Genomic DNA, 72,089 nt, shown 5'->3' with positions numbered 1-72,089 from the left:
GATGGTGATTATGATGATGATGATGAGACATAGGTTGCCTTACTGCAGCTTTGATCCATTACATACCCCAGGCAGGGACTGGCTGGTAAATTTTAGCCAGGGAGACGAGACTCTGCCTCAGCAGCCTATTGGGAACAATTTAAAGGAAACAAAATACAGGTAGCCCACTATGGGACTGTTCCCCAGCTCCACCAGCAACTGACCTCAGGGTTCCACAGCTTGATTACAGAGAGTCGTTACATTTAGATAAGTGCAAATCTGACATAGATGGCTAAAGAAAGATGTTCCTTAATGTGTTTTATAGGGTAACACTGGCCAGAGTACTGTGTGTCTTTATTTCAGCACTAGAGATTTAGTGCGAGCGTCTAGGAATCTAGTTACAGTAAATGTTCATGTTTACAATAATGTTTCCAGAATCCCTGGGGCAATGGGGTTTTTAAGTTTCATTTCTTCAAAAATAAAACTTGTCTAAATTTAGAGAAGTAATTGCATGGTTCTTTAACAGAATTTTCATAGAATGGTATAGATTAGGTTAGGGTAAATCAATATGTATCATCTCCAAACTTAAAACAACCCTTTAATACTCTCCTCCAAAGGGGCTAATGCAGGATTTCTAGACCGGGGTTCCAGATACCAAAAACAAACAAAAACAATTGCGGCAATAATAAAGTTAGAAAAGCACAAAACATGTAATAACGCATGTAAAAGATTGAAATTAACGTCCTTTAAATAATTAAATCATGCCCATTTTACCAAATTACTATAATGTAATATCTTGTACAGTATAATTGTACAAAATGAATACTAATCTCCCCCTCACACCATATTATATTGAAACAAAGATTTCAATTAGTGTTCGTTACACACCTAGAACTTCGCATCACTCTCAGCAACCAATAAACTGCTGAATATCACTTATTGTTACTGCATTACACTAGAGCCAAAAGTAAGAACAACCATGATGCCCATTTTGTTGAAGCCAAAGTTCATTAAAACAAAGGCAGATCCCCACAAAACAGGGTATTAGACTGCAGACTAAGGGTGGTTTGTTAAAAATGCGATTTTTTTGTTTTGTTTGTTTACCGGTGGTTTTAAAACTGCCGGGCTTACTAAAGCCCCAAGTCCATTAACATGGGCAGAATTGACATTTTACAAAATCACCCCGATTTTTAACAATGATGAACATACAAACCTCCAGATTTGCTAAGCAGGGGTTCTATAACTTTGCAGCACTCTCTAGACTCCCTCTATACAAATGCATAAATAGGTTTAAAATGGTTTTATAGGAAAATATATTAATAAAACACATACATAAATGCAATGCAGAAATATAAAAGGTACGAAAGACAGAAAACACCATTAAGAGTTCTAATTCCTTGGAGCAATAAAAAAAAGCTGAACACGATCTCCTGTCATTCATCAAGTTTTTCTCTGCTAACACCAGCTGACATGTTTCGTCCCTATAACGGGGACTTTCTGAAAGCATAGTGGAGTTAGATTACTCCTTAAATAGTATTTCTCATGGGTGAATATATTGTCTTCAATTAGTCAATCATCAAACCACTCCTATCCAGTCCTCAGTATAGCAAACGGGATACTCCTGATTAATAAAGAATTCTTAGTATTCATCTGTAGCAAATGCAATGCAACACCATATGAACAATAAATACAAAATATAAATAAAAATACAAATAAAAAAAAGGATAAAAATATATAATTCTTTCAAATATAGCGCAGGAACCTCACATTCCCATATTGAACATATAAAAAGAAATCAAAAGCTAAATTAAAATTAAATAAAAAGTCAATGCACCCAAAAACCAAAGACTAATATGTAACACAACAAAATATGTTCAAAGCATACATAGCCTATAAACATATCTATGTATGTATGATCCTAAAATAATAAACAACCCAGAATTAACCCAATGTATGGCTTCTATAGCCACCCTCATTAAATTCAAGTTTCTCATTAAGTCCATCTGGAGACAAATTAAAGATCCAGAAAGTCTCTGTGCCATAAAATTTTAAAAAATGATCCCCTCCTCTAAGAGTCTTTTTAACCTGTTCCACTCCTATAACTTTTAATCCTTCAGGGTCCCCCCTGTGTAACAAGGAAAAATGTTTAGCTACGCTATGTGTCTGTAGTTTGTTTAATATATTCCTTCTATGCTCCCTGAATCTTTCTTTAAGACTCCTCCTGGTTCTACCCACATATTGTAGGAAGCACGGACATTCTAGAACATACACAATATAAGTTGAATCACAATTGATAAAGTCCCTGTTATTAAATTGTTTTTTATTTACCGTAGACATAATAGAATCTATCCTATTTCCAATGCATTGACATGTCAAAAATACTAATTTACCACACTTAAAGCAGCCTCCAGGGCTATTTGAAAGCCAATTAACCCCTTCTTTCCCATCCTTTGCTCTTTTACCCAGCTTCAATTTACTAGGTGCCAGAAAGGAACCCAAACTTAAGTTCTTTTTAAAAATCACTTGTGGTTGCTCATCGATTAGGTTCCCTAGGACCTGATCCTGTTTTAATATTCTTTCCTAATATCTTTTTCACTTGATATGGTTTGCTATTATATTTATATAGAAGAGAAATCCAATTAGAATCTTTAAACGTAGCATCTGTTAATACATTTGTTCTTGGTCTCAAAAGATGCTCTCTATTCAAACCCCTTATTGCAGTAGACTCTTCATTTAGGAGAGGTTCAGGATATCCTCTCTTCAGAAAATTCGACTTCATAAAATCTACCCGCTCCAAAAAATCTTCTTCTCTGGAGCAGTTCCTTCTCAGGCGGTTAAATTGTCCCTTAAAGATATGGTGTATCCATGGTTTATGATGGCTACTTTTGAAATGTAAATAATTACAACTATCTACTGGTTTATTAAAGTTTTCTTAAACAATCCTCCCTCAATTGCGAGGTCCAAGAAATTCACCCCTAAAGTGTTAAATTCAAATGTAAACTTCAAATTAAACGCATTCTTATTCAAATAAAAAACAAAATTTTGTGCTGACAGTATATCCCCAACCCAAACAAAAAACAGGTCATCTATGTATCGGCCCTATAGCACTAGCTCCACCCCTATTGGTCCATTCCAGATAAAGTTTTCTTCAATTTTTTTTAATAACACAGATAAGAAGTCTCTAAATAAATAGAGCTGAATATTATACTAACTATTTTGAGGGATTTTTTGTAGTTCATTTTGGTGCTCGTCTGTTTACTTCCATATGATTGTTTTGGAATTGAAATCAGTGAATACAGATTTTTTTCTGCAGGGGGGACGCCCCTTTAGAGTTTCTCCAAGTGTCTATGTGGTTTTATTAGTTGTATTTCTGAATTGCATTTATGTATGTGTTTTATTAATATATTTTTCTATAAAATTTATTTTATGTATTATTTGTATAGAGGGATTTCTAGAGAACACCCTATTAGCAGAAGCGCGGGTGGCTTTCCATACATTTGCAAATGTGTGCCACTGAGATTTCTGCATTTTTATTTACAAGTAGAAATAGCAGCTCATTTTCTGGTTATAGCAGTGATTTTTCTCTATTTGTGCCTTTCAGGATAACCCCACCCTTTCAAGCACCTGCTATGAACCTATAAATTGTTTGAGCAACTTCCACCTCTGTATAGTTTTAACCAAACTGCCAGCAGTTTAGCTTTTTTCAGTCCGCCACACATCGCCAGCCTCAAACCGCCATATAGTAAATTCGGCAGTTTGGACCACTAAACCATCGGTGTTATATGCGGCGGTTTGAAACCGCCACCAAGCTCGATTCTTAGTAAATCTATCCCTTAATGTTGTAGTTTTTTAAACCAGGAGTGTAGGGGGGGGGTTTCTGGGCAAATAGAACCACCCCAAGGGCGTCCCTGGCTCACAAATCTGATCAGCATACTGCATCCATTCATTAAAATATAAGGGTAGATGTGGTGACACAGAATAAGGAAGATGGGATTCTTTCTATTTAAACAGTCCATGTTCTAGAAGTAATATTGTATTATAACTGTACAGCTCCAAGCTAAATAGAAATTATATGTAATGGGGTAAAGCTCCATAGCCAAGTTGATGTTTGCCACACAGATAGGATCTTGTGTTGGAGCAGAAAATGGGAAGTAGTTAGTCCTGAACCCAAAGGTTTGGGCAATTCCAGGAAACAAACCTGAACATCTGTTGAAGGTTATTTTTTGTCACATTGAGAAACATTTCTTTGTATCGTCTGTGTCTTTCCGGACAGAAAATCCCCAATAGTAGTTGAATAGTAAACCAAAAATGTAGCAAGAGAACAAAGTGCCAGCAGGAGAAATCACTGCAAAATTAGGTGTTATCTGCAGGCGCTGGCTGGCAATTTCAGGCAGGGGGGCGCATAGGCGGCCGCATCTGATGACACGGGATGACGCAGCCGCATCCCGTGTCATGTAATGCGGCCGCCTGTACACTGACGCGTCCGCATCACATGTCATCAGATGCGGCCGCTGGTAAAAATCGCCGATTTTGAATCTGGGGGCCGGCCGGCCCTAACATTGGTAATTCTGAGCGATGCCCCCCGGCCCAGCCCGCCCCTGGTTATCTGAGAACATCAGATGTATATTTGACAGCTAGGGGTAAATGTATTAAACAGAGTTTTCCGGCGGGTTTGAAAAACCAATCAGATTCAAGATATCGTTTATTTAATACATTCTGCAAAATCATAGATAGAATCTCATTGGTTGCTATAGGCAACATCTCCACTTTTAAAACCCGCCGGAAAACTCTCAGCTTGATACATTTACCCCCAGGTTTCAATCTTTTTAGACATTTTAAAAGGAGTCGGCTTTTATGCACCTTTACAAATCCTGGAACCACTAAAGTACTAGATAGCATTGTCTGGACTATGGCTGAGGTCAGTAGAGCTCAAGTGTACAGGTTGAGGTATAATATATAAGAACGGAGAAGGACTTTCGGACAGTACCTGTACATCTGGGGTTAGAGGTTTTTAACCCAGTTTGGATAATCAGGTGTGAATTATGACCAGAACAAAGGATGTTAAAAGAAGAATAATGCCAGGATGTTAGTATTGGGGGAGAAGAACAACAGTGAAGTTAAACATTTCGTCCGACTATCTCTAGTTCCTGCTCCGACCAGGAAAATGATCGTCTCTCTTCTACTGAGGTCTATGTTTTGGAGGAGCGGGATGTTGGATGAAATGTAGCAATACAATAATGATTTGTACATCTGGCCTGAGAGATAGGATGAAGGTAGAGGTGCTGGAACTGCTAGATTAGGAAAGAGAAGGTTATAGTGAGGATGATTGCCAGTCTCTAGTATAACCAGAAAACATTTGCTGACAAAAGGTGAGAGGATTGATATAATGAGTGGACTTTCTCCCCATACAATACAACAAGCCTCATCCTGAAAACTACTGAGCAAAGACAGCCCACAGATATCTACGAATGAGAATAGAGCACATGGCCGCCCATCAATCACCAAAATCTGTGCTGTTGACCATTCCCAGCACTAAGGGCAATATTAGGAAACCGTGCTGTTCCCCCTGGGTTGAGGAACCGTTCATTAGAACTGGAACTATCCTGTCTATATCAGGACAGTTGGGAAGTATGTCATAGGCTGATGAAGTTTAATAATTGGACGAAGGTGGTAATCAGTTTCTGTACACTACAATCAGTTGCGATGCGATTAATGCGCAATGTAATTATTATCGTAGCAACATTTTCATAAGTTGAAGGTATCATTTAAAATACAATAAAGTGGTAAAGAGGCTAATATTGTTTCCAACATATAAATTACATAGAGGTTGGCATTATTCTGTTCGCAATTGCATGAGAACGTTTCCGGTATTATTTATGTAGTGTTCGCATATTGCGAACGCTAGTTATCAATAATATCACTTTTCATACACCATATAGCAAGTACAGACATGTCATAAAAGAACAGGTTTATTCAGGTCTATAGGAGGGAGTATGAAGGAGGACACCTGGCCACCTCAAATAACAATGACCAGAGGAATCTGCCAATGGGACGTCGAGTTCTTGGGAGGTCATGACCCATCGACCAATGAATGTGGACCTTAATACTGTATCTGTGTATCTTTGTGATTTTACTGCTTTTTACAACTGTACGGTGTATAAATTGTTCACCTCTGGCTTTCTGATAGAAGCTTGTGTTGGTGCCAACTGATCAGACGTATGCATGCAATATTTTGCTTTGCAATCTATTTGCAAATAAAACTCTTGTGCTTTTGAAATCACAGCTATCGCATTGGAGAATCTTTATTTCCTACGATACTTATGGACGTATCAGGGCTTATTTAATAAGATGATGAAATATGCTGTAACCTGTACCAGATGACAGCTGTCATGTTTAAGGTGTGTCTTACCAGGATCTGAACACATGGGGGCAGCATTGTAACCTCACAGTGCTAAGCCATGGGTTTCGTAATGGAAGGCAAAAGTTCCCAGATAGCATAGAATAGTGACGTGAGGCTCCAATCACACTGATGCAGAAAGATTGTGTTGTAAAATAGCTTCGGTAATGAGAGCTAACATCTTGACTTGCTACAGAACATTTGTTTAAATCGACCCATATTATTAAATAAGCTTCAATGTTTATTTCTGCATGTGTTTAAACCACTGAGCTCCTAATGAAAGCAATGCTTTTAGGATAAATGTTTCATTTGCACTGTTGATTGAGCATTGTCCTAAAAGAGTAAGGGATTTCTGGTAATGTCTCCATGTCATATGGATAACGTGAGACTCATAGGCAGATGTCCACATTCTGCTACTGAAAAGTGTGCACATGCAGACTGCTTGCAGGATCACAGTTCTAGGTGGGAATAAACAGCTTAGAAAAAAAAGCTCCCCACTGTTCTGTCTATAATAACCAGCACCTTAAATTTATTTTCTTAATTTTTCTCCTAAAATACTGCTTTTGAAACCTCATGTATATCTTAAATAAATAGTTTATAGGGACACAGTTTTATTTGCTATGTCAGTGTTGCATTTTGGTGTATTGTATTGTATTGCTATTTATACACCTAAAATCCACGTTCTGTTCTAGAGTGCATATGGATGGTGTAGAATCATTCAAAGGACAACATTGTTTAACCACCAATGTCCAGACCCTCTGAGGAATCCCCAGCATTACAAAGTTGAAGAAAAAGTTCTGTGACCTTCTGCAAAACCAGGAGGGTTAAGAAACTGCATTTGTGCTGCAGGGTGGCAAGTTTGCAAGCTTCATTCAGCTCTCAGTCTGGCAGCCTCCGTGTGCAATCACCCTACCACACTCAGTTAATCATCCTGCAGTTCTGATTGGTGCTACTGCCTTTATAAACCTCTCCCTGGCAGCATACCAATGCTGGTGATAGTTCCTGCTTGACCTAGTGTGCCTTGTATCCTGACCTGTTCTGCCATCAGTATTTCACCCAGATTGTTTTATAGGAATTGCTGTCTTCTTGACTCCTGACTCTTGGCTTTTTTAAACGTATTTGCTCTCATATCTCTACCTGCCCTGACCCCTGGCTTATTTAAAGGATTCCGCTGTCTTCTTTACTCTTGATTTTTGCCTGTCTGACTCTGAGCTCTGCCAAATACATTGTGGTTGTTCACTATCTGTTACTGTGATCTGTCCACTCCATCAGACAAGTGCCAGACTACTCTGCAATAGCCTTAGGTACTGTGTATAATGTTTATAAATTAAAATAATAATTAAAATAATCTGTCTGAAATAAGAAATTCGGCAGCTGACAGAGGAGGGAGTGCAATCTCCAAAGGACCGAGCAAAGGATAAGGTAACTACTGTAGTGCTAGACCTCAAATCTCAGGCAGATCTAATAAAAGCACTAAATATCGCAGATCCATAAAAAGTCACAATTTATTGAAATTATATATATATATATATATATATTATATATTCTGGCAAACTTTTCTAATCGCCATGTACCCCCATTACATTTTCCAAAATTTTTTGAGGACACACCCACCTACAGTGGGTGTCGTTCTCAGTCTCTGACTCCTCAAAAATCGGGACTCCACTTTATCCCACCTGGGGTCTTTGGCGGGCCTCTATCTGATATTCCTCTTGCGGGCTGCTGGGTACCTCAATCGTCATCCCAACATCGTCCAAAGCACTCTTGCCCTTTCCTGTGGGTTTGCTCCTTTCCGCAATGCTGGCAGACGATCTTGCAGCCCTGCTGGGATGCCTGTCAGTGGGCTGGTTTACGTACCATATCGTGGAAACTCAAGCACTGCAACACAGGATTTACACAAGTGGGAGCTAGCCTCTCTATCCGTGTAATCGGGAATTTCATCCATCTCCTCCTCTCACTCCACTCCTTCAGTGGTTTGGACTTCTATGGCAGGCTAATAGAGGGTTCTATCCACAGCCGTATCATCGGTAAAACCCCATCTGCAACAGTCCCATCTTTCACCATCCAGCCCTGTGATCCAGTGGTGGATCCAGGGGGGGCGATCGCCCCCCCCCTAGCAGGGGCTTGCTGCCGACAGCTGCACACTGTGCAGGTCCGTTCAGCAGTGACATTGTGCTGTCCGGCTGCTCTGATTGTGTTTAAAACACAATCAGAGCAGCGGGGCAGCACACTGTCATTGCCGAGCGGACCTGCACATACTGTGCAGACCGCCGGCAAACGTAGAAGTCAGAAAGGGGGCGGGGCCTAAATCGCCCCCCCTAAAATCGCCCGGGATAGAAAATGTTCCTAGATCCGCCCCTGCTGTGACCCAGTGCTCTGCGTTACCTGTTTACTGAACATATACTACACAGGATTTGGAGATTCACGATTGCCACTCTGATAAACACCTACAGGCTGATCCTTTCATACAGGTCTTTCATTCCATCAATTGAGTGACTGCACAACAGGGAAGGGCTGGAAAATTTTAGCCCAGGGGCAATGACCCGACTCAGCAGCTTATCATAATGGAGAAAAAAATGTAGGTGGCCCAGTGACCCAGCCCAAAGCAGCCCACTATGGGACCGGCCCAGGGGGCAGATGCCCCCTTGCCCCCCAGCCCAGCCTGCCCCTGTCGCACACTCATCCTACAGTGTCCATCCAAGTTTTCCATACTCCTCTATGATTGTTTTCAAACTGTGAGTAGCCGGCTACAGTGATTTTTCAACTTAATATTTTTATATATGAAATTATCATCAAGAAGTTCCATTATTGGCATCATTTGTCCTCTATTGCCGGTGTCACAAATTCTATTGGTTCATTCACATGAACATCTGAACTTTTGACCATTGATTATATATGTTCTTATAGTATTTGCCCTTGTTGGATACATTTGACATTAGTTTGTCATTATCTTATTGTTATATATATTTTTATGTATGACCATATGGTCTTATTTGCGGATTAATAAACCTTCTATTCATTATTTTGTTTGAAAGTAACATTCTTTTTATTATTAGTTTAGCGCAGACACTTCTTTTACATTTGCCTTCTTTTTTTCGGGTATATCCACTACCCCTTGTGACTGCAGCTTTATTCACCATTACTCTCTATCCATTGAGTATTATCACGAGCGCCAATTAAGGTCTGGGTTTGGTGTTGTGACCCTGAAAATACGCCTAATTTAGGTTGGTTCTGGAGCAACACCCTTTCTCCCATATTTCTCTATGGTTTACGTACCAGTGGGGATCTCTGTAGTCTGTTTATAGCCTCCACCTCTTCCATCTCCTCAGGGTGGGCCTTTTCCTATTCCATAAACTTGGGACACCAGAACTTCCCACGGATCTCTATCCTCGAGGTCAACCCCCTTGGTTCTGCAGAACCCCTGCAAGTGTTGCTTTCTGGCCTTCATATAGCACCAATTCCCCAGAATCTGCGAGTATCTCCCGGTGGGGTGATGACAAAACAGTCCTAGTTGTTCAGCATCCAATCTGGCTCAACAGGTTCCTGGTTCAACAGTCCTCTCTGGCACTGATAGACTACGACTACTCAACATCAGCCCAAGTCCTCTGTCTCCAAATTCCCCAGCAACAACAAAACTCTCCCCTCAGGGTTTCCTTTTTTTCTCTCTCTCCAAAATCCCTCCATCCTTGCCCCCTTCCTGGGCGAACCCCCTGGGTCATGATCCATTTCCATTGGTAGTGGATGAAATGTAGATGATAACAGGATTGGAGGTAGAGTATGACCTCAAAAGTAGCCCACCTGCTGTTTCCCTGCCATCAAGTCTGGTTTGGAACATGCTGAGACAATGGTCAGTTAACAGTCAAAATCTCATATCCTCATCTTAGATCGAGTCCAGACCCTCCCATTCTTAACCCCTTCCACTACTTTGTGATGTCACAGGGTCCCCAGCTGTTCCATACTCCCTGTGGGCTGCCCACTCCTCACTCTTTGGTCACCAAAACAATGCTGCATCCGGCCACCAGGTGGCATTAAATAACTGGTTTGTCCGATGTCACCCAATTGGCCCACTGACTGACAAACCGGGTTGACCCAATATTCCCACTGTGGTGCTCTGTCTCGTCACAGAGTAACAAGCACATTAAAGCTAAGTGCCTTTCCCCCCCGGACCTCCTGTAATACAATGGCTCAGTAGTTAGCACTTCTGCCTCACAGCACTGGGGTCATGTGTTCAATTCCCGAACAGGGCTTTATCTGTGTAGAGTTTGTATGTTCTCTCCGTGCTTGCGTATGTTTCCTCCGGGTGCTCCGGTTTACTCCCATTCTCCAAAAACATAGTAGTAGGTTAATTGGCTGCTAACAAAATTAAACCTAGTCTGTGTGTGTTAGGAAATTTAGACTGTAAGCACATACATAAAGCACACACCAGCAACTGTGCTTACTACTGTCACATTAGGGAAGAATTATGAGAGACAAAACTTTTGAAACTGAAGAAGAGAACCCAGGATACCTCCCTCGCTGCTTGGTACCTTACTGCACCCTTTATTTGTTCCCCAGTTTAAGCAGCTTAAACAACTAAACCTTATTTCACACTGTTGCCTATACTCACGATTTTTATTATCTTAACCAGAGCAACCCCTGATTTAGCTGGTAGTCTACACCTATTGCTTGTACAACAGTTCCATCTGCTGGATTTCAGACTGAACTATAGCTCTGTTTACTGAGACCAAATACTCACCCTGAGGATTATCTGTACTGTGTAGGTCCTATAAGCAACTACACATCCAGCCCACAATAAGCATAAATCAGTCTCTCTCTTGATTTGCTATACCAACAATGTGAGATTTCATCTGGCCTTTAATCCTGCTGACAGCTTCTAATCATCATTCTGCTGTATAACAACACCACCTGCTGGTGTTTCCTCTAAACTACAGTCTCACTTACTGAGGATATGTTTATGATTCACTTTATTTTTCCTCCATTCATGGACTTTAACAATGTAAAATAACAAAAACACCCACAAAGTATTTTTTCTTGTTTTTCTTCTGTTATCACTGCAAAAAAACATTGAAACCTTTTATGTGAACTGTCAGGGATAAGCCCCCCATAAACCACCAACCACTCCCAACTGTCACTTCTCCTTCAAGAAATATATATATATATTTTTTTTAAATCTTTATAAACACTTTTAACAAATTAAATTAACAAATTAAAAACATCTTAGTATACCAAATTTCAGCCCTTTCTGAGGTTTTTTTTCCACACACACTAAGAATTTAGTAGGTCAGTGTATAACTCCGCCCAGCAGGTGGCGCTGCAGCTTGGTTTTATTTTTTCCACACACAGACAGACTAACACACGCCACTAGACATTTATATTATAGAATATATATATATATATATATATATATATATATATATATATATATATATATACGCACGCACACACACACAAAACAGTTACAGAATACTTTCTGAAGAGAGCCAAAATATCAATGTACTCATCAGGGCCTAAGAAGGCAGTACTGTATTCACACATGGGGAGAGTGTGGATCCACCATGACTGGATTTCCACCTGTTGTTGACCATCAATTATACGCATCATTCCAGAATGTCGCTGCAATGTTATACTATAATGTCAAAACACAGTATTGTTGTAATTATTTAGAATTCCCCCCACCTTATTTTGCAGATGTGAACAGGAACGGATGGAGCTGGGATTCCCACACTCTTAAATGTAAGCTCCAAGTGTCACCTATTTTATCAAGCACAGTGTGTACTGTAGATATGCCTGTTCATCAGTAATGGCCCTGTATATTAATGTGCACATACAGCAAAGAATGTAAACGTATGTGAAGTGTGTGATAAAGCTTTCTATTTTACTCTACTGCTTATCTGTTTACACATCAGTGCAAATGTCTGGCTCTGAAGCTGTTGTGGAACTACAGATCCCAGCATACAGTGACAGACTTTGGTGGACAACATATAGCCTCCTGATAACTGAAGTTGGGAGCTGGCAGAAGCTGTGAGCCTGCAGTACAGACCATCCAGTCCTGCTAACATTTCTCTGCAGCGCTACTGGAGGAGAGCTGAATGGAATGGAGTCCTTCCTCTCTGCAAGCACAAAGTACGATACAGTGCCTGGCTTTCGGTAATATGGAGTGTAGCAATGCCCCTCCCCCCCCCTCTCTTCCTATTAGATACCATTGATACAGCTTGGTGTCCAACAAAATGACCACCACGCTCAATTACAAGAGACAATTCGTAAAAACATCCATAAACCCCCCCCCCAAAAAAAAAAAAATACACTCAGGGCAGCTGCTCTCTGAGGCGACTCTGGAGAGGTTTCACATTTTTTCATTGGGGGAAGCACTGCCCACACAGGTGCCGCCATTTTGTATTTCTAAATCAGACTTCATGAACTCTATGAATGAATTTGCAGATTAAACACATCAGATTTTTTATTACAATACATTTCACATTGTCATTTGTTCTGAGGGAAAACAAATGCTCATCTTTGTTCAACTGCAACACATCACCAACTTGCACATGAATCTTGTGCATTGCAAATTTAAAGACGCCAGGATAAAATAGGATTAGAAAGTGTGATTTCAGCTATGGTGGAACCTGGACAAACGCGTCTCGCACACACCAATTCCATTTATCAAAATTTCTTATTGCCATGTTTTTATAATTGTATTTCATGTGTTCTATGATTTATCTTAAAAGGTGCTCCCCCCCCCCCCCTCCCCTTGATATTGTGACTGGAAATCAGATGTATTGATAGTGAATTTTATACTAGTGTACGTCAGTGTGAGCGCTGGTGACATTAATCTCTCGGATCTTTGTTTTCTTATATATTCGCAGTGCCTCATTTCTCTAGCTGCGTTCCCAACCTGATAGCTAGATGTACATACTATCTATTTATATAAGTGACTGTTGGTAGCCATACTTCCCTTATAAAGCTAGTTTACTAGTTTTCTTTTGAACTACGATAAGCCAACAAGATGGCTGCTCCCTCTGTGGGTAAAGCTACATTTATGTTAAATAAGCCTTTACATTTACTATACTGACCGTCACAGAGGTTACACTATGCAGGTTCTACAACTGCCAAAAGGTTAGAGAGGATGTGTAACTATCAGGCTTATATCTGATTATACGGCCGTGGGACACCTGGGAGATTGAAGCTAATGTGTATGTGTTTGTGTGCGTGATAAAGAGACTGTAAGCTCTAGTGAAGCAGGGATTGATATGAATGCTTAAAACGCTGTGTAATATGGTGGTGGTATATAAAGGTTAATAATATTTTAAGTAGAATATGGACAGTTAATTTAATCCAATAACAAACAGGACACATACAATGTATGGCTGAATTTAATAAAGTTTTAATTGTTACAACCTCGGGATTTTTCACTGAACACCAATTTGCAAAGTTCATTTTCACCTATCATCAAGCACCTAATGCCTTTAATTTTCATTCAATTTGGTTCACAAAATCACAAGAGGAAAAAAAACCCCCTAAAACATATGACATTTGGCACATCAGTAAATACACCATACTCTGTAGTAATAGCGAAATATGGATAAATTCTCAATTTAGCCCTGAATCTACCTGGAGAAATGACATTCCTGGAATCATCAATTAGGAAGCTGCCTGATGAAACAACCAAGTAATGCATAAAGCAGGTAATAATTCTGGAATTCGAAATATACATTTTCTTGGTTCTGTTCGTTCACACTAAAGTGATTAGTTGAATAAGATTAAGACTATGCATGTATGAACAGTTTTATCAGGAAAGATGTGTGTATACATGGATACACACTACAGGGTTTTCAGGCTGACCACACGATTAACGACACTTCGGCCCGATAACGCATTAATGGGTACGCTGCAACGATGAACAAACATCACTCCAAAACGCATCGTATCGTATCGTATCGTTTCATATGATTTTTAAACCGAACTAAAAATCTCGTTCAACGATGGAACGATGTTGTGCCAACCCTGCCGTGTGTGTGCACTCACAACCAGCATGTCCATAGATCTCTATTGAGTGTGCAGAGTCACTTCTTTTCAGCCGATGGTTATGACAGATGTAGAGCACAGATCTGAGGGTAAATGGTGTAAAACATGTATAGTGTGTACACATGAATCAGCATGCTGATCGGGACTTTTTTTCAATTGTTGTTAAAATCGTTTTTGATATGACATTGAGAGAAATTTTCTGTAGAGTGTACCCAGCCTAACTAATTAGGCTTCATAATGCTGCATTATTTTTAATAGAAAACTACAGCATCCTAAAATGTTAATGTGACACCGGCCATAAACTAATGTAATTAAGATTGCTGGGCATTTGTGAAATATAGGATATGTATAAAGGTCACGGTATATAGATGTTATTTAAACTTTATTCTATACTTTTTTTTTTCTTATTTAACTCCCTAAAAATTAAACTTGTTTTCCAATACTAGGCTATGAAGTAAATCCAGAGATCAAATGATCATATATTCAGGGCTCTTTTACTTAAATCACTTTAGTCATCTGAGCACTGATCAGCACTGAGTACCAGGCTGGTAGGTAAGGGATGAAATAGGGGAGAAGAGTTTAGATCAGTGGATCACTAACTTTCTCATTTTGAGGCACTCTTCGGGTCTCCATTACTTTTTTTCAAGGCACCCCTAAGCCAAAATGATTACCAAGTAGTCCCCCGCCTTGCTTACCTCTGGCCCTGGCCACTGCACCCCTGCGAGATCGCCGGGACACTCCAGGGAGCCGCACAGTTTGGGAACCACTGCTTTAGATAACAGATCCAGCATTCCTTACGGCTGGGGCCATTTCAATCATGCAAACATTAAAATGTCCCGGCACACGACGCTGCCTCCTTAGTGGAGGGAGATCATTTACATCAAGATTGTGGGGCTCCTGTTTCAGAGAAGACTAAACAAGCATTAGATTGGGTAGGTAACTTTTTATCTTATAACATCTTAAAAAGTAAACACTATCCACCCTGAATAAATAACCAGGGACAGAATGGTAAAAAAATAAAAAGAACAGATAATTAATAACATAGTTATATATAACACACTGAAATTAATTAGTTCAAGCTTTGTTTTTTTAGTCCGTATTAAAATCATAATCAAAGTGAATTTTAATTTGTAACTAAACATAGTACGCAAAACTAAACTTTATGCTAATGAGAAAAATAATCATCTAAAAAAGCTGAACTATAAAATACAGTACTCAAACATTGTCCGGACCAAAGGGTGTAGGATCTTAAAAAACCGTAAAGGCAGCAAACTAGCTATCGTAAACTATACATAATTCAAGAAATACAACTCTGAATAGCATAGCTCTATAAGTTACTAACCGAATCTCTATTATGTATAGCTAGCCAATGTAGTGTAATAAATGGAGGAGCGATGGGGAACGCGATAGGAGGGTAACAGGACCCTTTACATTAGCGTCATGTCCATTTTTTGACTTTCGCCTCCTATACCACAGACATTTTAAATTGCGGGTGTGTGTGTGTGTGTGTATAATATATATATATATATATATATATATATATATATATATACACACACACACACACATACCCGCACTAGTATATACATAAAGATACATATCTACAGAGTAACTGAAATGCCTGTTTTAGCCCTGCACCTTCCACACACTTGATGTCTCTGGATTAAACTCTCAGCTCTGTTGAATCAAAGAGAATGAAGAACAGTAAAGGGGACAATGGCTGTTCCTTCTAGGCTTTCACTACTTATGAAGCTTCTGATTATTATACAGCTAAACGTTTGCAGCCTTTGCACATAGCAACTTGTGCATGTACATCATTTGTAATCAGAAATTCATGCCAATGTTTGCATATGAGCATGTTAGATATAGGTGATGTTACCATGCATTAAGTTATATCTATCTGTATACATGTACCCTCAGTTTGTATTACAGGTCTACATTGGCCAGAATGTATTTCTGCCTCCTATTGCATCAGATAGGTTAATACAGTTTAGTCTGGTGGGCAACCAGTCTTTTAAGCCTCGCTGTTGTTGGGTGTAGAATTTCAGAACATTCCGACAACAGAAGGTTCCGTTATCCAGTTCTTGGTGGATCTAAAGGGATGTTACAGTTTTTGCTACAAGCTCTTTCCAAACACATATTCCTGTCTGCAGTCAGGTGTGTCCTGTTCTCATCCACACAGAGGTGTTAATAAATGCAGTGCTTCCCTTATCCCCAACAGGAAAGTGGTAGTTGATATAAAGCACTGAATACTTCAATCAACTTCTACCCCTTTCTGCACATGCTGCGCCGCCCGCTTAGGACTAGCACATGTCCATCTCTTGAACGATAAAGGTGGGTGAGATTCTTTAATCGTCCATCGCAATGTTGCGGAACAGGTAGGACATGGACTCCCCGTTGTGGATCCGGCGTATGGCCTCTGCCAGGATCAGACTGATGTCCACCGTTTTGATCTTCAAGCACTGCAACTTCTGCAACTCGTGAGGAACGGTGTTTGTTACCACAACCTTGGGCAGGAGAGATCAGACAAACATTTCAGACATGGGGACAATAATGATAACGGAGGAGATTAAGGGATGAAGAGGGCTTTGGTATGTCTACAGAATGAAAACTTCAAAGTGATTCCAGGTAATACTGGATAAATTATTTATTTAAATGTGTGTGTCTAATATATATATATATATATTAGACTGCTCATTCTTAATCTTAAGAATAAGGTCAAAGAAACAGGATAATCAATACAGAACAATTCTTACAAATTCCAATGTAAAAGAAAATACATAAGAGGTGACAGAAGAAGGTAATAATAACAGATAGAAATAGAACATGTAAACCAAGGCTACATGGTTGGGGTCTGGACACATGGAAAATGTTCTCTTAGTAACCTTGATTAATGGACATACATTAGTGACGCAGACATTCTGGCTTTCACCCCTGTGATTAACCAGTTCACAGTCGTCAAAGCAGCTATGCACAACCAGTTACAATCCATTGTGTTCAGTGTCCCCATTCTTGCACTTTAGGTAGACTGACACAGAGTGCCTCTAGTGATAACACTGTATGCTCAACGGGTGGGGGGACACAATCCATGTCTCGGCTGCAAGAGATCACTACTGATACTAACCATATGCCAGCGGGCATGCCATTCCTTATATTTCTATTACAGGTTATGCACAGGGGAGGCATGGATCATGCCCCATAGCCTCCACCCATTTAGCACCCCATTTTTATAATTTTTTTGTAAAAAACAAGAAACAAAAAGGTTCCTTTTCCAGGTCTTCATGTCACCCTTTCTGAGTAACACGGATGCATTTTTCATAGGTATCCGTAATAAACCTGCCTCAGCTTAAATCTTGATGTGAATTCTGGGGAGTGAGCCACAAACTCAATTAACAATTCACCACTTCAGAACTGTACTTCCGCAGCGCAGACCTAACTATTAACTGCCCTTATCCTAAGAACACAGTGTCAGGGAGGTTTGCTGTTGTATTTATGGTGATGTTGGACAGCAGTTGCTATATATTCTACAGTGCTGGCATTCAAGAGTTAAAAACTGGATTTTTAAAATTCCGTTAAATCCGTTTTTCTGAGTCCAATGGGGGACATTGGAAACACTGTGGTATAGAGTACGGTGTAGGAACTTGGGCACTTTTAAAATTCCCTCCTAAAAAAACTTAAGCTTCTTCCCCCTCTATCATCATCATTTATTTATATAGCGCCACTAATTCCGCAGCGCTGTACAGAGAACTCATTCACATAAGTCCCTGGCCCATTGGAGCTTACAGTCTAAATTCCCTAATATATACACACACAGACAGACACAGAAACACAGACTAGGGTCAATTTTGATAGCAGCCAATTAACCTACTAGTATGCTTTTGGATTACCATTGTTAGCCATGAACTCAGCAGTATTTACTAACAAAGGCCAAAACATGAGGGAGAGAAGAGAACAAGGTTCTCCCACAAAACAATCTGAATAAGAACCATAAGAATGAGCAGAGTAAACACCAAAAACAAAACATATAGAGTAAAGGGTGTTTGTCCAGTGTCTCCTATTGGAAATGGATTCAGCGCAAGTATAAACATCCCATTTTCATTCATCCTATGGGGGACACTGGAAATGCTCGGGATGTCCCAAGCGGTCTCTAGGGAGAGTACACTCAGAAACTGTGAAGTGCAGTGAATTTTGAATCAGTAAAATTTAGTGAAAGTGTGTATCGAAGACCAAGTGGCTTCCCAACACAGCTACCCAGCCGAGGCCCCTTGCCACGCCACTCAGGAAGCATCTATCAACCTGGTAGAATGTAGGGGCACATTTTAGGGGACTGACTTACCTGCACCAATATAAGCCTGGCAGATTACCAAAGTAATGCACCTGGCAATGGTCTGCTTAGAGATCAGCCAGTCTCTCTTGTAGACATCATAGAGGACCGAGAAGTCACCTGTTCTGTGCACTTCCCGGGTACTATAGATATAGGACATTAAGGCCATGACTACATCCAGGGAGCGATGAGAGCCCTCTTCATCTGGAGACCTAACCTGATCTGAAACCAGACTCACTATGTACTGATAGAAATGGAACTTGGAAACCATCTCGGGCTGGAAACAAGGTTTAATCCAAAGTAAAAACCTGTCTTCATGAAAGATGAGGAAGAGTGAACTACAAGACAAAGCTCCCCGCTCCAAAACTCTTCTGGTTGTGGAGAGCCAAGAGGAATGTAGTCCTTCAAGGTAATAGACTTTAACTCCACAAAATCCAAAGGTTCAAAAGGAGAATGCTGGAATGTTTTCAGCACCAAGTTAAGATCCCAGCGACTGATTTTTTATAAAGGCATTTCAATAGTGACTAATCTCCTATATCCCCACATTCCCAGTGCCTCCCATAGGATGCTTCTGAGTTAAAGCGGAATCAACCCTTGAATGAAACATATGGAGTATTGCTATAAACCAAAGAAATAGATGGTTACATTATGGTGTACATTTCTGGGACTCAACTGCATAAAACTAATTAAGGGAATAATCCTAAAAAGGATAATTTTTCTCCTACCTATTATTGCCTGCTTCCCCCCATCTAATGCTTATAAAATAAAGAAGGTACATATGTTCAGATATACTGCCAGAAGTAAGTTCTATGTTTTTCTTTAAAAAATAGAATGTAAAACATGTTTGGTTGGACCAAGAAGAAAGAAAGGCAACAAAAACGGATGCATTGCAAAACATGACTGCGAGGGGCATTCAAGTGGTTAATCAGCAGTTCCCAAAACAAACGAAGGGAAACTGACCTCATCAATTGAAGAATCCGTTATAAGGGTAGGGGCGTCTGCAGACAGTATACCATGTGTCGCCATCACAAAGATCTTGTATGCTCCTCGTTCCTTAAGAATCTCAGCAGCTGCCACAAAGCTCTCTACCTCATCAATGATGTCATCCTGATGTTACACAGAACAGAATGGGGTTAACAACAAAAGTGCAGGTGAAGCCTGAGCATAGCCAGCAAAGAGAAGAGCAAGCATGGACCAGCAAAGATATTAATCATAAATAATTCTTACCACAATGATAGCAATTCGTCCACCCACATCTCCCACCACGCTGATGGGCGGCTTTTCCTTGGCCATCATCACTTGAGATAGAGACAGGTAGGGGAAACCGTTAATTGTAACTGTTTGAGGGAGGCATTGTGCAAGCAACACACATCCAGTCAGAACAAGCAAACCGCAAACGCAGTGCTTCCTGTGCCAGCCAAAAAAATCTGTTATACGAAAGTAATGTTCCATTCAAGCATGCTCGATAGAGGGCAGGACCTCCTGTATCAGACAAGATTCCTGATTCGCTCAATCTCGACAGAACCAGCCCGGAAAAAATCAGTGCAAAATTCAACCAACACTTAATATTAAAACACTTCACCTTCTGACATGGTCCTGCTCTTCCGCATAGAACAAATATTTCAATATACATCTTAAATAGAAAATACAAAAACACAATCTATAAAGAAAAATATATTTGTTTTTCTTATAAAAGGTTAGGTATACATGTTATACTGTAACCTTGTTTCTTTGCATATCTGCATTGTTTGTGGTCCGTTTGCCAGAACTTTGATAGTGTTTCCCATATTCAAGAACAGAACAGAACAGCGCCACCAAGCAGCTAATTATTTCTAAGCAATCTTGTTACACTAGGTTCCCGTTTATAAGAGAGACTTGCATTTCAGTCTTAAATGATCTTTATTAAGTCCATGACCCAGCCCCTGAATGCTTAAAATATGAGAATACTAAGAAGAGACTATGGGCTATATTTACTAAGCTGCGGGTTTGAAAAAGTGGGGATGTTGCCTATAGCAACCAATCAGATTCTAGCTGTCATTTTGTAGAAGGTACTAAATAAATGAAAGCTAGAATCTGATTGGTTGCTATAGGCAACATCCCCACTTTTTCAAACCCGCAGCTTAGTAAATCTAGCCCTATGTGTTCTCCTTTAATAACCCAGCAGACAAAGAGGAGCATGGCATGGTAAAACACAAAGACAGCACTCAAATCCATGATCATCTTTGGTCAGGCCAGCATAGACCGGTGGGCTTCCAGCAGCTCAGTGTATTATAGTGAGAGGTAGGTTAGAGCATGCAGCACAGCAAGACGTACAGTGCACTCCTAGCAGACACTCAGTAGACACAAAGCAAACAACACGTTTTCCATACTTGGCAGCTCAATGCCTGGATACAGGGGCTGACGTTTGCCTAATATCAAAAGCACAAGAAGCACATAAGCAATTGGCTCCATACAGGCACACGTTATCCCCTCTCTTTGAAATGGGATATTCAAGGTTAATCTAGACATCAATATTCTGCAATAATACAAGACTACCGATTGGATGTATAGTACATCTGCTTTACAATAGGCTACTCAAACACCCTTTTTCATGGATTTGTGAGTCTACACTCATTTGTGAGCAAACACAACATTCCTCTTAATGATTTCAAGCTCACTATTAAATTGTTTCTCTCTAAGGCTGGGTACACACTACAGAAAATTTCTCCTAACGATTTTACTAACGAAAGAAAGGGAAAAATAAAGTCCCAATCAGCATGCCGATTCATGTGTACACACTATACACGATTTACCTTCAGATCTGTGCTCTTCATCGGTCATAACCATCGGCTGAAAAGATTGTGACTCTGCACACTCCATAGAGATCTATGGACACGGCTGGCCGTGAGTGCATACACACAGCAGAATTGGAATTATATTGTTCCATCGTTGGAGAGTACAAACTAATGCGATATCGGGCCGAACGCTTATTTATAGTCTGATTGGCCCGATAATTGTCTGAAAACCTGTAGTGTGTAGCCAGCCTAATCTGTAGCACATTTAATTTCCCTGATTTTCGGTAACATTTCTGCTCTGTACGTAGCTCCTATCTCTCACTGTATCTGTACAGCTATATTTATCAAGACAAGGAATACTACGTATCCAATAATTACTTTGTGAAATCCTCCAAGTTTTTTACACATCATTATAAACAGGATTTTCATACTTATGTTTAATCTTTCTCTGAATCCACTGGGGGATACTAGACCCTGGGGATAGGACATTGGCACTTTAATTATTATTAAGTGTTTATTGCTCCTCTCTCTTCCACATCCCCCATCCTGCTGGACACTCAGTTATTTTTCTAACCAAACCCTGCAGGACAGAACCAGAGAGAGAAAACCTCATCCCGGCAAGAAACATTTAACTTTGGAAAACTTTTAACAATATAACTAGAGCGTAACTGGATGGGCGCAGAGTGTGGTCATCCCCAATGGATTCAGAGGAAATGATGTAATAAAAAAAATTCCATTTTCTCTATAATCCTTTGGGGAACACTAGACCCAGGGGATGCCCCAAAGCAGCCCCTTTGGGTGGGTACGCTCACAGAGTTTCTGTACCCAGCACATTACACCCAAAACTGGCGTCTTTCGTTGCAAACACATGGAGTTTGTAACACCTTGCTCTGAAGACGTTGTGGCTGTCCGTCAGACGGTCTCAGCTGAAGCCCTATGCTGCAGTGCCCACAGGACACTCAGTCTATAGAATGCGCCTTCACATTGTAAGGAACATCTTTTATAGGTATCTTAGAGAACCAAAAGTTCATACAATTTCCTGACATCTAGCGGTCTTTTGAAATACGTCTTCCAAGGCCCTAACAACAGCCAAGGTGTGAAGAGATTTCCATGTAAGAAACTTTAACCCCTACAAATCAATATGGGATTTCTCCGCAACAGAAAGTGACCCTGAATTCAGCACTACTCTTAGTTCTACAAAAATGATTGAAAGCTTTACCACTGTTCGGTACCACAGACCCTGGAACCAAAAGGACTAAAGCTCACCAAGCCCAGGAGCCTGGCATCTCTCGTAACAATTGTCCAATTCCACATGGCAAATCGACGACCCTTGTTAAGGCTGTTGTCTCTCAGTCAACAGAGGAGTGAGCGATGTGCTCTTGGCAACAGACCAATCTGTTGTCTGGTCAAGGGAAGGTATTTCTCGTCCTATTTGGAAAGGACTTTGTTCTGGAACGCCCGTCAACGGACACTACACAACTTCAAATATCGAGACCATATTTCAGAGCAATCTCATGCAGACATGAACTGACTTGTGACTGAAAGCCAACAGACACCTTACAAGTTTTTATAAAGAGACTATCTTGTCTCCTGGAAGAACTACTGCTGCCGACGAGTGTCGAACAGCAGATCCAAAAAGACCTAGTTCTAAGTAGGGACCAGATTGGATTTGATAAACCAACTGTGGTACTCTAATGTCTGTGCCAATGTCTGGCAATGTGCTCGAAGCAACAACAAAAAAAAAAAAAAGGAGAGACTGCTTTAATCAAGAGGTAGTCCAGATAGGGGATAATTATCACCCCTCTGGACCTCAGGACAGCAGCCATGGCTGCCTTCATTTTTCTGACCACCTGTGGAGCAGTCACCAGACCAATGGGGACACCCTGAAACTGGTAGTGGTGGGACTGTACCGCAAATCTAAGGCGGCACTGGTAGCCTAAGAACATGAAAGTAAGCATCTTTGACATCTTCTTTTTCCATGCCTCCTGACTCTTCGTTGTCCTGAATGTTTTGTGTATGCCCAAACTGCGCACACTAATCATCCATCCCATGACATCTTGCAGATTCCTTGTCCGAACACAAGGATTCCTCCATGAATTATTCTTACACTACCTCACCTTCTTCTAGGGCAGTGTTGGCTAACCTGTAACACTCCAGGTATTGTGAAACTACAAGTCCCAGCATGCTTTGCCAATATATAGCAGCTTATTGTTGGAAGGGTATGCTGGGACTTGTGGTTTCACAACACCTGGAGTGTCACAGGTTAGCCAACACTATTCTAGGGAGTAGCAATCAGAATTAGACTCTCCCCAGGATTGAACCAATGTAGAACTCTGATGTGGTTGGAGTTTTCTAGGATCCTCTCTAAGGGCCCAGCACTGCACCTACACTGGCTCTTGCCACTCCTCCCAGCACATGGTGTAGCACTGCTGCACCAGTCCAATACCAAGTGCCCTCTATCAGCATCACTCATTGGGAGCGTGGTGGCGGCGGGGCGGGGCGTAGCTCTGGGACTGAAGTTTCTCCTGCCCGTTCTGATTCTCAGGCAGCCCAACGCTGCCTGAGTCAATTGGTCTTCTGCTACAATTAGCTACTACAGTAGTAGTGGAAACAAATATATGAATGACTGAAGTCATTCAGCAGCCTAATGAGCACCCGGTCATATGGGCACTCTAAAAATAACTGAGCGTCCAGCAAGATGGGTATATATGGAAGGGAGGGAGGAACATTAAACACTGAAGAATATTTAAAGTGACAACGTCCTATAGGAGACTCTATATCCCCAGGGTCCAGTGTCTCCCAAAGATAGAGAAATCATAAAGATGCTTATTTCATCATGATCGCACCCCCCGACCAGAACACAATCCCAATCAAAACAACCTGAATGATAAAGTAAATCAGCACTTACTAGGGATCCCTAGCCCCGGATGGACAGTGGTGTTCTGCATGCTGGGCGGAGAGTGACGTCCATCTGCCATATCATGTTCTGCACACTGTGGCTCCCCATGGATCACAGCGAGTCCCAGGCGCAGTCGTTCTGCATAGGACTGCGCTCTTTAGTGGCAAATATAAAGCGGTCACCACGTGGGAAGACAGGTCACATGATGCAAGGTTAGTCAGAACAGCAACTTGGCTCATTGTAAATGACAGGAAATGACTTGACAGTAAAAGAAGCTAGCACATTGGAGCGATGGTGTGGAAAGCATTTTGCTGTTTCATAGATTGTGTAAGAAGAATCCCTTGCAGTGGTGACTTGGAATGGTGCACAGTTGTTACAACACCACAATCCTTTTTCTACCAACACACGTGTAGCAATAATTCTTTGACAACTGTACAAACATGTTCCTATACGGTGACCAACTGGTCTCTAACGTGCTCACTGAGGCAGCTTGTTCTCATGCTTTGTCCTGTACTGCCTTCTACTTAAAATGCATGTTACGTACACACAGCGGAAGCAGCTATTTTGTAGAAATATTGAATATTCATGAGAATGCAAATGATCAATTTACAAGGAACCAGTGACATGACACGAGATTGTATTCTCGTGAATATTTTTTCAGGCCTCAAAATACCTGCCTCTGTGTGTAGGTGACGGAGCACTTTAATGTGTGATCCACATGTCGATCACTGTCTGTGCTGAAGACCCTCCTTCTCGGACAAGAAACAGCATCTCCCAAATTTCTGCGCCACCGCTCGGATGATTCGCAATCTCCTATAATGCTACTAAAGCTTCCTTCATCTATGCAAGTTACCTCTTTGCTGCATCAGGAGACTTTGCGACGATCACTGCATTTCTGTAATCTTGAATCTAGAAAGGTGGAGAGTGGTTCCAATGAGCAGACGAGCATAGAAATGCTTTCAATTCAAGTTGGAACACGTGGGAGTACATGGCATTTACACAGGTGACAGTTTACATTCTGAGGGTGTGGCACTGCTCACCTCCTCTTGTATATACTGGAGCAGAAAAGGGGATGCTCGGAGATTGTCCACGGGAAAATTAAAAAAGCCCTGGATCTCTTTTTGATGTAGATCCATTGTGATGATGTGTGTGAGACCTAAAGGGTGACAATGCAGGGAGAGAAAAGTTCAATTACTGTCACAAATGTACCATATTAAATAGGCTGCCCACTTTTAGAGAACACCTCCTAGTTAGGTGCAGCCCATGTAGCCCTTCAGTGAGGATCTACAATGAAGAGCAATAGTGTTAACTGGGTATCTTGAGGGCAAGGAGAGAGTAGGCTGGCACTATCGCCTCTCCTTGTCCTCAAGATACACAGACTGAACCTACACTAGTTACTTAAGTGTATAGGATGGGATATGCAGTATATGAGGCACTTCATCAGATAAGCTGCAACCAAGGCAGCATGGTGGCTTAGTGGTTAGCACCTCTGCACTGGTATCTTGAGTTTGATTCCCAACCATGGCCTTATCTGTGTGGAGTTTGGGTTTCCTCCGGGTGCTCCGGTTTACTCCCACACTCCAAAAACTTACTAGTAGGTTAATTGGCTGCTATTAAATTGCCCATAGTCTCTCTCGGTGTGTGTATTTGTTAGGGAATTTAGAATGTAAGCTCCTTTGTTGTAGTGAATGACCTACATACTACTGAATGTTTATGTTCACTATGAAACAATTATATATATATTTAACACTTCATCCACGGCCTCCTACCAGCATTGGACAGCATGGAGGCCAGCAGTTTGCATACAATAGACCCTCTCTTGCGCATTTTGCTCTGTTTGCTGTAGGGGAAATACGGAATGACCCCAATGATGTTTTTGGCGCAGGATGTCTTTAGCGCGTACGTCATGATCAACAGCTCCATCACCGCCGTGTTCACGTCCCTGCGAGGTTTGTCAGCAACACAAAAACAGCATTATCACGTATGTCACGCGCTACACAGAAAAGAGTAGACAATAGGTTTTTCCTCTGATCACTTTTCATTACATCCTATGGACAGGGTCTCAGTTACAAAGCTGCAAATTGGATACCTCCAGATTTTGTGACTGTGGAAAGTATGAGGACTACACACCTGCCACTGTATTAACGTGACCTTCAGGCCTGAATGACATGAAGCATGCACTGAGCTAGAGATAATAATGCTATCTCTAATCCCCATTCACAGACAGCTGCGGATGGCAAAGGAATGAGGATTATGCCGAGTGTCTTATGTGTGCAGTATCTCTTCCTATAACAGAAATGATGTCGATCCCCGGAATAGCACTAGGAAGTTAAGGAGTTCAATGATAAAATAAGGATAGCCGGTAAGGTCAATTCAAAGGAAAGAAGAGAACGCCAAATGCCATTACACAGAATCATTTTTTAAAAATGGAAAATAATTTAGCTAATTATATCTAACCGTTTCATCTACAATCTACCCTATCTCTACTATAGTGCGGAGATGTGTGTGCGTGGTCACCTTCCGATTGTCTGTATAATAAATATATCCTGGCCACGAACGGATTCCTTGATTTCCACTCTGGTTTCTGCAGAGACACAGGAGATAGTTAGGGAGAAATATGTAAAGAGGAATAAAACTGATCCAGGGAGGCAGGAATTGTCAATCTTACCTCCATTGGTCTCCTGGTACACAACTGCTTTTCCCAGTTCTACTCCCAACCGCCTACAAGAGATCAGAAAAATGTAGCGTTATCAGAAGAAGGCTGTTTGGTCAGATTTTCGCATTATAAGAACAGGAACAACAGAGATAAGTGATCTGTCAAATATTTAAAACTGGAGGGAACAAAAAGGGTGGGATTAGCCTAAATGGGGTAATAACAAAAAGAAAAATTAAGTTATTTTTAACCAAGCTGGAAATTAAGAATTTGGAAGGTCACAGGGGCTAGTATTACCAATGCTGCTGCAATGTGGGTATTACTGTGGTGGTACCAGTTGTACAACTGACCCTACAGCAGTTTCTACGCCACCAACATCAATAGTTCTTTATTTTACATGCCAATCCAGAACGGAAGGTCCACTTACTCTGTGATCCTCTTGGCCAATTCCATACAGGTGGCGCTGGAGTTGGCAGAAAACACCCGGTAACCACTGCTAGCCGAGTTCATGGTACTGGGACCATTCAGCCACTTTGGGGGCCGGGAGTAAGAGAAAACAGACTTGTGAGGTATTAGCATCCGTCTTGGCATGACGACACCTGAAATACACTGACACGGCTACCAGATCAACAAAAACATAGCAGACCAGAACATATAAACAAAAGACACTGAAGAGAGAGAGAACACTCCTATGAGGAGATACTTGGGGAGGTAGACGAGGAAATATTTTGCAGGTTTACTGGTCAGTTATGAAGAGAATATAGTGTTCTTTTCTGGGGCCCTTCCAGAATTAGTTGTATGCCTTGCCCATAAGTTACATACAGTATCTCTCTGCGATGACCATATACACAGTCAGTGATAAGGTAGATTGGGATCAGCCGTCTTTTCATGCCCATAAACGTGGAAAAAAAGGGCCAAAATGTCCTAATTGGTTGTCGAAAGAGTAATGTATAGGCACGTTTACCTTCCGTAAAGGGGAGTTTATGTTTCCTACAGAGACAATATTTTTTTGTCTGTCTTATAATCCATTTATCTCCTCTGAACACAGCCTGTGAATCTTTCAGCAGGCATCGGGAGCAGGGTACCTCAAAAGCACAGAGTAGTAATATTAATTTCCTGTCAAAATACATACATAGTAACATAGTTGATGAGGTTGAAAAAAAAAGACATCAATCCATCAAGTTCATCCTATTTTGGATCTCCTGGAATCCCTCATATATATCTAAAATTGATCCAGCTTAAGCAACCGTCAATCCGTTTCAATGGGAAAAAATCCCTCCAGGCCCAATATTGCAGTCCTACTTCTTCCCTATATCCACAACTATCCTTCATTTTAATTAATGGTCGTATCCCTGGATACACTTTTCCTCAGTCGCCTTTCGACTTCTTCTGTTGTCATCCAAGTATTAATTAATGTAACGGTTTCATTTGCGTTTTTATGTATTATTCCTACCATTCGTTCTTCTAGTACATACTGTAGAATATCTCTGCTCTTTCCTTGGTATCACTTATCAATTCACCCATCTCATTTTGAATCCTTTTGCCATTTATATACTTAAAAAATCTTTTTGGGGGTTTGTCTTACTTTCTTTTGCAACTTGTTTTTTATTTTACTTGGCTAACAATCTATTTTCCTTTTTGCATGTTTTATTACACTCCTTGTACCTATGGAAGGACTCATCAGACCCTTCAGACTTATGATGCAGGATGATTGTGGTGTCAAAAATCACCTTTCTATTAAGCAAAGTTCAAATATCACATTTATCAGATGCGATCCACTTCTCACAATACAACCCTGTCCAGGTCATTGGTAGCATTGAAAGGGGCATATTCAATCAGGTCTAAAGATCACGGATACGCACTCCCACTGACACGTTACAGCAACAACGCGGATTTCCGTACGCTTCCCATTGGGTTGCGAAGGAAAATCCACGATGCAGTACCGTATTGTCACTTTACACGCGTAGTCGCGCATAATTGCGATCGCCGGACCTAACTGAATATGCCCCAAAGACCCTTAAATTGGCTCATAATCTGTACTGAGTGATAGCGTAAAACTATATGGGGCATATACTCTGTATATCCCATGTTTTAGGTACCGAAGAAACATTTTGAGGTTGGATTAAATAGGCTACAACTGCTGGCTTATTCAGCAAAAACATGTTTTATCACCTAGTTTATTATTAGGATAGCTCATTACATACTGCTTCACACATTGCAAGCTTTGATTAAACCGTAGATTGGATCCATTCCAAAAAGTGACATAGGTCAAAGCCATTGATCATGTTTCTTCAAAAGTAAAAGTGCGAGAGTATATTCCCCCCTCTAAACCATTATTTCACAGTCAGAAGTCAATGACTAGATGCATAAAGCATAGTATTACATGCTTCTATACAATTTGCAGTCACGTTATTAGTTATAGCGGTGTTTGAAATCACCAATCTGCACAAGGATTCTGTTACATCGGAGACTACAAGCAAATCTCAGATCTATGATGGTTCCTATTCTCTGTTCATCTGCTTCTTCCCATTTCCAAGATAATGCAGGTTAACTAAGTCTCCCTCACCATCTACAATGCATGTTTCATAGAGCTCAGCTGACAGAAAAATAATGGGACATATTTTAGCCCAGTACAAAACATCACTTTATTCCTGTATAGTTTTCAACACCAGTTTTAAATACAATGTCCCAAAGGAACATCACGCACACAATGCAAAGCTATTTTCTAATTGACAAAGCATAGCTGTGTGTTTGTGTCCATTGTGTCTCTACAGCAGACTTGCAAAGAAGCTAGTTCTCGACAGATTACATACGTGATATCCTACAAAAAGTTAATTAAACGTCTGCTAAATATACAAGTTCCCTAACATCTGCACATGTAACATGTCAGATATAACAGAACTTGAGGTATTTGATAGCTATTTATATATAGTAACTTGTATAATAGGTTTAGTGCAATGATAGTCCTTACTATTGCCCGAAGCACAATGAAACGTGAATGTGTGCTCACACGATACATAAATCCGATTGGCCGGTGACAATATATCTGTATATCTCTGGAGTCACAGGACAATCACACTGCCATAGGCTCCATCTGAGCCAGAGATTTGTCATGATTGCTGAATAAACGGCTTTGTACATATGTAGCCAAATTGACCAGAGACTGTGTGGCTAGCTTTACACTTAAATTGTTAAGAGAGCTGGACAATGGAGGTTGTTATGGTTCGGAGATGGAGAGACTTGGAGAAGACAGAATTCATCAGTCATACTAATAGGACCCAATCTATTTGTAAGTGCTTCATACATGTTGGAATAATGTTTTTGCATACTAGGGAACAAAACTGTCTAAAAATAACTTAATCCTTTAGCTGTATATAAAAATACTCTTCACATAATCAAAATAAGCGGCCAGCTGAATGCCAACCATTGTCTTCTGTATCCCTCCGGAGAGGTGTTATTCAATAGTATTACAACAGGTCTTACTGTTCTGGAGAGCAAGAATTCCGAAATACATTATAAATGCCTTTACCCTGGTCCACAGTCCAGAAACATTTACCAACACATCTCTGAAAATTATCACATGTTGAATCTCTTTACACACCAAACACATGAAACAAGCACACAACTGTTTCTCTTTACTGCTTTTAAACATCACACGGCTCCAAATAAAGATTTGATCACATCAGTGGGGAAAAAAATGTGCAAAACATTATAAAAAGGAGTTTGCGCTGTCAAACCTGTTCTTTACTGTAAGTTTTCTAGTAACCTATTTCATCATACTGTCGGCTGGTCCAGATAGTCACCAATGTTAGCATTAAACTTTTTGTGTGTTTGTGTGAATATACTTTCAGCTACTGTTGCAGTGCCTATTGAAATGTCCTCCACGTGCACGTAGCTTTAGGGGGATGGATGTTCCCACGTAGCACCTTATTCAGTAATGCAGCTACTTAGAATATGTTGTATTAAGGAGAGCGGGTGTGTAGGACAGCAGTGTGTTCAATACTGCGGAGAAGAGTATACGTGATTAGCAGTAATTTTTCCAACAACAGCGTTGGTCATTGGAACATCAAAGGGTTGTATTGTAACACTTAGAGAAGTGCACTAAACACCAATATAGCATTTCAGAATACACACACCTCTCACACAAGACATGCAAAACTTTAATTCATGCACCCATCATCACCCGCATGGACTATTGCAATTCCCTCCTTACAGGTCTTCCCCGAACCGGGCTCTCACCCAGACAATCTATTTTGCACGCAGCTACTAGATTGATTTTCCTTGCAAATCGTTCTTCCACTGCTGAATCACTCTGTTACTCTCCGCATTGGTTGCCTGTTTATTACTGAATCCAATATAAAATACTTCTACTTAACATACAAGGTCAGGAACAATACTGCACCAATAAACTTGTATATTATATTATTATATAAACAATTTCACTGGTTTTAAAATAGCTCCCAACTCGACACCTCCATTCTGCACAATATCTTTGTCTCTCACCCACGCTCATTACCGGTTACAGTATTTATTTCGAGCTGCACCCACTTTGTGGAATGCCTTCCCTCACACAATAAAACTTTTTACTAGTCTTCAAACTTTCAAGTGTTCTCTGAAAACCCAGCTCTTCAGGGAAGCTTATCATATTCCTCAACCACCCTCTTAACCTCCCTAGTGTACAATTCACATAAGACTCGCATGTGTTCTTTCTATACCCAATCAACCCACTGACCCCTGGCCCACAGCTGCTGTGTGACTGGATCATGTAGCCACTAAGCACTTCCTACCTTTGCAATCTGGCTGGAAAATAATGCAAAATGTAGCACTTAATCTCAACTATTAAACTCCTCTTGGCATATTCAATTAGTCACGTTACTCACAAAAGTAACGCGGCGTTAAAAATATTACCGTATTCTAACCCGGATTTCAGCTCGTAGCTAAGCCGGCATTATAGGTACCGTAATAACGGTAATTACGCACACGCAAGCCGCGTTACTTTTGACAGTAACGCGGCCAATTGAATATGCCCCCTATTGTCCTATAGATTGTAAGCTTGTGAGCAGGGCTCTCTTTCCTCTCTCTGTCTGGAATACCCAGTCTCGTTTTCTTACTGTGTTTGTTGTCAATTGTAAAGCGCTACGGGATATGCTGGCGCTATATAAATAAACGGTAATAATAATCATCGGAATGTCAAGACGCCCAGAATACTCTTCACTTGTCATATTAGCTAATAAAGAGAATATAATACTGCAACAAGTCACAGCCTCATGTAATATCTAAAAGATGTGGCTGACCGGTGCAGGCAGGTGTATAACAACATCTACAATTGTTCTTTTTGTGCTTGCATCCCCCCCCAGGTTGAACTCTGCTACTGTACTGGGCAGAATGGGTTTTGATTCACATCCTATACTGAAGAACTTGCAATTCTTGTACCGCAGCTTTTCACATGGCTGGAGATCATTTACCTGGGATTTCCAATGTGAGATGGCAGGAGAGGCCTGCGCCTCCATTTAAGGCAGCTGCCTTATACAGAGCACAGAAATATATGCATGTGATGTGACCATTCCTCCTCATCCAATAGGCATAACTTAGGTTATAAAGGTCCAGGGATCAAGAACAATGAAAGAAACCTCATAGCTTCTTCCCAAAAACATTTAATGAATGGACAAGCCCATACTGGGTGCCGAATCAGCTTCTGGACGAGAGCAATGGTCGGTGGGTAGGAGTCATTATCTGTGCAAGCACATGGAGGTTAGTTATGCTAGGTGAACAATAAATATTTGAATATTGTTTGCAGTAGAAGACCTCAACTGCTATGCAACAGGCAAGGGATGTTAATTCAATAGCATTAATGGGTATTCACTTCTGAGCTGTAGATATGATAAAAAAAAAAAAAAAAAAAAAAAAAAAAAAGTTGAATCTTCTCACAATTCTTCATGGACATCAGCCGACGGACCATACCTAGTATATCCAACATAACGGTCTCTGGCAATGAAAGTAGATTCAGATATCTAGAGTTTCTCCACAGCCATGTTTCAGGGACTGTATGTTCATTCTCTTTGCTAATGATCAATAGATAACTGCCAATGTAAGGCAGTAATAGGACCATTGTGGAGGAGTAGGTCGGAGCCCCCCAAATACTAAAATAGGGTATTATGAAACACAAATTGAAATAATGACGCTTAAAAGCTTTGCTTTTGTTGTTCAGTTAATGAAGATGACCTTTGACTATCGGCTTGTAAGTAGCTCTAATATTTACTGATGCAAAGTAAGAGATCTGAGTCCATTGAGAACACAAAATGCATACTGAAAAACTAAATAGGAGTTGCACATACAAATGGCAATGACAGGAACAGAGTAAATAAAGGGTAAAAGAACAGATACTGGGGACAAATTGGAAGATGGGCAGAACATATGGGTTAGGTAGACAGAAATATCTAAAGCAGTGCAAAGAAACACGACAAAAGAAAGGGGAAGGGACGGGGGGGGGGGGGGGGGGGAAGGGACAGAGAGGTGGGTGAGGAGGGGGGAAAGGGACAGAGAGGTGGGTGAGGAGGGGGGGGGAAAGGGACAGAGAGGTGGGTGAGGAGGGGGGGGGGGAAGGGACAGAGAGGTGGGTGAGGAGGGGGGGGGGGGAAGGGACAGAGAGGTGGGTGAGGAGGGGGGGAAAGGGACAGAGAGGAGGGGGAAAAGGGACAGAGAGGAGGGGGAAAAGGGACAGATAGGAGGGGGAAAAGGGACAGAGAGGAGGGGGAAAAGGGACAGATAGGAGGGGGAAAAGGGACAGATAGGAGGGGGAAAAGGGACAGATAGGAGGGGGAAAAGGGACAGATAGGAGGGGGAAAAGGGACAGATAGGAGGGGGAAAAGGGACAGATAGGGGGGGGGGGGGTCAGGAGGGGGGAAAAGGGACTGGGAGGCAAGGCGAGAAGTGGGGATAAGGAGTGACTATAAGCAATACATGAGTAAGAGGAATGCAGTATCAGACAGGATATAAAGGTGAAGGACGCACAAGTTCTGGATCAGGGAATGAACACAGGCACTGTCGGGGACGGGTGAGCACGGGTCAGACAATGGGAAGGTGGGGTGATCGGGGGGCACACGGGATTTGGGGGTGATATCGGGGTGTAGGGATCGGTACATACCGGAGTCCAGTGCACGAGTCTCTCTCTTGTTTTTCTGGCTGGCTCGAGCCCTGCAAACTTCCCTAAACCCCGCAGCGCGCGTTCACGTGAGAGGCTGCACACGTGACCCAGCAGCTCCCACGCATGGGCACAGGTGAGAGGGAAGCTGCGACGGCCATGTCGCTGGAGGGCACACTGATGTCACTGGCGGCCGGGGCAGGGAGTCTGTCACTAGATCTTCAGAGGCGTTAACTAACCCCAAGTTTAGCAACAAGCTAATGATATAGTACTGTGCTCTAGCACCGTATCCCATCATTAAAACACTAAGAAACGCTAACATGCCTTGGAAGTAAACACAATTAGTGTATCATTACATTGGTGACGTGGATCTAACTGATGTTTCTCTATATTTCTCTGTATGTATATTCGAAGCTTATATAAATTGAATTAGTTTCTTCTGTCCTAGACATAGGGTTGGCATTTTTCACATTCAGATGACTTTAATTTGTATTATTTGTGCCTTATGCTTTTACCATATCAATTATCTTTGTGAATTCCATCTGTGCTTTCTAACTATGTATTTCTATAATCAGGCAGAGGTACTTTTCATTGACATGATACAATACAGCCCTGCTGAGTTCTGTGGAATGTATACAATTGTACCAGAGAACAGCTGTATGGAATATTCCGGAATACAAACAAAGACATGGTTAATAAAAAAATAAAAAATGTGGCTATAAAGAAAAAGCAATGCATTTTATAAATGTTGTACGGGGGTACAGGCAAACTGTTAAAGTTACCGGAATGTGGAATTAACCATTTTATCAAATATTACATAATCTCTGATCGTACGTCCACCATCAGCAGCAGCTATTTATATAGCGCCACTAATTTCGCAGCGCTATACAGAGAACTCACGCCACAACAGGAGAGTCAATTTAATATCAGCCAATGAACCTACTAGCATGTTTACAATAAATACAATTTAGTTTTCCCTTAAAGGAAGTATATAGTTATACACACACAAAGAAAATGTTTTAAACATCTACTCCTAAGGGGGAATTCAATTGGCTGCGTTACTCGTGAAAGCAACGCGGCCTATTACTATTACTGATAGGGCAGTAACTTTAACGCGGATTTCTGCTTGCGGCTCTCAGAGCTGGAAGCAAAAATAAGTGTTGAAATTACCGTACTAACGGTAATAATGTGCGGGCCGCGTTACTTTCACAAGTAATGCGGCCAATTGAATTCCCCCATACATTGAGATTGGATCGGTAATGTGCAATATTCCACTTTCAAATTCTGGATTTCCTTGTTCCAAACTCAAAATTCCTGGTCAAATTCCCATTCAGAATATATAGTTAAAATGCTGGGGTACATACATAAAATTATACATTTATAGTTAAAATTGACTTCCTTGTGAGTATTTTCTTTTTGTCTGGAATTAAGCTAGTGACATGACTGCTACAAGTACTGTCCATCATTTTATGGTTCATAAGAGTTTCGAGTTGATCCAGGGCAGGGGGCCATAATGCCATCGTCATAACTAAATCATGCTGAAGCCCCCTAAATGAAGATTGGGCCCCAAAACAGCTATCCGCCCTACACACCGATTGGTTTTAATCTGAGCTGTTTGTCTATTTGTTTCTGTTAATTCATACACCACAGACACTGCTGGGCTTGTCACCTCTTTGAGTCAGTGACACTCCGCATCTGTTCTTGAAACATGAGTTTGAGTGTCTGTCCAGATTTTTATTGCCATGTCACTAATAAACTTCTGGAAGCACAGCTATTTACTTCCATAATGCATTGGGAGCTTACCAATCGTAGTTGCAGCACTTGGAATAAAAGCTTCAGGTCTCTTTTTGTTTTCTCTTTTAATATTTTATTTATTTTTGCTTTTTGTTACATGTAAACAAGTATGTAAACTGTAGGCCCATACAAAGTCCCACGTATTAAATGACTTTGCCTGGCCACTAAACATATATAGATGATATGTTCTTTGCAAGCCTCATGGGAACATGACAGGTAGAAAATACTTAACATTAATTGTTTCACCTGTACATCCCTATGCACTGGCATTCAACTGCATTCACTGCACGGTGACCATAGCTTGGCTGGATTAGATCACAGATATCATTGTTTAATGGTCTGTCCAGACCAAAAATACTGGTTCAACCAGTTCATGACATAAATTGTCCGTAGTTACAAAAGGGCAGTAGACGTATAGATATCAATGACCAGTTTAAGCTGTGGTCACTGTTTTTTTTTTTTCAATGCAGCGGAACATGCTAGTGTACAGAAGAGTCAAGTGGGCATGTACCCATAGCGCAACAAATAACATTAAGTAATAAAGATTGCATAGAAAATTATTCAGTTACACAATTATATAGAAGGTTACAACAACTAAGAGCAATCATTTACATACATTTTATAAAAAAGTAATAGAAAACCCAAAACAACTCTAAACAATTGTAACAATATCCAGAGTTGGGACTATGTTGTGGGTCCATATTCTGGGTTTGTTCACATCAAAACATCTTTAATATTTTTTCAAGTGCATTTACCAAAAACTAATTAAAAAAAAAAAAAAAAAAGCACATGCGCTCATCATTGTGTTACAGAAAAACCGTACATGCTGTAGTCAAAAAGGTCAATGCAATGCTCTAAATTCAATGTATTGGTGTAAATGATGCTATGCGTCCAAAATGCATGTAAGCATCATGAGATGTGCATACCGTGTGAATGTGCCTTTAACGCAGTTTCCCCCCTTCATTTCATATCTGTAAGAATAATCTACATTACACTGTTGAAGTCACGGAACAGCGTGACCTGCATTGTTTAAGATAAATGTATTAACATTGCTAGTAAGCATATCATTAAAAAGTTATAAATAAACTGTACGCATGTTTTTCTCACGGGAATAGCATCCTCGCAAAGCTGAGAGAATGTGGAGGCGGATAGGTGGTGGTTCAGCACTTCACACAAAATCACTAAACATTTAAATTTCATTATAGAATATTTCAGTATGTATGCAGTACTGCTGTAATTACCCACAACACCCTCTGTTTCCCATCCCTCCCCAGGACCTCTGGTCATCGTAATACCACATTGCAGGAAGTATGACCGTCCATTCAAATGCTTTCCCTTGCAATCGCTACATTAGGGGCTGAAACTGTAAGTGTAGTGGAGGCTGGAGAGCTAGGAAACTTCCTCACCCCTACCTTGACTCTTGGGATACAAGGCTCTGAATGATAATAAGCAGTGGAATCAAATCAGAGTGAATACATGAATATGTGTTGTGTCTTAAAAAAATATTTTCTGCAAGTGTCAGATATATTTGTTTGCTTTTTTTTGTGAGGAAAATCTTTAAAAATGTATGTGGTTGTGTTACACATAAAATAAAGTATGTACGTTATTTACAGATTTGAATACATTGCACAGTAATCTCAAAGCTGTGCAGAGGTGGTTGAAATGTATGCCCCCCAAAATAATATGTACAAACATATCTGTGGAAGGTGTATTCTTGGGGTCAGTGTGCTGTTTGATTCCATTACGGTCAGGTAACTGGCAGAGAGCTATAACCTGGTCCCTCCACTTTGTTGTTCTGTTACCTACTCTTTGTCTTACCTCCCTTACCTGGTATTTCACACCCTTCCATTTCCTTTGCGCAGCTTCTACTTTATACTCTAATTTTGGTTTCTCTATTGTGTTTACTCTTTGCCCCGTCATTAATTTTCTCACATCCCCCTCCTGTCTCTCCTTTCACTAAAACCAGTGTGACTTTCCCTACCTGTGACCCTGCCACACAGACCTGACTTGCTCAGCATATCTGCGCTTCTCTAGTATATCTCTGTAATAGATGTGCACAGCCCTCTTTCACTGTCACTTAATCATCTTCTCTCTCAATATCTCCAATATGACTTGCCTCTCCTCCCTCTCTAGCTCAAACCTTCTCTCCCTCTCTCTGCGCTCCGCTTCCTGCCTCTCTCTCTCCAGTGCCGCCCTCTCTCTTTGTAGCTGCAGTTCTTCCCGACGGAGCGCTAGCTCATCTTCCCGCAGACGCTGCTCCGCTTCGGCTCTCCTCTCGAGGTGCTGCAAGATCCGAGCGTACGCGCTGCAGCATCCTTCACACTCCTGCTTCCTGACCAGCCTCTCCCCCATATTGTTTTCTTCTTGCTTGGACTCCATCACTAAAAGAGATTTTGGTGTAGGGGTAAATACAATTAGATTCATCTTGACAGTAAAGAATAAAACATTTTCATTAATAAGTAAAAATTTATAACCCCCAACATAAAAATAATACAAAAAAAAGTACAGCTTGTGGTAATCATTGAACTGTATTTCCAGAAATCCCAATTATCATCTGATAGATCCTGATCAGGGGGTAAATGTATCAAGCTGAGAGTCTTCCGGCGGGTTTGAAAAGTGGAGATGTTGCCTATAGCAACCAATCAGATTCTAGCTATCATTTTGTAGAATGTACTAAATAAATGATAGCAAGAATCTGATTGGTTTTTCAAACCCGCCGGAAAACTCTCAGCTTGATACATTTACCCCCGGATGTTGATTGGCATTGCTGGTCATTGTGGGTTCATACATCCAGAAATTGTACTTTTAGGCTGCCCAAGCAAGGCAAATTTGTTAATTATACACCTAATTTTATACAAATTGCAGAAAAGCACCACTAGTCCCTATCTATCTTGTCAACAGGCAGTGGTGATCCAGCTGTTTGACCTGATCAATGAAGTTTGGCTGGACATATATGTATGCCCAAATTGGGTATGGCTCCGGTTGGTTGGCGCTTCTGCCAAGAAGCAAGATCTGCATGTATTTGGGCATCTCTATTCTACAACCTAAAAGCGTAGATAGTTAACAGAGAGCTAGACAAATGGATAAAAACACTATAACAAAAAGTAAACAACACCCAAAGAAGTGTCCACTTTTGCAACACAGCACAATTTTCGAATGTCAAAAAAGACATGACCCGCACCCTATTAATATGTAGCCAAAATGCCAAAGGGAGAAGAGTTGTGGCTCCTCATTTTTTTTTTTTTTTTTTTTAGGAGAAAACTACAAAAGATCTATCAACTCTCTTCAAAATTATTTATCGCAATCTACAATGGTTTATGACTCAGAATATGATACTTCGGAACAAGCACAATGAGTCATACAGCTTATTTACTGACTGGGATAAAACAAACTTTTCAGTCACAACTGCAGAAAGCTATGGCAGGTCTAAGTACAGAAGTATTGGAGATAGGAACCTGAGTACACTAAAATAGAAGTTATTTAATATCAGCTGGAAGTGAAGAGGTCTCTCAATGATATCAATTTATAGGAGGACGAACAGGAGAATATGTACGATAGGGCATGTAAACAAAGTCAAAAATATCCTCGAGTCAATTGTGAGAATACACAGAAAGCTCATTGATTCACTTCTTCACTCAGCCGACACCGGATCTCCCTCAAGACCGAATTGTGATACATAGGACAAATAACTTTATGCCCTAGACCTGAAAATTCCACTCCTTCTAGGGATATAATACTTAGACTTCATTATTACAAAGCTAAGGAAAGATTATTAGCAAAATCAAGGAAGATGGATAAAATATTTTTTGTGGTTAATCAACTAGCTGTCTTTTGGGACTTCGCACCCAGTACCCTGAAGAAAAGGTTTGAAGTCACAGATGTCACAAAATTATCATATTACATGACTGAGGAAAGATTCTGCCCAAGGCTCCAGATGAGGCTTTGAACCTACTAACCAAACTAAACCTTCTATCTCCTCATGAAGCTTATACTCCAAGCCAGTACAGGCAGTTGCAGAAAGGCCCGTTCCTCAGAGTATTATTATTATTATTATTATTATTATTAATAATAATAATTTTTATTTATAGGGCGCCACTAGGTGTCCGTAGCGCCGTACAGGGACAAACGAAATTACAATACAAGGAGAGACAGCACAGTACAGTAAAAAATAAGCACAGTAACTCCGTGAGCTCAAAGCACAGCAAGGGCGGGGGAGGGGAGAGGGGAAGGTCTGCATACGACGGAGCCCAAGAGGGAGGGCACGGATTATAGGGAGACCCCCAGGGGGGGAGAGGAGGGAGCGGGAGGGGACAGGGGGAAGAGGGTCCTCGAGGAGGACGGCAAGGTTGCTGGAGAGCAGAGTTAACAGTGGTGAGACAGGAGGAGAGGTGATCCTGCTCAAAGGAGCGTACAATCTAAGGGGTGAGGTAGACAGACAGAGAGACACTGGGGAGAGAGGGAGGAATGGAGGATAGGGGAAGGGGAATGAAGGGGAAGAGGCAGAAGAGTAGCTCAAAGAGACTGGTGACTGGCTCCAACTCAATCTAAATTACAAAGCACTACCTCAAGGCCTCGATCTGACTTACTTGAAGATTATATAGACTGACAAATGTTTGCAATTTTACAGTTACAATATATTTATTTAAGATCCCCCCACCACCATTGGCCCTTTGGACCAATATTGAAGCCCTAGTTTAGGCTTACCTCCAGCCCCTCCCTTTCTCCCTAAGCAATTTTGGCTTGCACCAACATTGAGGCTTTATTTACATTCTACAATTGGATAAATTAACTTTAGCCAAATTTTAATTGGAGAAATAAGAAACTTAAATGCCTACGAGTGTATATTACAAGTAACTATAATATACTTTATAGAGATTCCCCCCTGTTTTATAGCATACAATAAGATTTACACTTATGATTACAACACATTATCTCCTGGCTTGGATGTATAGTGGCTATTGAGATGAATGTTCTCCCCAGAATTTTTTTATCCCAATGTTCTTGGAAACATAATATAACAAGTACAAAAGTGCATTTCCCAATTTAAACCACCTAAGCTAAAGTTTTCTATGTTAACTAAAACTACAGAGAATGGAGGTAGAGGCCTGCCAAATATTAAGAAATATTATGCTATTCAATTGATTCAGCTCTTGGCACCTAGAAATGTAAGCTGGGTACATATGGGATCAGCTAGTGCAGAAGTGACTTCATTGGTATCTATTTTAGATCCACTGAGATTAAATAAGGTTGTGGTTGATCCTGAAAACCCTGTACTTGCACTGGGATAACCTAGACTTTCCTCTGGGAGTGTTGCATACCAAGAAACACAAGAAATGAAGGAAGGAGACCTGAGCCCACGGCCAATGGAAGATTGAGTCCAACTATTAGCTTCCTTGACCTTGTGTCAAAACTGCAGAGACTACCTACTCTTTTACCCCAGCCTGGGGGCAGTAAAGTAGACTCCACCTCCTCCATTGCCCTGCACAATTTGGATGACTTGTTACTCCCCACTCTCTCACTATATACCCTAGCTCATCCACATCTCTCACGTCATTCCACCTTGCACCTACTCAATTTACCTTCTCTCTTTCTCCTACTCACTTTCTCTACAATTCTTTCCAAATGCTCCAGCATCCTATTTCTCCCTCTGCAGTGTTTCCATAACCATTTATTTATGAAGTGCCACAGATTCCGCAGTGCCATACAGTCAGCAATACATAAAACATAATACAAACTAAAACTGGAGCAAAAGGCAACTTAGAACATAAATCATCCTCATTCCATCTTGTACTTCCGATCCCTCCAACCTAATCCACGTGTCTCCACTAGACATCTCACCTTTTCCTGTGTACTTTGGAATGCGAGATCTGTTTGTCACAAATTCACATCCATCCATGATCTATTCATTTCAAAGCCCCTCAACCTCTTTGCCATTACAGAAACCTGGCTTACCTCTTCTGACACTACATCCCCTGCAGCGCTCACCTATGGGGAACTCAACCACACTCCCAGACCCAGAAACCGACAAGATGGTGGAGTAGGCATTCTACCCCTGGAATCCTCCCTCTCTTTCTCTTCCTTTGAAGTTACGATCTATCCATTCTCTCCTCTCCAACTACAAGTTGCTGTCATTTATCGCCCACCAGGTCCAGTTTCAAATTCTCTGACATAAATTCCTGTAGTTCTTTTAATGTTGCCATAGGCCTCTTGGGAGCTTCCCTGAGTTTTCTCCTTGACCTGTCAAGAACTTCAGAGAGACATCCTAAACTTGGTAATGTCCCTCTTGTGCCACATTTTTTCCACTTATTTATGATAGCCTTCACAGTATTCCATGGTACATGTAATGCCTTTTAAAGCCCTCTCCTGATTGGTGTCTTTCAAAAAGGCACCAATCAAACGGTCTTTGTGTTTCACTTGAATTTTGTTGGTTGCTAGATCACATTGAAGGTGGAAAAAGGTCCAATACAATTTATTTTGTTTACAGGCTTTACATCAAACACCTGCAATTTCAATGAAGACGTGTCGACTGTATGTAGGAATCTGAATGCAAAATTTTAAAGAATGGCAATGTACTGCAAATAACACAAAAAGTAGAACTAGGAGGTTGGATAGATTAGGTGGACGTATCCTTTTCTTTTCTGCCATAAAATTCTATGTTCCCACGTAACTTGCGTACATATTTTGGCCAGGGACCTAGTGGTAGCTCTCCTGAGATGGCCCAATGCTGTGGCAAATTTGGCTTTTCCTTAAAAAAAAAAAGGTGCATGGATTATATTGCATGAGCACGTTATGTATTTAGTCACCTGCAGTATTTGTAATATATTCTATATATTACACACCATATTCAATTCCAATTACAATATACCGTATTTCCCCATGTATAAGACGCACCTTTTTCCCCAAAATTTTGGGTCTAATAACTGGGTGCGTCTTATACAGGGGTAGTAGCACTTACCCTGTCAGATGATTCCTCTGTCCGGTAAAGTCTTCTCTCTGTCTGATCCTGATGCTGGAAACCCGATAAAGGTCCTCTCTGCGATGTCCGGATGTCCTTTCAGGACCTTGACAAGGTCCTGAAAGGATTGTCAAGGTCCTGAAAGGACATCCGGACATCGCAGAGAAGACCTTAATCGGGTTTCCAGCATCAGGATCTGACAGAGAGAAGACAGAAGACTTTACCAGACAGAGGAATCATCTGATAAGGTAAGTCAGAATTTACTATAGCATTGTCTCTCCTCTGTATAAGCTGCACAAATACTCTGTGAAAAAATTGAGGATAATGTTTATCCTCAATTTTTTCACATGATTTATATAGGTGCGTCTTATACAGTGGAGCGTCCTACACATGGGGAAATACGGTAAGTTTCCTTTGTTTGTTGTGGGTCATATTTGGCTACGCCCCGAGGAGCGGCCAGGCGTGGCAATACAGTGTCGGAATTTTTAAATGCCTAACATTCCACATATGGTATTCTATATAGTGGTTGCATAAATGCATGTATTTTATTGAGGTAGGCGTATAAACTTTGCGCACGACAATTCTCAATGTTTGGTTGTTTTGTATATTGTGTATACAATCTAAAAACACATATAAAACTTAAATTACAAGTTCTTTTATATGAGTGATGTTAGTAACAATCACAAATAATAATCACCTCAAATGTACATAACGTTTGTGTGTAATGAATACTTTTTCATGCACAACAGACTTGGGAAGAAAACTGAGCCACTTAAAGCTTCTAGTGCCTCATTACAGAGGATATTAGATTGCGTGTAGACATATTTTATTTTAAAACATTATAAGGGAATGCAGACAGACTTGAAATCTGACTCACAGGGGGGTATTCAATTGTTTCTTTTAACGCGCTAAAACAAAAAAATCGAGCGCTCTAAAAAAACTTCATATTATACGGTAATTTTGCGTGCATAAACTGTTAATACGGTACTTACTTGCTGCCAGCGGGCTGAATTTCAGCTCGCTGCTCAGGGAGCTGCGAGATGAAGTTTAGCGAGTAATTACCGTATTAACGGTAATATTTTTAGAGCGCTCATTTTTTTTTGTTTTAGCGGGTTAAAAGAAACAATTGAATACCCCCCACAGTGTGAAATGTCAGCCATTAATGACTAATGCCTATTGTCAAATCAGGCGCCATTTGTCTTTCCACACATGGCGTCAGATCACAAAAATGTATACAAGGCAGTGGTACTTTGGGTGGGGGACATCTTTTCCAGCGGATTTCTGCCAGTCTACTAGTCAGTGAAGGGATCGGGGAAGGACAAACGTCGACAAAAAAAACTTTAAAAAATCCCCTTCAAGGTCTGTCACAATATAGGAAAGCTTACATTCAGATTTGTGGGACCTTTTTATGAGCACTGGGCACCAAAGGGCTAATCCCAGCCCCTCCTCCTTACTTTCTAGTCCCCCTGTTTCCTTCCTTTCCTTGCGTGGGACAATCAACAATCTCCCACAATCATCTATTTATTCATATAGCGCCACTAATTCCGCATCACTGTCCCATGTCTATGTCCATCCATCCTCTGAGACAGCCTCTCCCCTCCCAATGAACACTGCTCCAGACAGGTATATTTATTAAACGGCGGGTTTGAAAAAGTGGAGATGTTGCCTATAGCAACCAATCAGATTCTAGCTGTCATTTTGTAGAATGTACTAAATGATAACTAGAATCTGATTGGCTACGGGCAACATCTCCACTTTTTCAAATCCGCAGTTTAGTAAATATACTCTTCAGTCTCTATTGTCATCCACTATGGGTACCCTTAGTAGAGAGTAGAGGGACGTCATAAAATGTCACAAAAATAAAAGATGTGTGCGACTTAAAAGGTTTTTTTCATGGATTTTAGCTATTCTCTTAGCGATCTAGGAATTTATGTAATATAATTTCTATCTGACTACAGCCCTAGCCTCCAGGTTACTATCATGTTTTTGGACTGGGGAGTGTAACATGTGGGACAGAAGCTGTTATTTAATTAGCTTCCAGCATGAGCTCTACACATCATTCAAGATCTAGATCAAGGGGGCGAGTAAAAGAGTTCAGAAAATAATCAGACGGTAACATATAGTCCTAGGCAAGGGAGAGTCTTCATTTTCAAGACAATTCTGAAAGATGCCACACCTCCTCAAAAAAATAATGTTTTCTATGCACTAACTTGGTGGCATGAGACACGATATATTAAGCCTGGAAAGGCTGGAGTCCCTCATCTTCGCAACAATTCTTGATCATAAATGGTTGCAGACATTCTTTACTAATATATGGAGTCCATCGTTTCTAAGGCCACAGAGAATGTTCTACCAACCCATCAGTCTCTTCAGAGTGTCACAACCTGTAAAGAGAGCCCTGGTTGACAAAAACCTGTATCTATGGGCTCCCTTTTCTCATTGGATGCAAGATCTCTCAGATTGGGAATGGCATTCAAGAACTGATGGTCAAGCAGAAATAAGAAAATTGGAACCTATTGTTTAAGCAGGAGACTTTGATTCTGGACAAATTATCGATCACCATTGAACCCTGATTGTGTGTTCAGAAACAGGAGAACCAGGGACTTTTTTGGTCCAAAAAGGTATTCTCAATCATGTCCAGAAGATTTCTGTGGACAGAAATTTCTTTCTTCCTGCCAGGATCTAGCACACATGTACACTACCAGCCTAGGAGGCAATACTATAACAAACCCGGAAGGTGCATACAGCCACCACAAGGACGACCAGATAGACTTTGTTACAGGTGGATGACAGGGTAATCCTGAAAGACCTTGAAAGAGTTAACTTGCTTTGTTCAGAAAAATATTGTTCAGGCCTACAGCTTTGCAAGTCACAATAGGCTTTAGTTTTATTAACAAGTTTCAATGACATGCAAGAACTGCAACTATGATTTGTAACAGTCATGTCCAGTTTCACATGACATGTATATCTTTCTTTGTTCTTTGTAATATTTGCTGATGTTGGATTTTGTGATTCATGCTTGCACAGTGACAAATGTCTTGTGACTAAAACATTATATATAGATGATGATTTGTTTTGATAAGCTCATAACATATACTACACCCCACCTTTATGTGTATTTATTGTCTCTCCGGCCGTTATATGTCTTACCTGATCACTTAAGAAATATCGCTATCAACCTAATGGAACTGAACTATGATACAACCCTGTGGAAGGCTTACCTAATCATGTTCACCTATTAACATTACTGGTTTTGCTAGAGCTGTGAAATTATGGCTAAATTAAATCGAAGACAATCTGGTTAGAAGTATTGGAAGAGAAAACATTCTGAATTATTTGCGGGTGTTCTAACTTTCCACTGAGTTCATTTCAAAGCATCCATTGATTCTCTTATATTAGTGGCCAGATAAATGCGTTTTGCAGTGATGGCTAGGTGCTATGATTTGCTCAGTCTGATGGCAGATGGATACTTCCTCTAAACTTAATCTGTGCTTATGGTTATTTGAAGGGAGACTAGGGGCCTGATTCATTAAGTATCTTAACTTGAGAAACTTCTTATTTCAGTCTCCTGGACAAAACTATGTTACAATGCAAGGGGTGCAAATTAGTATACTGTTTTGCACATAAGTTAAATACTGACTGTTTTTTCATGTAGCACACAAATATCAACTTTAAATTTCAGTGTACAAATAAGCTATCAAGTATTTGTGTGCTACATGAAAAAACAGTCAGTATTTAACTTATGTGCAAAACAGAATACTAATTTGCACCCCTTGTATTGTAACATGGTTTTATCCAGGAGACTGAAATAAGAAGTTTCTCAAGTTAAGATCCTTAATGAATCAGGCCCCAGATTATTTCCAAGGCTATTGCAGGAAAGTTATTTTCCTTCCACAACCTAAGTTTCATAACTGGTTCAGTGACTAACAAAGTATCTCTCAAGGAAGCTAAGCAGTACTAGTTGAGCAAGCAATAGACCAGTCCTTTCCGAATCCCACCACGGGAAAGTCCTATGGTGAACAGGTTGAACAATTTGTGGACTGTGTGGGCTCATATCATATCAGAGAACCAAAGGGTCATAGACAATTTTATCTGGATACCACTTTGAATGCAGAAGCAAACTCATGGTAAATATGTTCAGGCATTTGAAGATTCCCAAAACGTCAGCTGCCAGAAGATCCGTAACCAATATTCTCAGGGATCTATTGTACAAAAGAGTCATTGATAACATTCCTACATTCCAGAAGTTATATTTATCACTGTTTATCATTTTAAAAAAAATCATCAGAGCTATATTTGACCTAAAAAACTCAATGTCCTTTAAAATGGAAAAAAATAAATCAAAACTTTGTTTTGGGGGTTCAGGGAAGGGGAATGGCTGAAAAAGATGGTAAAGATATATTCATCAAAAACTGTAATATGTCGCAGACAGTTTTGGACCCTTTGTGCAGCTAGTGAGTATTGCTGGTTCACCTAAGGTACACATTCTAATGGGTGTACCCACCAGTGAACTGCACAAGGAGGTGAGTGATCTTGCAGTAAGGGACCCATAGGTAGTGGCGCAGCACTGGTACAATGTCAAAACAAAGTTAAACCTACTATCAGAAGAGTCTAATTTTGGGCAAAAATTGTCATACAGTCTACTATTTTTATTACATGTCAATTTTTGCTCCCATTATCCCTCGCTGCTTTGGTAGCAGCCTTTGGTGCCTACTGCCATTATTGTCCCATTCTGTCTGCATTTTTGGCCAGTCAGGAGACTTTTGGACAAGGAGGCAAAGGGGTAAATGTATTAAGTGCCGATTTCTGCAAGTTGCCGCAAATCGTCGAGTTTGCTGTGAAAATTGAAAGCGACAATGGCTTTAAAGGCATTGCAAGGCATCGGCACTTAATACATTTACCCCAAAGTCTTTAAGGGGGCTTGTCAAACTAACCTGTGCTTCCCACAGGTGGGGTTTGCCCTTTGGTGCCCACTCCCATGTTCAGGTCCAGGGGAAAAAAATATGAATGTTACAAGATGCATTTTCTATCAAACACTTTACACTTACAGTTTTGTGGATACAGATTAGACTTGTTAAATGACAACAGATTAATTTTGAAATTTAGGCTAACATATGAGTTCATAACGAGAAATGTTTATATTAGACTAAGATAATTTGGGGGATACGTAAAAGGGATTTGAGGATAAGTTGTACAGACCAGGTGGAGCCGACGCCTCCTCCTGTGCCCTGCGCAGTGTCTCCTCTGTGACGGTAACAGACATGGTGTCTCTGAGAGGGTCCCTATGCCGAGGATCAGAGCCAACTTCACGTTTCTCAGTCTCCAGTTCCAGAATTTTCTGTAGCAAATCCTCCTTCTCCATATACATGGCATCTGTGCCACCCCTGTGTAGAGTGCTCCATGTCAGGAAGGCAGTTTATGGCTGTACCAGAAAAAGCAATGCACTGTGCAGAGCGTGTCGGGAAGGTGCAGATTGCAGACCACAGCAGTGCAGAGACACAGAGTTATACAGAATACAAGCAAGACAGAGGGGTGACGTTATGGTACAAAACAGAATTATCCAACTTCTCTTATATAGGAGGTGGGGGTAGGCATGGTTTGCATGCTGTAATATGCTAACAGACCTATACCTACAATCAAATATTATCTTGACATAAAGGGGGGGGATTCAATTAGCAGCAAAGTGATTCCAGAACATCCGGGAGACATTTCTGGGGTGCAAGGAACAGAGATTGCTAATGTAATTGTCGGCAATGTGCACGGTGCTATGACCGTGTGCTACATCGCTGGCAATTGAATCCCCCCCCGCCCCCCCGTTCAAGACCATGGATCTCTCATTAAACCAGGGGAAATAGTAAAGCACTGGAGAGCTGCATTATTTCAGCAAGCAGGATGAGGAGACAGCTCGAATACAGAGGTAGAACACAGAAGAAGGTGGTAGATTCAGATATTTTTATGTTGCTCAACAAGTTGCCATAAATCCCATAAGGGGTCGTACATTATCATTGCAGAGAAGGTTGGCGTGTTCGCACAGTCCGAGCAGTAAACCATTCTTGTACTGCTTAGACAAGTGTACTGTGAACTAGGCCTACTCAATGACATCGGAAGCAAAACAAATAGGACCGGCAAGAAAAATGCTTGCTGTGACATATCTACCCACCCTACCTACCCAGATGTTAAGCCTGTCAGTCCCTCTGTGGCCTCTACACTGCCCCACAGGCAAGATAGAGATGTGTTTGTTTTCAGCATAGGCTTAGTACATATAGAATGCTGGAAACATTAAAGTTCAGTAGAAATACAGATCAATTCAGGTATTACAGCAGTAATGCCCTGACTTATTACTAACACTTTACTTGCTCTCTAATAGAAAGCACAGATATGCATTCCCAATCAATACCGAAATTACGGTGTCTCTAATAATAATCTATATAGCTCTTCTCTTGAACAAATCCCAAATAATGGATATGTGTAGATAAGATGGATAAGGAGCAAACTCAAGAATGGAAAACATAGATGGTGGACATGCACTGAGAATAGGTGTGGAGCAGTGATAACATCTTATGTATGCAAATGCTAAATGCAAGTGCATTACAGGTCCCCTGGATCTTCCAGATCAGGCCTGGCCAACCTGTGGCTCTCCAGGTGTAGTGAAACTACAAGCCCCAGCATCCTTTGCCAGCATACAGTCATCTGATAGCTGGCAGGGCATGCTGGAACTTGTAGTTTTTACAACACCTGGAGAGCCACAGGTTGGCCAGACCTGATCCAGATGTCAAAGGTTTAGTATGACACGAATCTTGTCACCATGCAAAATTAAGTCATTCAGGAAATGAAATTAGTGATATGAGAAATGATTTCTCCTTATCACTTACCTGAGGTAAGAGTTATCCCCCCCCCCCCACACACACATGTAGGCTGTGTTACTAGATTAGTCAAGTAAATATTGAGTCCTATGAATTACATGTGGCAGGCTTTATTGCAATTCACATGTATGTATGCAAGCACAGTAATAATTGCAGTCATTCAGCATGCATGTGAGCTAGTTGCAATACAGTCCACCAGCAGGTGTATTTCATAGATGTCTGAATTTACACGGCTGATACGGATTGTGATGGATCGTTCATACCAGACTTACAATGTGAATGTTGATGGCTATTGGACATTGATCGCTGCCAGTACTGAGTACTGTTCAACTTAGATGAATTTTGGGGGGATGGGTGAAGAAATGCACAACGTAAAAAAAAAAAATTAAAAAAATTAAGACTTTTTAGAAATTTTTATTACTGTTTATCTATTATTGTTACTAAAACAGTGATCAGCACTACATTGCCACAATGGTGAATTAGAAAATAAAGAAAACGATATTTCTTAACGTCTTCAAGACCGTAATGTTTCCCCCCTTACATGAACAAGCCAATTTATTAAATTTGAGAGGTGTCTCTGTCATCAGCAAAAAAAAAAAATGTTAAGCTTGTCAAACTTAGTTTTATATTGTTTTTCTCAGGAGAGAGAGAACCGATTTTTAGCCTATTATACAGGTAAAGATACATTGTATTCAAGATTCTACTTACACAGTTAGTAAAAGCCCTTGAGTGATCTAAAAGCATAACCCGCTTAGGTTCCTGAATATGACAAGAACAAATTAGTTTTTTTTAAATTTCAAGGCTTGATAGGGTTGAAAATAAAAGCTGTATTTTTATTATTTACATTTTTTGGAAACTTCACCTACTTTTATTTAATCTTATTTTGTAACTGTTGGAGACCCTGGTTTGTTTGAAGGATGTCACCGGATTCCCTCTTCATACCATCACATCGCAGTCACTTTTAGCTATGAGCTGCAATAGAGGTGCCAGGAACCAACTAACACTGTTTGTAGCAAGCTCTCTGGATCCCACAGCTGTTATTGACATTGAAAACAACGATGAGAGATAAAAGGCTGCTGAGCTGCCGTTTGGGTCAGTGTGCGGTCAGCAAGTGGCTAAATGTAAATGCATCCTCTTCTACCTATTCATGGGACTGCAGAAGGTGGATGATTAAAAGGTGTGAGGATTAGAAGCAGAGGACTGAGAAGTGGTTGAGAAGTTACAGCAAGTGTAATTTACAACCGTGCAAAATTGAAAATGAACAATGCATTTATAATGCATCTATTTATCCACCTTGAACACACACCTGCATTACACTTTTGGGAACTGCTTTGCAAAATAAGCCTGCACCTATATTTCTGGGATGGAAGGTTTGGCTGGAAATGCATCTAGTAGAAAAACACCGGGGGGGGGTCAATGTATCATCTTCTGATTTATTCAAGTCGCTAGAATTCGGCGACTTTGCAGTGAAAATTTAAAGCGGCAATGGCTTGTAAAGGCAAGTTTGCAGCTTTAAATGTTCACTGCAAAGTCGCTGATTTCCGGCGACTTGCATAAATCGAAAGATGATACATTTACCCTCTCAAGTCAATTCTGTAAGTAACCCAACAATTTTTTTATTATATAAAACAAAATATATAAACAAACATATATATTTACTTTGGAGCCAAAGACAGTCAAAAGGGGAGATTCAATTGGCCTTCATGTCCAACAACAAGCATTGCCGGTCATTAAAGTAAGGAATCTTCGCTCATTTTTCCTCACAGCTCTATAGGCTGCAAAGAAAACTTAGCGTCGAGTTTTCAGCCCCAACATCAGCGCAATGTGTCTCCGTGGACTGTTCTGGAGACATCGTGCTGAACTGAGTCACCCCCGTTATGTCAATAAGCAGCATTTGAAAATATATCTTTACACGTGGGCAGTACATTATAAACTTGATATTTGGCTAACAATGTTATTGGATCTAAAGGTTCTCATATTGTTATCCTAGAATAAAGTTTACGATGTACTTCGCATATGTGTAATACATATATCAACAGATATTTTAAAAGGCACATAAACTGCTGCTTATTGAGGCCAAATAAAGAAGCCATCTTAAAGACATAATGACTGTTTGATGGCTCCAAAATAAATACACTTATTTTGTTATATTTTATATTATGCTTTTAGAGAGAATAAAAGAATTGTTCTGATCACTTCCCAAAACTGACGACTGGGGGTAAATGTATTACGTAGTGGTTTCTGCAAGTCACCAGCTATCGGCGGAAGCGGCAATGGCTTTCAAGGCAAAAGCTGCTGTGAGGAAACGGGGTGCTACTGGACTGATAACTATGTATTCATCACCTGTTTCTCATGGTTTAATGTAATTCTTAATCCTTGGCCCAGACTAAGTATACACCAAAGCATCGGTGTATTATGTGTATTATTATTTCATGTTATTAGGTACATTTTGCCCTTGCTATTACCTGCGATATTGTATGTAGTATAAATATAAAGAATATTGCCATACTGTGTGAAAATAACAGGACAGCAGCAATCATTTTTCTTGTGTTAGCTAATGTAATTACCATTTGTCTCAAATGTCCACTGTTATGAGGTGCAGCTTAGATTTGGGTTGTAATCAGAACAATGTCTGAGTTAACTAGCTGGCAGCCCTTGTTAATTAGCTAGGTCAACAGATACTCTGAGAGGTAATTAGGTTACAACTTCTAGATTATATGCAATGTGCCTCCACAGTAATTTAGTGGCTGAAATAGCATTGGAAAATGTATCAATATAAATGTTATTGTATCAAAATGTATCAGACTCAGATGGCGTAACACTGCTGATACAATGTGTCAAAAGTCTTATTGTTTCATGTTTCAGTGTGCAGTGTCATTCCCTGATGTAATATTGTAACCCCATGTTTAGTTTATCCAACCAAAATAGCGAATTGAGTCCAGCCATTCCATTGTATAATCAAGGTAACAGTGACAGCATGTCTAACAGCTAAAGTGTCCACGGAGAGACCCCTGCTGTAAGGGGGAGGTCTGAGACATTTGTCCCGACTTCCTGTGTATACAGCGAAGAATATAGGGAGAGGAGAATGCCAGGGGAGCTATTGTAGCTTGGAGGATCCTGGTGTTCAAGACATCAGCGAAAAGGACTCTGGGCCAGGTATCGGGGCGCCACTGGAGTAAACCCTACCAGGAAGGGGTCTGTGTGAGCCAGTATCCCAAGCTGGGCGACACCGTAACTGTTTTGCTAATCGGTAGTGGTAATATTGCGGGAGGATAAGACTGAGATTATTACTTTGGAGTGCTGACTGTAAGAAGCTGCTGGAGGGTACATGCTACCATTTACCCTGTATCATGTGAACGTCTTGTGGTGTTGTGCTGTCGTAATAAAGTCTTACTTCAGATATAATCTGGTCTACCAGAGTTGAGTTGAATACCACAGAGGGTAACTGCCATCCCAGCTAAGGGTGGTATCCTCACACTTGCCGTTTTAAATTTCCTCTGCAAAGTTGCTGATATCTGGTGTCTTGCAGAAACCGCTACTTAATGCATTTACCCCCCTGGTGTTTTTCCACTACAATAGCTTGGTGTCAGAAGAATGCAGACCATTAGAGTAGAGGAGAATCAGTACAATTGAACCGTTCTTAGACAAATCCAATCCACATTAGGTAAGAGAATTTTCTCTGTGGCTCAGACTCAGATGGTACAGCAGCTATTACAAACATAAGACAATTCCTGATATCTGGCACCCGCTAAGCACCCATAAAAAAAACAAAAACAAAAAAAACCCTGTCCTTTTTAAGGGAGAAATAGACTCTCACCTGCTAACCAAGGACTGCCCTGTAAACGTGCATTCTTACAGCCCTTGTATCTCCTCTAAATATCTCATCCTGCTAAACAATATTTTGTTTTGCATACGAGTGGAATAGTATCCGCCATGTTGACCTGCACATCCATACATTTCCTGCAGGCGTAAAAATAGGTACATGGTTTTACAGAACAGCACAAGATCTGCAGGGAGGGGGATCCCTATTTTCCTGCCCCTAAATGTCACTTACAATTCTTTGGATTTGGATCAGAAGGTTGCAATCAAAGATGGTGCAGTAACAAAGTTTTGAATAAAGGGTCACATCATGGGATTTACAAATGGAAACTTCTAATGATGAGACAGAAGAATGCAGTACAAGAACCTACAATAAGATATGGGGGGCAAGCGCAGAACAGAAGATGTGGGGGCTGACAGACATTGCAGTAACATGAAGCTGACTTAGAAGGGTAGCAGTGGGGGGGGGGGGGGGGTGCACAGCAGAGGGGGTCCCACCTGCGCAGCATGGCGAAGTTCTGTCTCTTGTAATAGTCCAGCAGAAGAGCCGTCCTCTCTCTGCACCTCCTCCCGTCCACCTCAAAGCCCTCTCCCTGCAGGGCGCTGCTCATCGTCTCTGCCACCGCTGCCCACACCTGGCCGAACTCTCGCACCCAGAACGGATTGTGGTGGATGACCTCACGCAGCAGGATAATATCATGGTGCGCTGCAAAACGGATGTGACGCTTCCGAGTGGACCCGGGGGGAGAATAAGCCCCAAAATCTGCCCGCACTGAGGGAAGAGAGTGATCATTGGATAACAAACATTAACATTGAAAGTGCATGTAAAGGCTGTGCCAAATGTATGATAATGGGTGAGAAGAGGGGGGTGGTAGTGGGAGCAGAGTTATATGCAGGAATGCCAATACAATACCCATCTTTTACTTCATCTGGGTATTAGATCCTCATCCCTGTGCAGAATGGGGGCGGGTGGAGATACAGTGGCACGGACGGACGAATGGGAGAACTTATATGACAAGTGCATATGTTGCATGTCCCCCGGGTTTCCACTCTCACCCGCACTGCTCTGTACTTGTCCCTGGGACTCCATCCGTCTGACCCGGGATCCCCCCTTGTGTGGCCGGCACAGGAAGCAAATCCGCCCAATAATGGCAGCTCCCTCTGGCAGCCACTAGGGGCGCTAGAGAGGGCAGGCGGCGTGCCAGTGCAAGCATCTGAGATCAGGGAATATCTTAGCAAATAAGTCATCATTGTGACTTAGAGTTAACAAATAGAAGTAAGAAGTTTGTAGAAGTACCTGCAGCTCGAACAGGCGAATAGAAAATTACTGATTTAGAAAAGTAATTGATTTTCCAGTAAAGTCAACTTTGGAGATATAGGGCCTGATTCATCAAGGCAGGTATCTGTCAATTATGAGCATATCCTAAGCAAAATCATTTTGTGCATGCCCAGAACCAGCTCATACTCTAGTAAACGCAGCCCTGTCCACTACGTCTTCGTACGTAAAGGACACTTACTGCAGCCTACAAGTTGGCGAGTGAAATGGGGAGGGGGTCATCATCAACTATTTATATAGTGCCATTAATTCCACAGCGCTGTACAGAGAACTCGCTCACATCAGTCCCTGTCCCATTGGAGCTTACAATCTAAATTTCCTAACATATACACAGACAGAGAGAGACTAAGGTCAATTTAATAGCAGCCAATTAACCTACTAGTATGTTTTTGGAATGTGGGAGGAAACCCACGCAAACACGGGGAGAAAATACAAACTCCACACAGATAAGGCCATGGACGGGAATTGTACTCATGACCCCAGTGCTATGAGGCACTAAGGGCAGCACGGTGGCTTAGTGGTTAGCACTTGTGCCTCACAGCACTGGGGTCATGAGTTCGATTCCCAACCATGGCCTTATCTGGAGTTTGTATGTTCTCCCTGTGTTTGCGTGGGTTTCCTCCAGGTGCTCCAGTTTCCTCCCACACTCCAAAAAACATACTGGTAGGTTAATTGGCTGCTATCAAAATTGACCTCTTTGTGTGTGTATATTAGGGAATTTAGGGCCTGATTCATTAAGGATCTTAAATGAAGAGGTATCTTATTTCAGTCTCCTGGACAAAAGCGGATGCGTAGCAGCTCCTTTTTGGCAGCACTGCACTATACAGCAGCCGCGGCACTGTCAAAGAAGCATCCGCAGCAGTGCTGTATACGCTTCTTTGATAGCGCCGCGGCTGCTATATAGTACAGTGCCGCTATGTGGGGCACTTTGTTAGCGGAGGGGTTTCTGGAGACCCAAACCCCCCCCTGCGTGCGCCCCTGCAGTTGGTAGCCTTAGCAGGGTATTATCATATTATTATATGTATAGTTGTAAATGATAATAGGGATGATTTAATTAAGCACTGGCCGATGGTCTTTGAATCTGTGGTTGGTAGAGAGCGGAGATAGGTTACATCATTCACAGACTGTTCCTTTCAGGTAAGATTAGGTTAAGCTGGGTACACACTACAGAAAATTACTGCAGACACGACTTCTGTAACAATTTTACCAAAGACTGAAAGTCCCGATGAGCATGCTGATTCATGTGTGCACACCTACACGATTTACCTTCAGAACTGTGCTCTTCACCTGTCATAACCATCTGCTGAAAAGATCCTGGGCTAGATTTACTAAGCTGCGGGTTTGAAAAAGTGGAGATGTTGCCTATAGCAACCAATCAGATTCTAGCTGTCATTTTGTAGAAAGTGCTAAATAAGTGAAAGCTAGAATATGATTGGTTGCTATAGGCAACATCCCCACTTTTTCAAACCCACAGCTTAGTAAGTCTAGCCCTCTGACTCTGCACACTCTATAGAGATCTGCCTACACTGCTGGTCGTGAGTGCGTACATTTAATTTTTATTGTGATTTTTAGGAAGTTTATCAAATTAAATCAAATGATACGATGTGTTTGGTACGATAAAACATGATCATGGGAGTGTACAGACTAATATCTTGCCAAACAGTCGTTTATCATGTGACTGGCACAATAATTGGAGGAAAATCCTAGTGTCTACCCAACTTTAGATAGTTGCAGGCCTTTGGTACAGAATTAATTGTGAAGGAGTTGTAAAAGCAAATATTAGCAGCAAGTTTCATTCCCAGAAATCAGAATTCTTATGAAATCTGCTATATTCTCTCCCTGCTTGCATTCAGTTATACAAAGTTAAATATTGAGTCTGTACTTTTCACTGGTGAATGTCAGAATGTCCACTAGGCTGCAGTGGTGCCTTATCTTTGGTGGATATTTACTGAGATCAGTCCTAATGCATTTGAGAAGAGACTATACTGTGGTCACTAGTGCAGTTTAATTGTACTCACTGTCCACAGATCTTTAGAAGGCTGGTGTACAAAGTTCCGGTCCGGTCGCTGCAGGCGCCACAAATCTAGGCTGTGGCTCTTCAGACCCTAGACTAATATACACTTAGTGTCTCCAGTATTCAATTTAGACAGACTGCACCATTCGCTGTTATCTGTTTTTGCACCTTTGACTACCTGCTGTTCTTTCTTGTTTGTTCTTGCAGCTTTGTTGTCATTTCACTGGGAGCGCCCAGCACCTCTATTAACATAAAATAAATATGAGGTGGTGTCATGTGCAAGCTAATTACTAGCCATATAAAACTGCAAATATGTGTTTGTGAAATAATTTATAGTAATAGCTCAATATGGCTCAGAAGAGCTCTGTGTACAGCCAACTGAATCTAAATTAATGTGTCCCTTTGATTCTGTTTAAACGCCTCTGTTCTCCCCACCAGGTGTTTGTAGATAAGAGAGCCCAGACCCATGGTTACAGACCAGCGGCCTGTATTAATTTATGGCACCGGTCGCAAAAGTTGAAGCCTTTGAAATATCTCTTTAAGGACAGTGATATGCTAGAAATATCTGGGATGTCTCAGAGATCTCGACTGCTGAGCTAGGCAGCTGGGTTAAGTGTTATTGACAAACTAGTGAAATAAGGACACAGGAAAATGTCATATCATATTATCTCAAATACCATAATTACAGGAGCCATGTTTGGTATGCAGATGAAGGGAAACTGATGATCTAATGTGTGGAGGTAAAATCATATTTGTAAGGCATTCTGGTGAGAAGTTAGGACATGGTAAATAAAACCTGATTGGAAATGTGTTTGTACAGATGTCGTAAACAGCTCATTTGCATTTACACAGACTTTCTAGTTCTGACGTAACAGGAAGGGGGGCTGTGGGCACCTGCAGCAGTTTTAAAACTGTCCTGTAGCTCTAAGAACTTGTTCACTTTTTGGAGTCAATATTCATATGGAGGAGTGTCCCTTTATTCTGCTTCTTCCAAGAAAAAGAAACTTGATTATTCGTAAGTTATCATTTCTGTGTTTTTCCTTTTTATTTTTTTAAGAAACTATTGCATTATATCTTTGTACGTCATTTATTAACTGTTTTATCTTAAAGCATTGTGGGATTATTTTCTATATTGAATTAAATTTAATAAGTTCGGGTCTCTGTGTTCTTACAAATTCATGTGGCAGACAGCTTGGTATTAGAAACGCTACATAGTTGAAACAGGGGAGATCATTTTGGTTTATGATAACTCTGAGGACAGTAAATTGTGATAGATTAGTTTTAACTTTTAAGGGAGAACCGAAGGCTTCCTGAGTAAGAGTTGCAGCTCTTCACAAAAAACCTTGGTGGAATAATTGGTAAGGCAAAGTTGGTATGTGGCATGGATGGGAAAGTTGTAATCATTTTTAAACAGACCAGGTGGTTGTTTTTGATTAACCCTTTGTCTTACACGCGCATCACGCAGGCTCAGGTGAGTGCTGGATCCTGACAGGTGGTAAGAAAAATATTAAATGCCATTGGCCCCAATAAGGCCCTGATATGGCCAACAATCAGGCGGTTCACTGGTTGGTGTCTTTAGGACGTTGTGCAGTGGGAGGTTCTGCTTTCCGGCAGTGATGTATAGACTCTTTCAGTCACCAGGGCTCCAGGTGAGATCCTGGTAGGTATAATGCAGGAGAGGAGCTCGACCCAGGAGCAAGGTCGTGGGATCAGCAGCTAGCGATCGATATCAGAAGGTGGAATCTGCTAAGTTTCGAAGATTTTAGTGGTACAAAGTTGACATGTGCCTGGATTTTGAGAATAGTTGGATGGAGTTCTCCTGTGTTGGATCTGCCATCTTCGGCATCTAAGTCATGCCTCGAAACATATAGCTTTGAGTCAAAATGTGCCCTGAGTTATGAAGTCAACATATTAAACTGTTTAATAATTCACATCAGTCTAAGCTCAATGATATTGGATAAAGCAAAAAGCAGTTTCATCCCAGATAAGAATTTTGCATCCCTGCAATGGTAAAGCATCGGCCAGAAACTGGATTGAAGTATTTTACAGTAATGTTGCATACTGGTTCTCCCAATGGCTAATTTTGTTCTTCTATATTTAAATACTCTGTAACTTACTTCATATCTTTATGAATTATTTATGTACTGCATCATGAATTTTACATTTATATTTCATGACGAATTTGTATGATTTTTTTTTATTAATTTATCATTATTTCATTATCCAATTATCATATTTAATTTGGAGGAGCGATTTTATCCTGGGAGTTACTATCATGCCGTCTACTATCATGGTAATATGAGTTTTAGTTGCCCAGATGTAATAGATAACATTGCCTTTTTAACTGAAATATATTTTATGATATTTGCATCATTGGAATTATTTCATTAAGTCATGTAATTACTAAGTATGTCTAAATGGATGAATTACAATTTTGAGTGCTATATATCCATTTCTCCTCACTACATTTTTTCTCAATTGTAGACCACATGCTCCAAGACCTGAAGGAACAAGTTGTACCATACAATCACAATCCAGGTGGGAAAGACACATTTACAATGTGAAAGCGAAGCTTGAAATGAATCAATTAGATAGAGCTATGTAACAGCCCAGGCCTCAGGTTAGAGTATAAAAAGGGTTTGCCAGTTCCTCCTAAGACAGTACTACACTTGATCTTAGCCAAAACATACTAGTAGGTGAATTGGCTGCTATAAAATTGACCCTAGTCTCTGTGTGTGTGTGTGTGTGTGTGTGTGTGTGTGTGTGTGTGTGTGTGTGTGTGTGTGTGTGCAGGGGCGCACGGAGGATTGTCGGGGGGGGGAGGGGTTTCTCCCCGCCGACTGAAAAAAAAAACAAAAAAAAACAACGAGAGAGCTCCGTTTCGCCAGCGCTGTCCTACACAGCAGCCGCGGCGCTGTCTAAGAAGCGTCTGCGGCGGTGCTGTATACAATACAGCACCACCACGGACGCTTCTTTGACAGCTCCGCGGCTGCTGTATAGGACAGTGGCCACTTAGTTAGCGCAGGGGGGGGGTTTCTAGAGACTCAGAAACCCCCCCCTGCGTGCGCCACTGGTGTGTGTGTGTGTGTGTTAGGAAATTTAGACTGTAAGCTCCAATGGGGCAGAGACTGATGTGAGGGAGTTCTCTGTACAGCGCTGCGGAATTAGTAGATGATGATGAAGCCTTTGCAACGTAGTGCTTTTACAAAACACAGTTTTGATCATTATTATTATTATTATTTTTACCATTTATTTATATAACGCCACTAATTCCGCAGCGCTGTACAGAGAACTCATTCACATCAGTCCCTGCCCCATTGGGGCTTACAGTCTAAATTCCCTAACACACACAGACTAGGGTCAATTTGTTAGCAGCACCCGGAGGAAACCCATGCGAACGCGGGGAAAACATACAAACTCCTCACATATAAGGCCATGGTCGGGAATTGAACTTATGGCCCCAGTGCTGTAAGGCAGAAGTGCTAACCACTTAGCCATGGTGCTGCCCAATATTTATTCTTTCATGACAAACTTACCCCTCATGGGTATGTTACCAAGACCAGCCTATATTTTTGTCTCTGGAGAGGATTTGTAACTGTCAGCATGCTGTGTGGCCTACACCATCTATAGCAGCTAGCCACTAAACCCTAATCCAATTGCTGTTAAGGGATGCTGGGATCAATAGACAGGAGGGGTGGTGTAGAGAGGCACAGGGGGGGTCTTGATAGAGTACAGTGCTATCAGGTTGTGGCCTGGGTTTTGCTTAGGTACTCTCCCTTATAAATGTACCCTCTCATTCTCTAAATGAGAATTTCATTTAAATCTCTCATTCCATCAGATTTTGCCAGAGGAGCATGAGTGCGCCTAGCTTGCATTTAGTTGGGAATCCCTCCGGATTCGCCCATCTTCGTCCATCACAGACTGTTACATTTTGCACCCTGCTGATACCACCGTCTTATTATGTTGATGTTGTGCAATTCACATAAAATAAGGTTAATTTGCAGAAAATAAGAATGACATCACAAAATGTAATTTGCACACATTTTGGCAGCTTTCTAAATGACCTCTCCATTCTTGTCTGTCTAGAGCTGCAAATTGCTCACGTGGAGCTGGAGAACGCATCTGTGTGAGGAAAACAGAGGTGATCTATTTAGTGACCTTGATGTGCACCGCAAGACAACTAGGTTTTGCATCTCAGAAGAACTAGAGATCATCAAAGTCCAACCTCCAGCCACTCCAGTAATACAAAATTAAACTTTTTAGTTTTTCCCCAAATATGCTGCTCGGTACGGCCTCCTTTATTTTTCTTTAATCTGTTTAGCCTCACAAATTGAGAGAGTGAGGGGTCATAAGGACTGTTCTTATTACATGTGACAGTTTGTGTGTGCGCAGGTTTTCATTATATTACTCAGAGTGTGCCTGGTAATGTGCTTCTGTGCCAATGTGCAACATTGAGGCACATACCAGGACCCATTGAGAGCATAGGATGAGACACGAAAAATGACAATCCTTGTAGAAAGGGGCTGTGTGCAAGGAATGCCTCTGCACCCATTTATCTCCTGTCAATAAAATTGTTCTGCAAAAGAAAATCTAGGCGCACCGGACTTTGCAAGGAACGCCAATTCTTCCCCTCTGCTTGTGCCAAACATTTGCTTCTCCACAAATGCTGCGTTCTTTCTCCGTAAAACCATGCACCTTGGCTCACTTCCACCAACAGAGGCGCAAGCTGCTTTAGCATTGAGAAGCAGATATTTTATACTATTTTATGACAATTTAGAATTTCCATAGGTTCTACTGTACGAGAAATGCAGACATTAAATGCTACATTTTTTTTATACAAAATGCTGCTGTTTCGAAGCTTTCTGTGACATTATCCTAAGATAAAACAAATGGCTGAAGGGGAGAGTGTATTGGACCAGTTGGGCTTATGTTGCTCTTGTCTCCTTTGCTGTTGAGGCTTTGTGCTTGCTGCAAAGAGACTTTTTACATATCAAAATCAGATGATTTAGGTAACCCTAGTCCATTGAGAAGACAGATGTCTAGACAGACTTACCTCTTATCTATTTGGGCTTATAACCCTGAAAACAGCCCACCATTTGGCTGTGCACAGAGGATAGCGATGCTTTAGTCTTTCCATTACTATTACCAGCATTTAGAGACAAAATAAACATGCTGCTACATGGGTCTTCCAGGTGTGTGATGTTTGCTGTACTAGTGGCCTCTATCCCTCAGAGGGCTGTCCTAACATGCTGCACAGTCACCTGACTACTCCCAGGACAATGACCTTTTACCTACTGTTGCTCATTGGTTACTTCTGCAGGTACATGGTAAGAGAGAGGTTTTCACATATATCTAATACCGCTTTCATACTGCCGCCCCGGCAATATCCCGGGTTTTTCAAGCCGGGTTTTTGCAGGGGCTCGGAGCGTCCCAGCTCAGAAACACCATTCATACTGCACCTCGGACCCGGGAATTTCCCGGGTTGACCCCATTCATACTGCACAAGTCTGTGCCCTGGCAATTTGTGGGAGTCATCACCAGAGCAGTTTTCATTGGCTGAAAAATGGTGATGTCATTGAAAGGTGACTGGTTTTTTGACGCATAAAGATGATGCAAAAGTGGGTGGTGATTGTTCGAATCTTCCACGGGCTCCCACCGATGACATCATCCTCCAGAGACAGGCAGACAGCCAATCAGCTTGTTTTCTGTGCAACCCGGGTTGAAAAACCCGGGTTGCACCATTCATAGTGCAGGCAACCCGGGTCCGACCCGGGAATTACCCCTCGATAAATCCCGGGTTGAAGACCCGGGTTTTTAGACCCGGGATTTTTGACTTGTACCATTCATACTGCACCAAGACCCGGGTCGTTTGAGCTCGCCCCGGCAAAAACCCGGGATTTTGGTGCAGTATGAATGGGGTATTAATGAGCATTTCATTTAAATCTCTCATTCCATCAGATTTTGCCAGAGGAGCATGAGTGCGCCTAGCTTGCATTTAGTTGGGAATCCCTCCGGATTCGCCCATCTTCGTCCATCACAGACTGTTACATTTTGCACCCTGCTGATACCACCGTCTTATTATGTTGATGTTGTGCAATTCACATAAAATAAGGTTCATTTGCAGAAAATAAGAATGACATCACAAAATGGAATTTGCACACATTTTGGCAGCTTTCTAAATGACCTCTCCATTCTTGTCTGTCTAGAGCTGCAAATTGCTCACGTGGAGCTGGAGAACGCATCTGTGTGAGGAAAACAGAAGTGATCTATTTAGTGACCTTGATGTGCACCGCAAGACAACTAGGTTTTGCATCTCAGAAGAACTAGAGATCATCAAAGTCCAACCTCCAGCCACTCTAGTAATACAAAATTAAACTTTTTAGTTTTTCCCCAAATATGCTGCTCAGTACGGCCTCCTTTATTTTTCTTTAATCTGTTGAGCCTCACAAATTGAGAGAGTGAGGGGTCATAAGGACTGTTCTTATTACATGTGACAGTTTGTGTGTGCACAGGTTTTCATTATATTACTCAGAGTGTGCCTGGTAATGTGCTTCTGTGCCAATGTGCAACATTGAGGCACATACCAGGACCCATTGAGAGCATAGGATGAGACACGAAAAATGACAATCCTTGTAGAAAGGGGCTGTGTGCAAGGAATGCCTCTGCACCCATTTATCTCCTGTCAATAAAATTGTTCTGCAAAAGAAAATCTAGGCGCACCGGACTTTGCAAGGAACGCCAATTCTTCCCCTCTGCTTGTGCCAAACATTTGCTTCTCCACAAATGCTGCGTTCTTTCTCCGTAAAACCATGCACCTTGGCTCACTTCCACCAACAGAGGCGCAAGCTGCTTTAGCATTGAGAAGCAGATATTTTATACTATTTTATGACAATTTAGAATTTCCATAGGTTCTACTGTACGAGAAATGCAGACATTAAATGCTACATTTTTTTTATACAAAATGCTGCTGTTTCGAAGCTTTCTGTGACATTATCCTAAGATAAAACAAATGGCTGAAGGGGAGAGTGTATTGGACCAGTTGGGCTTATGTTGCTCTTGTCTCCTTTGCTGTTGAGGCTTTGTGCTTGCTGCAAAGAGACTTTTTACATATCAAAATCAGATGATTTAGGTAACCCTAGTCCATTGAGAAGACAGATGTCTAGACAGACTTACCTCTTATCTATTTGGGCTTATAACCCTGAAAACAGCCCACCATTTGGCTGTGCACAGAGGATAGCGATGCTTTAGTCTTTCCATTACTATTACCAGCATTTAGAGACAAAATAAACATGCTGCTACATGGGTCTTCCAGGTGTGTGATGTTTGCTGTACTAGTGGCCTCTATCCCTCAGAGGGCTGTCCTAACATGCTGCACAGTCACCTGACTACTCCCAGGACAATGACCATTGACCTACTGTTGCTCATTGGTTACTTCTGCAGGTACATGGTAAGAGAGAGGTTTTCACATATATCTAATACCGCTTTCATACTGCCGCCCCGGCAATATCCCGGGTTTTTCAAGCCGGGTTTTTGCCGGGGCTCGGAGCGTCCCAGCTCAGAAACACCATTCATACTGCACCTCGGACCCGGGAATTTCCCGGGTTGACCCCATTCATACTGCACAAGTCTGTGCCCTGGCAATTTGTGGGAGTCATCACCAGAGCAGTTTTCATTGGCTGAAAAATGGTGATGACTTTGAAAGGCGACATCAAAGCAGTTTTCTCCAACAAACTCCGATTCTGCTTCAGCTTGATCTGCACTCCATCATCCACCATTTCTCCTAAACTCCTTCTCGAATCTTCCACGGGCTCCCACCGATGACATCATCCTCCAGAGACAGGCAGACAGCCAATCAGCTTGTTTTCTGTGCAGCCATTCATAGTGCAGACAACCCAAGTCCGACCCAGGAATTACCCCTCGATAAATCCCGGGTTTTTAGACCTGGGATTTTTGACTTGTACCATTCATACTGCACCAAGACCCGGGTCGTTTGAGCTCGCCCCGGGAAAAAACCCAGGATTTTGGTGCAGTATGAATGGGGTATAAAGGGAGTTTGCGTCTATGTTTTGGGTGTATTTTTGTGTCATAGTACTTTAAATTTAGTTTGTAAAATAAATATTGGACGTAATATGCAATCAATAGGTCAGACAGTGTAAGTGGGATCCGATTGCTTTTTTTGGTGATTTTATTCAACCCCCTGTAACCAATACATGGTCTTAAAGAATGGCCGTGTTTCTCTACCGAAAAATAAGCCTGTTCTGGCAGGTGATATGGATTACTGAATAAATCCACTTTCCAAATTATATTTAATGTAATCAGACACAGCCTTGCTTTAAAGTATTGAAAGAGCATAAACATGAGTTCAAGAGAAACGGATACCCATTGTGCAGCCTTTATGCACCTAGTAAATATAGCAAATCTTTTTTGCAAAATCTAATGGCCAAATTATATTCCTATACGGACACTCTCTTGATAGTGACGGGATTTTAAGTTGGTGGCTTCCCAGAGCATGGATAGTAAAAAAAACTTTTACAACTAATAGAAAACTGCCTAAATTAGGAATAAATTATTTTGCTAAACAGTTACACCTTATAGATATGCGGAGATCTAGACACCCATTGGACAGGAATTACATTTGCTTATCACTTGCACGTCTTGCATTAATTAAGTGAGAACAGATAGGCTATTATCGAAAATAATAGAGACGCGTATTGAACCAAAAGGAATTTCAGGTCATGTACTGATATGGCTAAAAACACATAAGTAACAGGTATACATAGACACTTAATAATAATCAACAGAAAAGGATCCAATTTGAAAATACCCTCACCCAAATAGAAGATGGATATATGGCGAATAAGCAGGGGCAAACGCAGAATTTGTAGACGGGGGTTTCCACACCACGCCGCCAGTGGGTGTGCCCAGCATGCATGGGGGCTTGGCTATAATATTAGACAGTGCTTGGCTGCTCTCAAACATTCCTATCCCTATAATATACATGGGCAATACTGCATGCACTCCCTTTTCAAGCAGAGCCGTGTAAAGCGGGGGCAGGGTCCAGCCACCTCAAATATACAGTGCCCCAGGCTTGGAGGGGGGTTTCCAGGCACTACGAACCCCCTCCCCTCGGTTTGCCTATGATAAGATATCATTTACATAAACTAGAAAAAGTCAGGTAGGGTTCTTTCTAATTGTTGAGGGGAGAGCGCCCTCTAACATCATTGAAACTCTAAAAGATGATAAAGACTGCTTGATTCATAAAGGCTAAAACATAGTAAATATTGTATAAAAGACTTAAAACTACCCTCTCTAGGTTTATATGGAAAAACAAAAAACCTGGAACAGCGAGAGCGGTGCAAGTATAGTTGTCCTGCTCATTAAGAGCACACTGCATGCATTACCGTTTAATGCAAGCAGCAGTACAGTGTGAAGCAGGACATTCCTCCCAACTATCCTTGCAGCCGGAATAAAGTCCTAACTGAGTGGGACAGTCACACAAAATTGGCACTGTCCAACCAGAATTAGACAGTTGGCTGGGGATGGGGATGTGAAGATTTGGCGAGCAGTCTAGCACTATCTCAAATGATAAGCACTCCCCTTGCACAAACTTTGGCAGCGTAGCATGGAAACGCCCCTCTATAAATCCTGGTTTGCCCCTGGGTTTCCAAAAGTGTTAACTACTTGGTGTGGAGAAGGAAGGTAATTCAGGCAATTAAAGACATATTTGACCCACGGGGATTTGGCTGTAGATACATACTGGATAGATGGTTTGTAAAATTGACTTGGTTTCTTGCGCAATAACAAATATAGGACAAGGTATCTTTATTCGGACTTATTACAACATAACATAAGTAAACTCTGGGGAAAAAAACTTGTAAGAGCTGGCAGAGAGATATTCTAAATATAGAATAACTAGAACAATTGATTAGGTATTATGAAAGTACAACGAGATCCTCTGGTTCTGCAGTGTTACAGGAAGTGCACCTGAGGATTATCCATAGAGCCTACATATAACAAGGCCAAAGACAGCATATGGTTCCAGATGAGTCTGGTTATTGTGTTAAATGTAGTGGCTCAAACACCACTCTTACATAATACAGTATATGGGATTGTGGAAAAAGAGGTACATTCTGGTAAAAGGTCTAGAGATTTAGAAATATTATATTGACTTTAAGAAAAGACCCTATTCCCATGTTGTGTTCTAACTTTTAACATTGCAACGTGGACTCACAGAGGAGGGCGTCACCCCAATATTAGTGGTCATTCTCACTATAGCTGAACAAAAATGGTCCATGGGGCAGTGAGGTTTCAGTCTTGTGTTTGCAAAAAAATGCCACTGAATTGTGAATAGACACACGCAGAACCTGCTAGTAGAAATTAGAGATGCTCAGGCTCGGTTCCTTGAGAAACGAACACACCCGAACTTAGGGGATCCGAATAACTTTTGCATAATCGAAAACGAGGCAAAACGTCATTGTTACGTCTTCGGATCTCATGAGTTTTGGAATCTATAAAGACTGCCCTGCACGGCAATCTAGCGCCATTTGAAAGAGGGACACAGAAGGGGTAGCACACTGTGTAGAGCAGTTGGTCAGCCAAGTAGATATAAATGAAAGAGGAGGGGGTAGCAGTGTCCAAGACAGTCTACAGTGACATTCAGGAGAGCTCCATTGCTAATTGTCATTGCAGAAAAATACAAATACTAGTGCTGCCAGGGTTGGTGTAATTCTGCATTCAAATTCTACTGTGTTATATAGGTAACACACAAAGAGGAGTGCTCCATGGCGAAGGGTCGTTGCAGAAATAGAAATTATAGGGCTAGCTGTCTTGGTCTAAATCTGCAGTTACATTTTACTGTACCATAGCTCACTCAGAAACAGGAGAGGTGGCAGGGTTCAGTGCTGAAACAGAAATTGTAATAATAGGGCTGTCAGTGTTCTTAAAAGTCTCCAGTGACATTCTACTGTGCCATAGCTCATGCAGAAACAGGAGGGGTGACATTGTTGTCACTTTCCAGTCTCAGTCATGATGATACTAATCCCTCTACCTCATGTGCTAAACCCTATGTTCAAGTGCATAGTGGTTTAAGCCAGGGAAACAACAATTTAAATCAAAAGCTTGTACCTTTTTAAAGAAAAAAAAACCTCTCTAAAAAGGTGAAAATTTACTGTAGAAAATCATAAAATTGCCAAGATGCCATTCTACCCAAAATATTACCAAGCATACCAGCATCAGGTAGCTCCCTTCTATTAGCTAGATTTCAGCACCTGCAATCTACACTGTCATCATATTCACCCTCATCATTGTGTACGTCTTACTCAAACAATACTAATTCATCCCCGCTGGAATCCACCATCACAGAAGTCTGTGTACTTTGATATAAGTGCCGATAATGGCCTTCCTCATGGAATTTGTAGTTCATTTTATGGCAGAGCTGTCACGTTTTTTGGGCAATTCTTTTAGAGCAGAGCAAATGTCAAAATGTTGTGCTGACTCATCTGCATCACCACTGGGTGTCTTGGGAAAGCGAAGTTTTTTCCTAGAAGCAGTTGCCAGAGAAACTGAAGGAGGAGACGTCATTACAAGATGTTGATAGCAATTTGATTCTGGCGAAGCAAATTAAGTACTTAATCTACAATTACAATATAGTTAGCGGATTTATTTAGTTTAATTTACTCCTTCAATTTCACTAGCTGCTTTTCAAAAAGTATAATTAAGGCAATCACTTGACTCAAGTTAACCGTGTCTGCACTCTCTTCACAGGTGACTACTTCGCTGGACTAAAGTACATTCCCCCTCAAATTCTAGTGTTCTTGGCGCCGCTGCATTCTACTACATGCTGTTGGACAATCCCGAAAATTACCCTACATTTTTCGGGACACAGACAGCATCTCCTGTATGTCATTGTAATTTTTTAAAAAGTGCTGTACCACCAAGTTGATTGTGTGAGCTGCTGTAATGCTCTAACAATATCCTCAGGAGAGTCGAAGCAGGATAAGCCATGTTGCAATGACATCCCTTAGTTTTTAAAACAGGTTCTCGGCGGTATTACCTCTGACCTGCGCCTTGTCTCGTGTCTGATAACCACCTCTCACTCCCGCCGCCTTCAAGACTTCTCTCGTGCTGCTCCCCACTTATGAAATTCCCTACCACAGCCTTTAAATCTTTAGATGCTCTTTGCAAACTCATCTCTTTTTTAGAGGTGACCTTATCCTGGATAACACTATTGACACTAATAATAATAATATATATATATATTATATATATATATAAAACAATAATATGGCTCTTAGTGACGCAGATGATACACAGAGTAGCCTGCCTCAGAAAAATGTTATGTACTTGGGTACATGGTGCTGCTGTTACTGCTGGTGAAGGCGAATCACCGACCCAGTGGGCTGTCAGTCATATAATATTTAGTTTGCCCAGTTCTGCTTGTCCCCATATCTGTGGTTAAGTGTACAGTGGGTAGAATGGCATTTTGTAGCCGAATAATTACATTTTTACTAACCTTCTGGTAGAGGTGAGGAATAGTGATGGAATTTGGTAACGGGGACACAAGACTTCAAGTAACTGTCTAAAACCAGCTGCATTAATAGTGGATATTGTACTCAGATCTAATACTAGCATTGTCCCCATGGCGTCTGTGATCCACTTTGCGACTGGGTGACAGCTTTCTTACTTTCTTCCTCTTGCAAAGGATTGTTTAACAGTAAATTGTTGTAAACTACTAGTAGTCTTATTCTTGGTTGAAGATCCACCCCCTAAGGGGAGGACCTACGATGTTTTCAGGGGGGCCGGAGCCTCTGGGCCACACAGCCCCCCCTAGATCTTTCGGGGGGAGAGCCCATAAGGGCCTAACCCGCACCCCTAAAATCCGTGGGGAAAAAAAACATAAAAATAAGTGAAGTGACAAACAGTGAGAAAATAAATATTGCCGTGCAAAACGGCCCCAGCCTTTCGGCCGAGATGATAAAAATTGTTCCTGTCTAGCCAAAAGTCCGGGGCAAGGAAAAGTGGGTGGCAGAAAGTGAGGTTCGTGCAAAGTGCCTTAGTGTCAAGTGAGGGTCACCACGCCCCAAGTGAGTTCAGGGCACCCCTGGGTCACCACTCCAGGGGAACTATCTCAGGCTTTCTGGCCGGACCAAGCTTTCCCATGGCATTTTCAGGTGCAGGAGTCCTTACTCAGACAGGTACATACTTGATCTTAGCCAAAAGGCCGAGAAGCGATCCTGCAGGGACTCTTTATAAAGGTCCTTGATCCATGGTACGCATATAGGAGGACACCAGTCCCTGCCTTTTACTGTTTCACCCAGAGGAAACCCACACAAACACAGGGAGAGCATACAAACTCCACACAGATATATATATATATATATATATATATATATATATATATATATATATATATAGATTCCGGGTGAGGCGGCACTCAAGGAGTTAAAACAAATTGTAGCTCATTTAACATTGCAGCAGGTGAAAGTTATGTTGATTATGCTGTGCACTATATGTATTGAGCATGTTTGTCAGACTCACATGATATCCCTGAGGAAAGTATTATACTGAAACGTTGGAATGGATTAAATACACCCTTTTGAAACAAAGTACAATTTGGCTTAACTCCTTGAGTGCCGCCTCACCTGAAATCTATTTATTGTACTATCCATACAAGTGAAGTACCGAGGAAGGCAACAGAGTAATGTACACATGCTATTTATGAGTGCCAAGCACCTGAATACTATATATATATATATATATATATATATATATATATATATATATATATATATATATTTATATATATATAGTAGTATAATCAGTGGAATAGGTACTCTCTTCTTGGTGAACAGCAGCAGTAACCACACAAGTCCAGAGGTTTCAGGATAACAGCCACAGCCCGTTTATTCACTAGCTTGTAAACAACACAAAATATAAACAAATTCTAGCCGTCTGGCTACTAGCTAATACATTTAGCAAGACCCTTTCTCAGAACTACAACATAATATTGCTCACTGCAGCAGAGTGTCTCAGGAGGCAACTCCCCTCCTTCCCAGGTCTGAGACACTGGTTGCATATCCCAGCTGGCTTTTCACAGGCACCTCCCAGGTGCATCTCTTGATAAGTCTGTTTTAAAGTACAAACGACAGGAACCTGGGACTTATGTACCTGCTATTTACCACTTGCCCAGAGGTTCTGTCACAAAACCTCCCCTTGTTTCGACCTGTGGGGCGGAACACTTGTTGCCCTTAAACAATAGATTTGGGACAATGCATCTGCATTGGCCAGTTGGCTTCCTGGCCTTTGTTCTACAGAAAATTAAAAATTTTGGAGGGCCAAGACAAGAACCACCTAGTTATTCTTCCGTTAGTTTCTTTGTTCTCAGACATCCACTTCAACGGAGCATGGTCAGTGATTAGCGTAAACTTCCGGGCCAAAAGATAATATCTTAACATTTCTAATGTCCATTTAATTGCCAGGGCCTTTTTTTCAATAGTGGCATAATTTCTTTCATGCACATTTAACTTCCGACTTAAGTAAATAATAGGATGCTCTTCACCATTCTTACTTTGGGACAGCACCGCACCTATCCTTACACTTGACGCATCTGTCTGCACAACAAGTTCATTTTTTAAATCAGGCGTCATTAAAACCGGTTGAGTGCACAATGCTATCTTCAATGCGTGAAAAGCATTCACTGCTTCCGGACTCCATGCAATCATTACTGACTTCCTACCCTTAGTCAGGTCAGTCAATGGGACAGCAATAGTGGCAAAATTGGGAAAAAACCTTCTATAATAACCGGTGATTCCCAGGAAAGATCTAACTTGTTTCTTGCTCAGAGGTCTTGGCTAGTTTTGTATTGCCTCAATTTTATTAAGTTGGGGCTTTATTAAACCTGCCTCCTGGATGGAGTCAAACACTGCTTGAACCCTGGACAGATGGGATTGCCAGTCTGGACTATGAATAACTACATCATCGAGGTAGGCTGCAGCATAACGTCTATGGGGCTTTAGTATCTTATCCATCATCCTCTGAAATGTGGCTGGCGCCCCATGTTACCCAAATGGTAACCTTTTATACTGGAAGAGACCTTCTGTGGCAGAAAAAACTGTCTTCTC

General features: G+C 41.2%; 2 protein-coding genes and 1 long non-coding RNA gene across 8 annotated transcripts; 1 reads left to right on the top strand and 2 right to left on the bottom strand.

Moving 5' to 3' along the window:
- Nucleotides 1-13,741: 13,741 nt before the first annotated feature.
- Nucleotides 13,742-34,281, bottom strand: PRPSAP1 (phosphoribosyl pyrophosphate synthetase associated protein 1). Of its 3 annotated transcripts, none has more exons than XM_075177769.1 (11): nucleotides 34,193-34,281; nucleotides 27,476-27,647; nucleotides 27,064-27,116; nucleotides 26,913-26,979; nucleotides 26,165-26,337; nucleotides 25,436-25,551; nucleotides 25,249-25,304; nucleotides 24,405-24,550; nucleotides 19,950-20,020; nucleotides 19,683-19,829; nucleotides 13,742-16,905 (listed from the first exon to the last, which is right to left on the bottom strand). In XM_075177769.1, exons 2-11 carry the CDS (start codon nucleotides 27,637-27,639, stop codon nucleotides 16,747-16,749), a joined length of 1,152 nt encoding a protein of 383 aa, XP_075033870.1. In that variant the 5' UTR covers nucleotides 27,640-27,647; nucleotides 34,193-34,281; the 3' UTR covers nucleotides 13,742-16,746. The 3 variants fall into 3 exon arrangements, with proteins under 3 accessions (XP_075033870.1, XP_075033871.1, XP_075033872.1); XM_075177770.1 differs by having other exon boundaries at nucleotides 27,476-27,657; nucleotides 34,193-34,273; XM_075177771.1 differs by having other exon boundaries at nucleotides 27,476-27,579; nucleotides 34,193-34,272.
- Nucleotides 34,282-36,033: 1,752 nt separating this feature from the next.
- LOC142095050 (uncharacterized) lies at nucleotides 36,034-54,779 on the bottom strand. 3 transcript variants are annotated; one of them, XM_075177772.1, is made up of 4 exons: nucleotides 54,677-54,779; nucleotides 54,119-54,392; nucleotides 48,138-48,322; nucleotides 36,034-38,364 (listed from the first exon to the last, which is right to left on the bottom strand). In XM_075177772.1, exons 1-4 carry the CDS (start codon nucleotides 54,708-54,710, stop codon nucleotides 38,057-38,059), a joined length of 801 nt encoding a protein of 266 aa, XP_075033873.1. In that variant the 5' UTR covers nucleotides 54,711-54,779; the 3' UTR covers nucleotides 36,034-38,056. The 3 variants fall into 3 exon arrangements, with proteins under 3 accessions (XP_075033873.1, XP_075033874.1, XP_075033875.1); XM_075177773.1 differs by lacking the exon at nucleotides 54,677-54,779 and adding an exon at nucleotides 54,534-54,669; XM_075177774.1 differs by lacking the exon at nucleotides 54,677-54,779 and adding an exon at nucleotides 54,545-54,669.
- A 1,871-nt stretch (nucleotides 54,780-56,650) lies between these two features.
- LOC142160537 (uncharacterized) lies at nucleotides 56,651-61,245 on the top strand. Of its 2 annotated transcripts, XR_012693267.1 has the most exons (4): nucleotides 56,651-57,985; nucleotides 59,455-59,508; nucleotides 60,809-60,962; nucleotides 61,057-61,245. It is a non-coding gene; the product is annotated as an uncharacterized LOC142160537 (long non-coding RNA). The 2 variants fall into 2 exon arrangements; XR_012693266.1 differs by lacking the exon at nucleotides 56,651-57,985 and having other exon boundaries at nucleotides 58,894-59,508.
- Nucleotides 61,246-72,089: the final 10,844 nt, after the last annotated feature.

The sequence above is a fragment of the Mixophyes fleayi genome, chromosome 6, assembly GCF_038048845.1.
Source record: "Mixophyes fleayi isolate aMixFle1 chromosome 6, aMixFle1.hap1, whole genome shotgun sequence".
Taxonomy (NCBI): Eukaryota; Metazoa; Chordata; class Amphibia; order Anura; family Limnodynastidae; genus Mixophyes; species Mixophyes fleayi.
Note: the sequence above shows the minus strand (reverse complement) of the source record. Positions and strands in the feature narration are given on the sequence as shown.

Excerpts from the sequence above, each read along its gene's own strand:
- LOC142095050 (XM_075177772.1), bottom strand. The coding sequence starts at position 54,710 with ATGGAGTCCCAGGGACAAGTACAGAGCAGTGCGG. Across the intron at positions 48,323-54,118 it reads AACTTCGCCATGCTGCGCAG|GGGTGGCACAGATGCCATGT; the intron begins GTGGGACCCCCT and ends CACTCTACACAG. Across the intron at positions 38,365-48,137 it reads GGAGGCGTCGGCTCCACCTG|TGATGGAGTCCAAGCAAGAA; the intron begins GTCTGTACAACT and ends AATCTCTTTTAG.
- PRPSAP1 (XM_075177769.1), bottom strand. The coding sequence starts at position 27,639 with ATGCCAAGACGGATGCTAATACCTCACAAGTCTGTTTTCTCTTACTCC. Across the intron at positions 27,117-27,475 it reads TTGGCCAAGAGGATCACAGA|GCGGTTGGGAGTAGAACTGG; the intron begins GTAAGTGGACCT and ends GATCTCTTGTAG. Across the intron at positions 24,551-25,248 it reads TCTCCTGATGCAGCAAAGAG|AGCGCAGTCCTATGCAGAAC; the intron begins GTAACTTGCATA and ends TTGCCACTAAAG.